At 37.6% G+C, this 72,089-nt stretch overlaps 1 protein-coding gene and 1 pseudogene across 1 annotated transcript; both read right to left on the minus strand.

The window, feature by feature from the left end:
- Positions 1-15,098: 15,098 nt before the first annotated feature.
- LOC147479659 (proteasome subunit beta type-7-A pseudogene) lies at positions 15,099-16,032 on the minus strand (annotated as a pseudogene).
- Positions 16,033-23,047: 7,015 nt separating this feature from the next.
- Positions 23,048-24,452, minus strand: LOC147479660 (major latex protein 146-like). The gene is made up of 2 exons (XM_086580365.1): positions 24,035-24,452; positions 23,048-23,734 (listed from the first exon to the last, which is right to left on the minus strand). The coding sequence occupies exons 1-2, from the start codon at positions 24,222-24,224 to the stop codon at positions 23,463-23,465; spliced, it is 462 nt and encodes a 153-aa protein (XP_086436491.1). The 5' UTR covers positions 24,225-24,452; the 3' UTR covers positions 23,048-23,462.
- Positions 24,453-72,089: the final 47,637 nt, after the last annotated feature.

Genomic DNA, 72,089 nt, shown 5'->3' on the forward strand with positions numbered 1-72,089 from the left:
TTCAAAGGAGATCCAATTTTTGTCGATTAGTGTAGTTGGGCAAATAGATGTTTCAAATATTTTATACCTTTATAGAGGATACATGAAGAAACATTTTTTGTGAGGAAGAATTTTTGTAAAGACTTTGATAGAATGGAATTGAGTTTCTTATATATTTTGGAACCAAACATTTTATATGTTTTAATTTTGATGTTTCGACTTTCATTGTTTACATGTATTGGTCTGAAACATTTTGCCAAATTTTCAAATTAGTTAGAGTTTTAATTTCGATCAAAACTAACCTAAAAATAAAAGACGTTCAAACTAGGCTAACTCTGTCTGCATTTGATGATTGGATTGGACCATCTTATAAAGAGAGGAGATTGTGTTGGACCTGTATTAAGAACGATTTATTGGAACCAACTTTAAAATAAAAGACGTTCAGATTAGGCTAACTCTGTCTGCATTGGATGGTTGGACATACTAGACCGTCTTATAAAGAGAGGATATTGTGTTGGATCGGACCTGTATTAAGAATTGTTGATTGAAACCAACTTTAAAATAATTAAAAGACATTTAGATTAGGCTAACTCCGTCTACATTGGATGGTTGGACTGGACTGTCTTATAAAGAGAAGACATTTCCTGAAGACTGACCTATCTCGTTTTGGATAGTTGATATAAACCATTTAATTGGTCAAAATTGGGCAATTTTAGTAATTCACTAAAATTTGGTTCATAGTGGCTAACAAAATCTTTATTTTAAGACAATAATTAAAAAAACATTACTAACCATTGTTTGTACACCTAAATGTTACATATTCATTTTATGGTCTTCCCATTACACTATATGAGTTTAGGGTTTAAAGTTTATGGGTAAGGTTTTGTACTTTACAGAGATGTGAATGAAATGGAATTTGAACAATATTTTTTTTCTTTAATTCAAAATTTATTATTGAATTTTGGCTCACAAAATTATTTTTGGAATTTAAATACACGACTCAATTTATTATTTAAGATTTAGGGTTTTGCGTTCAGAGCATATAGTGAAGGAAAACTTTGATTCAAAATTTTTGGTCAATTGATTTGTAGTTTTTTTTTTTTTTTTTTTTTTTTTTTTTTTTGTTTTGTTTTTTTTTTTTTTTTTTTTTTTTTTTTTCATATGAAGTCTTGAATATGAAATTTAAATTGAAATTTCCCACCCAAATTTTCAAATTTTAATTTGAATTTGAATTTTAAATTTTAATAAAATTTAAACACTATATTTTGGTAATTTTAAATTTTAAATTTCAGTGAAATCTCGAATCCTGCCCAAAATTTGAATTTGAATTTTGAAATCCGACCTTCAGTAAGTTGGAGTGAAATATTTTGTCAAAATTTCGTCAGAATGGTTGGACTGGACTGTCTTACACTTAGATTAGATTTTGCTGGCTAGCCTTTCCTGCTTTAGTTGGTTGGACTGGACTGTCTTACATTTAGATTAGATTTTGCTTGTCCGACATTAAGATCAGTTTAACTAAACTAACTTAAAGAGAAAAGACATTCTAACCAAGCTAGCCTTTTCTGCTTTAGTTGTTGGACTGCTTACTACACTTAGATTAAATTTTGCTTCTCCTGTATTAAGATCGGTTTAACTTAACTAACTTAAAGCGAAAAGACGTTCTAACCAGGCTAGCCATTTCTGCTTTAGTTGGTTGGACTAGACTATCTTACACTTAGATTAGATTTTGCTTGTCCTGTATTAAGATCGGTTTAACTGAACTAACTTAAAAAGAAAAGATGTTCTAACCAGGCTAGCCTTTTCTGCTTTAGTTGGTTGGACTGGACTGTCTTACACTTAGATTAGATTTTGCTTGTCATGTATTAAGATCGGTTTAACTGAACTAACTTAAAGAGAAAAGATGTTCTAACTAAGCTAGCCTTTTCTGTTTTAGTTGGTTGGACTGGACTGCCAATCATTATACATATAAGCAATTCTTCTGCTTTTCCTTTATCTAACAAATAGATTCCCTCCATTGGAAGGCCTTTGATTGGAATCCTCAAAATTTGGCTGACATCATCGAGAGTAATGGTCATCTCGCCAAATGGGAGATGGAAAGTAGTTGTTTCTTGATGCCATCTCTCACAAAATGCTGAAATCACTACTACAAGGCTAAGTTTAACAACCCAGTAGCTTCTAGCTTCTTTTGGAAAAGAGGTGGTTCTTCAATTATGTCACATTGCTCTAGTTTGACGGTATGGTGGTGCAGTTTTAGAATACCCCTTTCCTACAAAATTAAACAAGATTTTAATTTAATAATAATAAAAAAAAAACACGACTATAAAATGAATTAAGCATATATGTAAAAAAAAATACCTTCCAAGCCCAAATCTTGCGAGCAATATGGTCCTTATAATATACTAAAACTTTGCTATCTATAGGACCTCCAGAATATATTCCCAATTTAGACTCTCCATCACTCTCGTTCTCATCTACTTGATGCAAATTTTCTTCTTGCCCATTAGAAACCTCTATCTCCTCATCATGTTCTTCTTCCAACTCAACATTATCTACTTACTGCAAATTTTCTTCTTGCCCATTAGAAACATATATCTCCTCATCATGTTCTTCTTCCAACTCAACATTCTCGTCTTCTTCAATATGGTCTTCTACAACCATTGCTTCTTTGTTTTTTCGTATTAGATGAGATGCCATTTGGGGCACCCTAACTGAAGGCTGGCAACTAGAGACAACTCTCCCTTTCTTTTTTCAGGGCGGCATGACTATCCCTGTAATACGTCAATAGCTAACAATGGTCAAATTTCAATTTCAACCCAAACTTTATGATGCAACACAGAAAATGCAAGCTTTTGACTGTGCCATGAAAAACTGATGATTTTTTTGTAAACTATATATTAACTATAAGCACTCGAAGTCTCTCAATCAAAGACTATTATTAAATGACAAGTGATACAACAATCCCAACATCCTCATAATCTTATCCAAAACTTCAAAGTAAACATTTCTAAGAAAGCAACAAGTTAACAATGGACTTCTGATAAAATGAAAGAAACTATATATAATATCAGCAAAGCTAAAATACATATTTCCAATGTATTCACTTACTTCACTAATTAGGACCTAAAATAATTGATAGGAGAGATGACTCACATACTTCACTAATTAGGAGCTTTAATAATGAACCCACTTGAAAGAATTTTACTTCTTCAACAACAACAACAAAAAAACCCTGTCATGCTAACAAACACATATTTCCAATGTATTCACTTGCATTACCCAGTTAAACAGAAGGTAAACTCGTAAAGATGATCTGTAGTCAGTGATGAAATGAGTCTTTCTTGGCTGCAACTTCCGCAAAAGGTTACTACTTTAGATTAATTTTTGGATTGGGCATGACCCTGACTAATCCAACAATGTATTATGTGAACATTTATTTTGGATAAAATATGGCTATTCACTGGATCTTAATACTTTGCTATGAACTTACTTCAATAAGCTAGAGTTGGACCAAGGTGCAGATTATTACAGTAAAGCTGATAAGAGTAAAAAACTAACTACATAGCTATGAATGAAGTATATCAACGAGAACATTAGGATTACTCTAAACTCAAGTATAAAATATGAAGATTATACCCATTACCCAAATCTTAAAAACAAAGAATCAAACCATAAACAAACAGCACAGTTAAACAAAAGTAAAGTTAAAATGGGTAATAAAAAAGTTCTTATTACCTTCAACACTTGGTTTACCCTTGGTTTATTTTTATTTATTTTTTTATTTTAGAGGAGGAGGAAGAAAGAGAACAATCGAAGGAAGAAAGTGAAAAGTGAAAAGAGAAAACAATGTTTTTTGTTTTTGGGTTGATAAGGCCCGGGGGGTGCCTAACGACAATTTTAAGTTTGGGGTCTGCTTTAAGAAAAAATGGGGTCTGCCTTGAGTGATATGGGGTATGTATATAGTCCTTCCCTAATAATATTATTCTTGATCAACTCTTGGCTAAATGGTGATTATTCATTATCTTTTCTTGGTTAAAGGAGAGGTATTTAGATTGTTCTAGAGCTAATGTTTTTAATCATACATTAACATCTTTCATTAGGCAACAATTCTTTCAATTATGGTTTGTTAATCACTAGAAATATTGTATGTATTTTGAGAATATTTCAGATCATTTTGATTTCACGATAAGTATGATATTTCTGACATTGCCGAATAATATTTGATACTAGTATGTCACTGTGTAGTTTAATAGCCAATTAATAGGCACATAGGCACTATAAGTTATTTGACCAATACGATTAGCTGAAAAAATCCCGATCTAAGCAGGATCGATTAATAGCCCCATCTATGCTGATTAATAGAGCGATTTAGCACAAATAGGTATTAAAAAAACGGCGATTAATAGGTCTAAGGGTTTGTTGTTTTATGTTTTTCTCAAAACATGATTTGTATATATAAAGTTATGGAACAAAAGACCTATGATATATAAAACCCATCTTAAACCAACTTTTCCAAGATATAATTTTAGTCATTGATGTCTTTGTGTTTTTCATATTTTATATGTTTTTTATTTGACTTATACTGACCAGTAAACTATGTAATGAGGCTGTGATTGCATTTTGGTGATTGTTGGATATGTTTTTCATTTCCATTTCACTTTAATATGCATTTAGCTAATAATTATTTGTGGCATGTGTTATAGGTTACCCATGGGAATGGAAAATCTTATTTAGAATTATCACCCGATTAGTTCCGATTAATTCTCGATATATTCCAATTACTCGGCCTAATCGCTATGCACTCCTTAACCGATTAGCTACCGCTTAACGCTTAAACTACACAGGTATGTCACATGTCATACAGGTATTCCTGAATTTATATATGGATTTTATATATGGACAACAATATTACCATACATGGATAGATCTAGCAGCAGGGTCCTTGAGGGGACGGACACACACTCCAAAGATTTGTAAAAGTCACGTGTGTTAGTAATTTGTTAGAAAATTGGCTAGACTATAAAGATTAGATTCCCACCCCCACATTTTCTACAGAAGTTTCACTAGCTACCACCGCACCCCCTAGTTCAATTATTGGGTTGTATATCCCCCACCATAGTACCAAATATCAAGATATGGGAATATATCGACTTTTGAAATGTCGATATATTTCGTCAATATATCCCCTTGTGTGGGGATATTTTATATAGGAGCATTTGTTGATATCGTAGATATATCGATAGAAATAAAAAATTGTCGATAATTGGTGATATTTGAGCGATATTTAATGATGTTATCGTAGATATATAAACCCAACAGAACAATGGCGAATAAAAAATTGGCAAAGATTGTTGCGTGTTCTTCATACCCATTTTCACTTGTTCTTCTTGCTACTCATATTCAACTTAAACCAAACCATGATCATTTAGCTTTTAATTTTTAATTTGTTTCCCTTTCCATTTTGCTTTCCTTTTCATTCTCTTTGTTTGCTCTTGTTTTACAATTCAAATTCCCCAATATAACCAGATTACTTGAACAAATTGGAATTGGGTTTTCTGTCCTCACCTTCATCTTTACCATATCATTCACACTTTCTTGCAATATCAGTTGGGTGGTACCGGTCATTTGCGCCTTGCCGTTTGCACCACATTTGCTAGAACTTCATAAGTGAGGAAGATGGCAGATTTGATAGTTTTAGGTCTATTTTTTTTTACTTAAGATTGAGACTTGAATATGGAGTCTGTACTCTTGAGGCCTTTGTGGTAAGAAGAAGAAATAAGTCATACTACATCAAGAAATAAGTCATACTACCTATTTATTTATTGCAAAAGTTTTATTAGAAAAAATAAATGTGTTTGGTTTCTATTTAAAAAAAAAATAGTTTTTCATCCAAAAACATTTTTGGTCCCAAAAACTTGTTTTATGATAATTAGTTTTTTTTAAGTTAAAAACTATTTTTCCATGTTGGAAACACTTTTTGGAAGCCTTAGCTTGTCTATATCGAACTTTTTGATAAAATAGCTTTTAAGCAACCAAACATGATTGAAAACAAATAAATATTTTTCTTGTTTCTGAGAAATAATTTTTGAAAAAATGAAAAAACACCCACTTTAGCTCAATTTTTTTCTTGCATTTCGTTTCGATTATATCGTTAGATATCGGCGATAATTACACAAGAATGACAAGTTAATATCCAAAGCATATCCTGGATAGTTTTATATCGTTTGGTGAAAACTTGATTTATATCGTGATATATCGCGATATTTTGTACTATGCCCCCACCATAGTACAAAATATCAGGACATGTCAAAATATCGACCTCTGATTTATGGATATGTATTATGGATATATCCCCTGTGTGGGGATATATTACATTGGGGCATTTGCAAATATCGTGGATATATTGAGATATATCGATAAATATCGACAAATATCCATAGACTATGTGTGGGTATTTCTTACTGCAAATATCGTGGATATATCACGATATATCGATAAATTTCTATAAATATCTACAAATATCGACAAATATCTATATTTTCTTTGAATGTGGTCATTGCAAAGATTGAATTTGATCAATCCTTACAAGTGTGAATAATGGGGAAGATTGTGATAGGTCGAGTTTTGACTGAGCTCACTTTGGGACGAGCTGCCTACGTATCAAGTTTTGTGATGAACTTGAATCAAGTCAGACGTAGTTCTTTTCCTCTGTTTTATAGGTAAGTACCCAATGCTTCTCCCTTTCCTCCGTCAGCTCAGGTCCCTGTCTTGATGAGAATAAATGAGCTTTTAGACAGTGTATTCATGAGTGCGACTGATGCTACGACTTTAACTAACATATCTACGTTGAGCGTTACTGCCCGTTGCGTGCATGTGCCAGGTTGTCACCTCGTTCTGGACGAGGTGTTATGTTGTAACGATCTGTCATGAGTCCTGGAGGTTGTCACCTCGCTCGGGCCGAGGTGTTATGTTGTAACGATCTTCCATGAGTTTTCCTGATTCGTGTTGGACACGTGCATAATATATATAAATATATTATTCCCTCACAGTCATACTTTTAATATAAATTACTCTCTAATGCTAAAAAATACACCTCATAATTCCTACATATTACATTGACTTTTCATGCTTTAACAATGAATCTTGAATTTTTTTTCTACATATTACAATACTTGTTGCACTTGCACTGAGCGTTCAATCATATAGCGCATCTATTAGATCTTCTATTGTGATTGAATCCATAATGAGAGCGTGAAGGCCTGCAACCCTGATGTCCATAGATGCCTCACCTATAGAGTCTATCCAACACTCTAATGTCTTCAGGAGACGACCAACACAACTCCAATCCACTTCATCAGTTGTCAATAGGACGTGTTCAATTACATCACTTGCCAAAACCATGCTCCCACTAGTATCCTCCCCATCACTGCCATAAACCGCATTCATCATCTTGATCAGGCAATCTACAACATATTGCAGCCCTTTGGTTGAAGCCAGGATTTTACATCCTTCAATAGAGGTTGTTATTTGGGACAATAGGGGAAGCATAAATAAAACAGAATAGAATGGTCTTGGTTCATTCTCATCCTTGATGGAAAGAAGGTACTCGAGAAGATCTAGAGCCTTTAGCATGCATGCAAAGGGTGATTCCGCCAAGTACTTCCCAACAAACAACACTGAATCAAGAAGACCCTCTCCTTTTCTATGATCATGATCCTTTGCCTTTTACAAGAACTCTAGAACCTTACCCATCGTCTCGTTTGGACCATTGACCATCATTATTCCCATGCTTTTATCAACATAACTCTCATTGATTTCAGAGACATTTTCTGTTGAGACCGATTTCATCATCTTTTCTGTTGAGACTGATTTCATCATCTTTTCTTATGATGATTCCTTCACGTAGTATGAATCTTCAGCACAGATGCGCGTACACAAGAACAACTAGCCCTAGCATTTCCAGAGAGATAAGAGATAAGAGAACGAAGAGAACAATAAAACAACAAAACAGTCACTGAATACTAAAGACACATGGCATCTACAATTATTACAAAACTCAGGACGTGATATAGACCAACTAAGCAAAACCCAAACTACACAGAGACAGAAAAATCCTACAAAAATTTCAGCAGAGTTTCCTTTGTATTTTCGACATTTCATAAACTTAAATCCTGTCATAACTTGGAAATCCAATAAAATTACACTCAACTACTAAAAGATATACTGATTCGTAGAACCGGCTACTCAACCATCTTGACTAGTGCCAGTTAAGTCAAGTAACCAACCCTCGAATCAAATATCGACAAATTCAAGCCAACTAGAGGAAGGAACAGCTTGCATTGGTTCAGCTCACCACAGGGCTCAAAGTAGAGGAATAAAATTTCAAAATTGTTACGACTTTCTACTTATGCTGATTTCCATAATTCCAAACGCATATGAAATGATAAACTAGCTAGATTAAGAATTAAAGAAAGCAAGTCAAATAAGTGAATAACATATGTGAGCTGGAAAGGTAATTCTTTCAAGACAAGCTATAGATTTTAAGAAACAAACCTATAGATTTCAAGACAGCTACTCTTAGAAGTTAAAATAAGGTTGATAAGCTAATAAAATCCTTAAGGGATAAGCAAGTAACAGGGGCATCAATCAAGAGCAACAGTACTTATGCAATACTAAAATCAGGATAACTACAAATTATAAGACCTTTGGTTACAGGTTGTGAACATAGTCATAATTACACAACGAGTAAGCATCTTCACTCACCTCTTAGCTCGAGGAACATAAACTAGTATAAACTTGAAGCAGTTTACTTCTCTGAGGCAGAAAAATTGGTTCACAGTATCAAAAAGTGGAGAGATGCTATGTTGTTGAAAGCGTATAGTGCGTCAAAAAATTAAAAAAAATGCAATTGTAACTAAGAAATAAGCAAGCCCAACATTATATTAAGAAGAAAACATATGAAATTGAAGAATATAAATATCAACTCCAAGAACCAGATCAAATCCCCCTGGATACTGATCTGAAATTTGTCTTATATGATTGCCATCTCCCCATTCTAGCTTCTCTACTGCCAATCCTAAGTACAAGTGCCCATCAAAGAAAAAGCTTATCAATATAGCTTCTTTTTGTTACTAGACACTCAGCTTAATAAAAACAAATAAAACCCCATAGGAAGATTATTGTTTTCTCCTTACCAGAACAATTACTACGACATTCCGAAGCTGCATGGAGGTCTACATTTTTCTTCAAGATCTGAGTAGCTCACCAAAAACATAACAATTACAACTAATCCATAGACATAAAGAACTCACAAAACAGAGCGATATTTTGTACTATGACTCAAACTTTATTCAAAACCAACAGAGAGGCTGACACTCCAAACCATTAAACATGATAAAAACCGACATCCAATACAAAAACACTTTAACATTATTCCAAACCAAAAGAGGCCGACACTCCAAACCATTACAAAGAAGACTACTGCCAGAATGATTTGCGACCTTCTTGTATGCCTTTGACACCATGTAATGCAAATTCAAAAATAAAATTATTACAATACTGGTTCCAAGTGAGGGTTTGACCGAACCAATTCTTAAAATTTTCCACATACAAGTCATACGCTAACTGATCCAAGTTCTTGCCACACAATTGAAGGTAACCAATAATTGGATATCCAGTTTCCTCAACAATGGGTCGACTCAAAGGTTCCCATATAGTTCCCCATGCAGGTGGAGGCATGTCCACACTATGGTCCGAGAATGGTTGAACATCTTCCATACTTTGGTCCCTTTCATTCCATTCTCCATAAGAATGACGAGGAGGTGCATATTGTTTTGAAGGTAGCACAAATGTAGATTCAGTAGAATACTCACGAGATGGAGCATTCCAATCTCCATAAGACTGAGGGGACGCATATTGTTCCGAAGGAGTAGCATAGGTGGAAGCAGTAGAGTATGCTTGAGGATCATTCTAATTCCCATAATATTGAGAATGTGAATATTCTTCTGGAGGATTCGCATATGAAGAGTCTGTAGAATATTCAACCATATTTGAACCAGTAAAAGAATATCCATAAAGCTGATCGTAAGAAAACAATCCTCCAAATTGTCCCACCAACGAGTCCATAGACATCTCGATCCCAGTAGACGACCCTTGCCCATAAAAACAATTGCTGGAGTCCGTGCTCTGTGTAGGATCTGCTCTCCTTTGTCGACATTTTCTTTGACGAGATCCTCGTTGGGCGGAAACACCATGGTCAGAGTCTTGAGTTGCATGGTCAAACCTATCCTTTTCAGTAAAGTATACTCCTCTATTATCACGGCACTGTGAGGAACCACCAGTTGCTTGTTGAGACCCAACAACAGTGCATCCACCCCTACCACTTGGTGGGCGCTGTGAGGACCCACCCCTTGATTGTTGTGAGGATCCACCGCTTGACTGCTGCATTGAGGACCCACCCCTTGATTGCTGTGACCTTGGTGATGTCACCCGTTGTGACCCAACACCACCACCAATGGAAACTCTAGGTTGTTGTGACTGAACCACATCATTACCATCAAAACCTGGAGGACCACCACTACCTACTCAACTTGGACCACTGCCATCTCCACGACCACCACCACCTCCTCGACTTTGACCACTAGCACGAACCTGACCATGATCATCATCAAAACCAGGAGGACCACCACCACCTACTCGACTCGGACTACTACCATCTCCACGACCACCACCACCTCCTCGACTTGGACCACTGGCACGAACCTGAGCATGATCATCATCAAAACCAGGAGGACCACCACCACTCCACGACCACCACCACCTCCTCGACTAGGACTACTGGCACGAAATTGAGCATGATCATTATCATCGCTATCGTTATCGTCATCAACAACATTGTAAGCATTATCGTGCTCCCCATCACTAGGCATTCTCCATGCATCAGGATCATAATATGTTTCACCATCAAGTTGAGTGTCATTAGGAGATTGAGCTGCTTCAAAGTTATTCTCAGGATTGGGATTCAGAACAGGTTCCCAATTTCCATCTATTGGCACACCAGATTGCTCTGCAATGTATGAATTAGGACGACCGCTTTCATCTAATAATGCCTCAGGGGTTCTTTCTCTGTCATCGATCCAATAAAAAATAGGACAGTTTGAGTCATTATCGACTGGGTACAATGATGTGAGGTCCAAGATCTTCTTCTCTTCTTCGAATTGGTTCTTTAGTTAGATATGCTTGCTTTTCAGTCAAAGGTTGTAGTGGACAAAGACTCGATCCTCCAGTGACTCAGTTCTCGAGTTACAACGTTTCGCCGAGTGTATGAATCCAAACGTTCTCCAATTCCTCTCACATCCAGATGATGAGGTAGTTTGCGAGAGGATCCGTATAGCTAACGTTTTCAAGTGGTCGACATAACCGTCTTCAACATTCATCCACCAATCAGTTGCGTCAATGACAAACAATGTAGACCATATTATATAATTTTGTATGGACTAAAACTAAAATAGGTCAGTTACAAGTTCGTAGTGGGTTAACAATGAAACTAACCCGGCATGACTTTGGTTCTTCCATATACAAGAATTGGCACAGAGAATACCCCAGAAGCCTCTTGATAAGCTTTACATTCATTTAAGCAAGCCAATTGATTTGATAGGTTTGGGATCAATTAGTTAATGACTGTTTGCATTGCTGAGAGGAACTCCCCATTGTATGCAACATTTTCACTATCAGGGCCATAAATTACGGCAGGATTAAGGTAGTGTGCTACAAGCAAATTTGTAGCATATTAGCTTACAACAGTTATGGTACAATTAAATAAACCTCGAGTTAACAAATATATTACCAGCTTTGTGTAATGGGTGCCCCAATTGGTTGTTCCACCTCCTCTTAATGATTCCAACAATCCATTCAGGCGAGCGAATCTTCCTCCGAACTTGCTCAATTGTTATTTCTACCCATCTGTGTAAAAATGGCATGGTCGGTTTATCATCCCTATCCACCTTCCGCAATAAAACCACAATGGGTTCTAATATAGCTACAATCCCCTTCACATTCTGCCAAAATTCTCGGTCGTTTATAATATCCTCGACCATCATCATCTGGACCGTAGGATTATCATTCTTGATTTCAAGATGTCCTTCGGAAGTAAACATTGACCGGAGCTTGTTCTTTTTCTTCAGCAAACTTTTCAATGCCATGTAATTACTGGCAAATCTAGTTGGACCAGCTCGGACTAAGTCTCCACCACACACTTCCCTCATAAGGGAAACAACTCGAGAGTGGTTATAAATGAAACACATGATATCCTTCGCCTGATCAAGGATTGCTTTCATCGACAAGGCTCGAGAAAATTCTTTCAAGATAAGGTCTATAGAATGAGCCGCGCATGGGGTCCAGAAAAGGTTATACCCTATTGTACATGAAGTAGTTTAGTAGACAGTTCATACAAAAAACCTATTTTCAAAAGGAATCTAAAATGGGAGAATAAAACTTATTTGCAAGTATACCATTTTCTCTTGCAAGCATCTCTCTAGCTTTCTTAAAATTCGCCCCGTTGTCCGTTACAATCTGAACAACATTCTCCTTGCCAACCTTGTCAACAATACATCTCATGTGTTTCAGTAAGTGGCGGTGATCTTTCTTATGTTTCGATAGATTAACGGACGAATCAAAAGTCATGAGCCCATCACAATACACCATGAAGTTCATCAAGCACTGTCGCGTTGGACCAGTCCAAGAATCACATATAACAGTGACACCATATGTAGACCATTTTATTTTCATATGGTCAATATACAATTTGCACTCTGCCTTAAGCCTTTGCAACTCTGAATTTAGTAGTTGATAGGCTGAAGGAGGGGTTACTCTAAGACCGGTGCGACATGCCTCATCGAACATCGGCTTGTAATACGGGTTGTTGGCCACCGCATTTGGAGACAAGTTTCCCTAAAGTACAAATCTAGCCACAACTATTCTAAACACCCCAGCTTTTGACTTATCGGCTGGCGTCATTTGGTGGACAGATAGTTGATTAACATCAGGCATTCTCGGTGAATCAACATCAATAAGCTCGGGATGCCTAATGCTTTTCTAACGGGAGAAGAAAGACATAACACCTTTGCCTTTGCAAGAGCTTGTGCTTGGAGCATTGGTGTTCTCTCTGGTTGGACCCCTCCTATCCCACGAGCCTATCTCACAGAACATCTGGTACTCATCTCTAGATTGTTGCCAAGCCATCTCGAACTCATTGTCATCCTTGTCTGAGTCTTCTCCAGGAGGGTGTGCATGCGTGGCAGCTCTATAATGTTCTTGAGCTATGTTTTTTCCATTTCTTTTCTCAATTCCGGACTCAATTATTTGTTGGAACATGTCTCGAATTTCCTTTCCACACTTCAAGTATTTCTCAACATTTTTGTTCCCTCTACCAAGATGTACTTTAAGCCTTGTAATGCCACCTCCAGCTAAAATCTTATCATAGTATTTGCACTGTGCCCCGTTTTTATTTCCAGGAATACAGATAGCGTGGTCCCACCCGATATCAAATCCCTTTGGCATTTCTATCCTCATTTATCACAAATGAGAATAATTTAATATATACATCAAACCAAAACATAATTAAATTTGATGATTCCTATTTAAAAATACATGGATCAAGTACGTGGTCCTATAACTCAAATTCCAATGTTGTCTTAATTGTGTCTGGTGCTTTTTCTACATTTAATTCTAATAGTCAAGCATCCAAATATTACCAATATCAAACAATCACAGTCAAGCTCGAAACCGGCATCTGGGCTTGTGATCGGAATTAACCAATCTTTAAACAAGTAGGAACTCTCAGATCACCCGTAGGTGCACCATGTTCTGGAACCAAACTGTACTTTGAGTGATATCAAGAATATTCCAATGCTAACTGTGTACTTTTATTGATATTCCAATGTTGCCTTAATTGTGTCGGGCGCTTTTCTTATATCTAATTCTAATATTCATGCCTCAACCAATGCTAATCATATCTTTCTTGTATTTAGAAATAACGGTATAAATCATTTAGACAATTTTACCATTGTATTATATTTTTAACACTAACTTGCTTGTTTATAAAACAAAGGAGCTAAAAATATTTTGACAGAGTTTCCTTTGTTTATTCAACTTTTTGACCACCTGTATTATGCCTAAAATACTCATATAGTAAAATAAAAAAAAAAAAAAAACAACAACAACAAAAGACAAACATAAATTCTATAACTATCAGTTCATCCATAGAATCTGAATACCAAATTATAGTAGAATTGAAAAATATTTCTAATGGATCTCATTTAAAATAGGCTTGCCAATAAAAAAATAAAAAAATTCCAATGACTAATCTATACTATCTACCAAAAAGCACGATGTTCCTTATCGTCTTCTCGTCTTATTATATCATAAATGAAATTCATATCATATTTCATATACCAAGCGGTACTCGAACCCACCAAACAAGTACAACCTTCTTTTATTTATAGTATCGCTTATCGTGGGACTGGAATAAGGCAGTTCAAACAGTCACAGTAGCTTATCGTAGTTCCCTGTCCGCATATGCTTGGCCTGCAAGTAGTGTAGTTGCTTATTCATAGTGAACTAGGATAAGCGCGTTCTTCACACAAGATAGAAAGAAGTAGCAAAGCACCCGTAGAAACCTATGGGGCAGACTGATTGGTAGGGGAGAATATTCTGAGGAGGAGTGGGGAGTCTCGATCTGGCAGAAGCACCAATAGCAGTAGCCATAGGGAGCGAGATCTCGGCGTTAAATAAGCGTGATTCTGACCTCCGGTGCATGGGCGCCCGCCCTTCCGATTCGAGAACAAATAACCCTATACCTATTCATTCCTACGGATTCCGTGTTTATGCTTCTCCCGCCAGACCAGACCACCTTGATAGAGTAAAACCTCTCGCCTCTAACTAAAGCCCGGAAAACTCTTGCTTTTAAAGCCTTAAGCTAGAAAGTCCTGCCATCTATATTCAAGGGAGCACCCTTCTTTACAGTAACAGGAGACATTGCTCGTTCCCGTACTTGATCACACACAGGTTTCTCTACTGTTTTATCGTGTGCTATTGTTTTTTTTAGAACATCATGTAATCAAGTGGTTATTTAAAATTTGTTGCAATGTCCAGCTTCATATATAAAAGGTCTTCGGGACCATACTTTGGTAAAGCATTTCTTTTCTCCTTGAAAGTCGGGATTATTTCACTCTTCCATTTCATCTCCTTCTGCCAACACCAGGTTCGCCATCAATGGGATAATCCTAGTCGACAAAACCTCAATTTGACCCCTTGCAAAAGAGTAACCCTTTGAGCTGACATAAGTGCGAGGATTTGGCAACTGGTAATTCCTGATCAGGTAATCCATCTTCCCCTTAGTTATCACGCAAACATCAACATTGCTACCAATTCCCAAATCATTAAAAATGCCTGCACATATTGCCTGGCAAACAAGCTTAATACCTTCATCTCTAGAAAGGCCTTCTTTGTAGTTTGACTCAAACATAGCCATTGCAGCCAAAGAACTTGAGCCCATTGTCGCATAAGGAAGTGTATTAGTCGACCCATGAGGATAGATAGTATGCAAATGAGGTCCAGTAATATCAACTCCACCAAGTACCAAAGCAGCACTCACATGTCCTTGGTAACTGAAAAGGTGAGTCTTTAATAGTGTAAGAGTTGTAACAACTTAACCCTCGACTCATGACCGGTTTTGCAGCGGTCAAGAATCAAGCTGAAAGTGGACCATGTGCTCAGAATCGCTTCGTATCGGCAAGCAGTCCCAGCTCCACAACAATATATATTAGGTGCCATATAATGAATCTTCTCACAATTCTTATCAGCAACTATAGGTCCCTCAGTAGCTCTTGTATCTGCTCCAAGTATAATTCCATCCTGGAAAACTAGGCCGACGATAGTGGTACTGGTTTTGCGATAAGTTGGAGGTTTGAAACCATATTTAGACATTAACAGCTCATTTCTTCTACATAGATCGAAATTGAATCCACCTTGATCAATCGCTGCTAATACTTTCCCCATTTATGTTTTTTAGTGTGGATCTTCGTGCGCTATTGTTAGCTAGCCGGTAAAGATATGGTTGAGTTACGGCTAACACTTTATGCTCATTCCATTGTGTTTGATCGAACAAACACTACTATCACAACTCCCTTCACCCGAATTGTAGTAGTTTTAGTGTGCCCTAATGAATGGAAAAAATCTAGTAACCTGGGCAGCTCCTACTAGTTTGTTTAATTTCTTCTTTATCGCTTGTCTGAACCCAAAAGGGGGTTGAAGGATTCAATATCCCTCTCCAACCAAGTATGGCGATCCCTTTACCAGGAAAAATATATCGAGCTATTCTCGACCTTCTGGGTCTCCATTTGTCCCAGTCCTTGTTACCCAGTAGATTCATAAGCTCTGTTTGTTTATTCCAAAGTTTATATCTATATTCATTTTTCGTGATGGTCCTTGTATCATTTGGATTCAGTAAGCTATCTCACTTGACAGTTGATACCAAGGAAGGGGAAGGACCAACATACTAGACGGATAAAAAATTGTTGATCGATAACGTATTAGACTGACAAATAATACAGAAGAATGAAATATGTTCCTAATCACATAATATCATGTCAAACAAATATATGTATTTCTTTTTAAAATAGAAGTCATCAACTTTCCACTTTGCTGGAAATTCTAATTTAAAACTTGTCATTCTCTCAAAGTATATAACACTCTAGGCTAAATATTATATACAAAATATTTAATATTACCTCCTCTCGTTTAAATGCTTTGGCGTTAGGACGACAGGAATGGTTCATACAACTCTACAAAGGAAAGAACGCGAAGCCTGAAAAATGATATTGAGACCAATGTTTATACATGATTCAGTTTAGATCTAGAGCATTTGTACGCAAGAATTGGAAGCATTACTACTTCAAATGTAAACGTCAATATATCAACACATTTTCACCCAAACGAAAATCAACTTGAATCCACACATTGGAAAACAATGAATAAACAGACAAAGACAACAACATATCAACATAAACCTAACATCAAGTCATAGTAATTACATTGATAATCCATTTTCAAAAGAGTTACAACTGGAACTGAAAAAAGACTGGATTTTCCTAATGTTTACATGTGACTGAAACCTCTCCATCTCGATTACAAAGATTTTAAGCTTGAATAGTATATCATTTTTTTATTTTTGATAGGTAAGGTGCACATCGTTGTCCAATTTCAACAACAATTTACCTGAGACGAGTTTAAATGCTCATCCACTTTTGTTCCATGAATTTTTGTATGGATACTGGCTCAAAAAGGTACATTACAGTGAAGGTAATAAGAAAGTTCATCCTAACTACACAATCAAAAGCATACAATAGGACCTTAAAACATTTTACGGTATAGTAATGGTATCAATTTCATCTGCAAAGAAACACTCCAGTTATAGAAAACCACAGGCATCAAATGGAAAGGAACCAGAACAATACTCAAGGAGGTGGATCGGACTAAGGAAATGGAAGATAAGAACAGGCGTACAGGACACATAAGTTAATCAGCACGCCCAGGGCCTATCCCCCACTTCTTTCCCTCAAATAAGTTCATGTGACCTTTATTTGTTTTTTAAACTCTGAGATGCTTATACAATAGGACCTTAAAACACATTTCACAGTATAGTAATGGTTAAAATTTAATCTGAAAACAAGTTATTCTAGTCAATAATTAGTGACACTTTTATTTGATGCTAAGTCATACCTTGGCAACACATTGAATATTCATCACCAAGAACATCCAGAACTGGTCGTGTAGTCCTCTCAGCTTGTTCCTACCAGTTATTTGATGAAATATACTAAGAATATATCTGCAGGAGTTAATATACTGAGAGGTGTGAGAGAGTGGAGAAGAATGAGCTTTTGTAGCCATCAAAATTCGTGGGTTGGCAAGCTCGCGTGGGAGAGGTAGGAGTAGCATTTTTTTATTTTGTTCGTCGGTTTGCAATAATTCTCCATTTTCTTTCCAATGGAATCGCCGAGCACCAATTATCTTCGACAATATCATCATTAAAACATATCGTTGAAATATCGCGATATATCAACAAATATCATCAATAAATACATTGGTATTTATCCAAATTAGTATCGTAATATTTATATACCCATTTATGAAATCTCAATATATATCGTGATATATCGCGATATTTTGTAATATGCCCCCACCCCGTACCGCCCCCATGCCAGCATTTTGAATTAGTTCCAATAAGTATTTGTCGCCGAAGTATAATAATAGCAAATTAAGTTTTCATATTATACAACAGTACATCATATTTTATTGAGCAACTGTTAAGAATGAAGATGATTTTGGTGTCTTCACTTGACTGTGAGACATAAAAACTTCAATATATTTATAAACGTATTACAAGTACAGGAAGAGAAACTTTCCCTTCAAGTTGAGAGACTTTCTCATCAAGAATTTACATATAGAAAGAAATCTAATTATACTAGGAAGGAGAATATATACAAAAGAGGTACACCAAATATATAGGAGATTAGAGAATATACACCAAGATAGTGTATACGTTAACAACCCCCCCAAGCCGAAGCGTGTACATCGATGTAGCTTGACTTGCCCATAAACGATGAAATGGATCTCGCACCGAAATGCTTTGTGAAAATATCGCTATCCGATTGGAGGAAGGAATGTACCGAGGACTAATGAGGCCTTTCGAATCTTTTTCACGCATACAAAGTGACAATCAATTTCAATATGTTTTGTAATGTTCATGGAAAATGGGATTTTTAGCAATGTGCAAAGCAGCTTTGATTATCACAATACATTGTGACGGGGGAGGAGTGATAAATGCCAAAATCTTTGAGCAAATAATGCAGCCATTGGAGCTCACTAGTTAAGGTTGCCATAGCACGATACTGCCTTCAAATGGAAGAGCGGGGAAGCGGTGGTTTGCTTCTTTGTTAAGCCAAGATATAGGGCTGTGGCCAAGAAGAACACAATATCCCGTTGTAGAGCGGCGAGAAGATGGGCATCCCGCCCAATCAATCACAAAATCCATGCAAATGTAGAGAGCTAGATGATGACGAAGGATCCCTTACTAGCGAACCTTTGAGATAACGAAGAACCGCGATTGTACCGCATCCATATGTGTGCTCCTTGGAGATTGCATAAACCGACTAAGGATATGAACCGAATAAGTGATATCGTGTCGAAAATCAAGTAAATAAATTCGGCCAATCAGGTAGCCGATAAATAGTCGGGTCGCAAAGGCGTCCCATCGGTTGGAGATAAATGCAAATTTTGTTCCATGGGAAATGCTGAAATCGACCGCCACTTAGACCAATATCCTTAAGGATGTCCGAAGATATTTCCTTTGAGACAAAAATATGCCTTTGCATGAACGTGCCACTTCAATACCAAGAAAATATTTTAGACGTCCAAGATCTTTGATAAAGAATTTGTTCTCAAGAAAGTGCTTGAGATGCTTGATAACGGAATCATCATTACCTGTTATGATAATGTCATCGACATAAACTAACACAAAAGTGGATGATTGACCCGGTGATATGAGTGAACGAGAATAATCTGCTTTGGATTGAGAAAACTCGATTTCAAGAAGAGCAGAGGAAAATTTCGAAAACCACTGGCGTGATGCTTGTTTCAGGCCATATATGGACTTGTTTAGGCGGCATACTCGATGCTCCCCCCTTACGGGAAAGCCAGGTGGTGTTCTCATATAAACTTCTTCTTCAAGGTCACCTTGTAAAAAAGCGTTATTAACATCAAGCTGATATAGTGGCCATTGCTTAACAGAAGCGACACTTAGTAAAGTTCGAACTGTGACCAGTTTAGCAACCGGTGCAAAGGTATCGTGATAGTCCATCCCTTCTACTTGTGTAAAGCCTTTAGCGACCAATCGTGCTTTATACCGTTCGACGCTTCCATCAGATTTGTATTTGATTTTGTAAACCCATTTGCACCCAATGAGTTTCTTGTGGGATGGAAGAGGACAGAGACTCCATGTATTATTCTGTTCAAGTGCTTGAAGTTCCTTTTGCATTGCCTCACGCCACTTAGGACACTTAACTGCTTGACTGAAAGAAGTAGGCACATCTCTGGAACAAACACTAGAAAGAAACCCCTTATGTACAAATGTAGATATTAGAATTGGAAAGGTACTTATGAATAGGATATGGATTACCCAATAACTTGGAATTGGATGGAGGAGGGAGCTATCATGAGTAACCCGTGTGCATACATAGTCACTAAGCTTTATAGGAGGATGTCGATCACGCCGTGGATGATGATACCGCTGGCGAACAATGGGTGTTGGAGAGTTATGACCAACAGGGGAATTATGACCGCCAGGGAGACAATGGTGCGTCATTGGCGAGGGAATAATTTCTGAACTAGGAGAACCTGGATTACCACCATTATTCCCTTCGACGATAGTATGATGATTGACTTCATTATCATGAGAAATAACTTCCATACTATCATTATCATTTAAAGGAAGGGGAGTAACAAAGGGAGATGTAGAAGTAGATTTAGAAACATCATGAAAAGGAAAAATTCCTTCAAAAAAATTAACATCTCGAGAAACATATATTGTTTTACTTGCAATATCAAATACTCGATATCCCTTTTGACCATGGGGATAACCAACAAAAATGCCAGGCTTAGCTCTTTGATCAAATTTATGCTTAATGTTACTGCTGTGAGCATAGCAAAGACTACCAAAGACTCGTAAATGTGAGTAACTTGGTATAGATTTAAATAAGAGTTCATGAGGACTTTTACCCGATAAAATAGGTGATGGCATTTTATTGATAAGATAAGCTGCCGTGAGAATACATTCACCCCAAAACTTTAACGGCAAGTGTGCTTGAAATCTTAAGGCTCTAGCAACCTCAAGCAAATGACGATGCTTACGTTCCACAACACCATTACATTGTGGTGTTGAGACACAACTCCTTTGGTGGATGACACCATGATCGAAAAGAAGCATCGCATGTCATTAGAAAGGAACTCAGTGCCATTGTCAGAACGAACTTTTTGAATTGGTGAGAAAAGTAAAGGACCAGTTCCTGAATAAAGATTATGGACATGAGTGTTGAATTGAGTTCTAATCATGGCAAAGAAAGATTGCAAAAGTCTTTTTGTTTCAGATTTAAGATGCATGAGATATATCCACGTGCAACGACTATAATCATCAACAATGGTTAAGAAATAACGAGATCCATTCAACGAAGGATGGGAAAAACCACCCCAGATATCACAATAAATTAGTTGAAAAGGAGAACTAGTAGTGATCTCACTGGAAGGAAAGGGCAAGCGATGTTGCTTAGCTTGTGGACAAATTTCACAAGTACGTTTATTTGAACATGAAATAAAAGGAATATCTCTACTTAAAGTTTGCAAAGAGCGATAAGATAAATGCCCCAAACGCCAATGCCAGAGATCGATACTAGGTGGTTTGATGACTGATAAAGCAGATGGAGACTGAAAGTAATATAACCCCTCATGATAGTTACCCTGTCCAATCCTCTTCTTCGTTGATAGGTCCTGAAAAATGCATTGATTGTGATAAAAAATTAGCAAACAATTGAGAGATTTTGTGATTTGGCTAACAGACAAGAGATTGAACTTAAACGACGGAATGTAAAAGACGTTTTCAAGTCTAATGGTGGGGGTAAGAGTGATTGTACCAATATGTGTGGATTGGAGCATGAGTACCATCGTGCAATTGAACATAATATGGCATGGAACAAGATGTATATGAAGTAAACAAAGATAAGGAATGACATTATGGTTTTTTGCACCTGTATCTATGATCCACATAGAACTAGGAGCAACAGAGAGAGCAATACCTGTGGCTAGGTTAGCATTAGAGTTACTGCTACCTGAAGAGAGCATAGCGAGCAATTTATTGTATTGCTCTTGAGTGAGGGCCGGAGGATTCATCAGAGGTTCATCAAGCTGAGAATTCGAAGCAGAACCAATTGTCTCTGTTTGCTTCCAAGGAACACCGTGCAACTTATAACAAGTGGCTCTATAGTGCCCATCACGACCACAGAAATCACAATGGGGACGCCCTTTGGGTTTGCGATTTGCTCCTGATTGATTATAGCCACCTTGTCGAAAGTTTCCAGTTTGTCGAGGATTACCAATCTGTCGATCGAAAGAATTGTTAGATCGGTTTTGAGGGGCTGGTGCACGATTTTCAAATTTGATGGTGTTGAGGGCTGCTGCTTCTGGAATCAGAGAGGTAGCGCTTTGGATCTCTTGCTGTTTCTCTTCTTGACGAATCAACGAGTACAATTTAGGCAAACTCGGAAAAGGCTCTATCATGAGAATCTGACTTCGAATTGGACGAAAACGATCGTGAAGCCCTTGGAGAAACTTCATACCTTGATCTCTTTCAACTTGCTCAGCATTAGATTTTCCATGACCGCAAGTACAGGGTTGAACAATAGAGAATGAATTAAGCTCATCCCAAAGGGCTTTAAGTTTGGTGAAGTATGCAGAAACAGATAGATCTTCTTGGTTAAGGAAGGCTATGGAATCCTTCAAGTTGGAAGATCTTTGGAGAATTTGATTGTGAATAACGCCCTTTAGATCTGTCCAAGCTTCTCTTGCATTATCGGCATATAAAATAATCACGCGAATGTCGCTAGATAATCTTGAATTCAATATCCAAGAATTCACCATATCATTACAACGCGTTCCCACTTGTGTACCGGTTTGAAATAGGTTTTGAGATTGTGCATCCCACAAAACCCAACTTGCTCTTGGCTCAAGAGCCATGGTCATAGATCGAACCCAAGTGGGATAGTTATCACCGAGAGAAGTGGAGATACTAGAACGAGGTGGGGCTATCGAATGGTGAACAAAGAGAGGATCATTTGTTGATCCTTGATTATTAAGAGAATCGCGAGTAGTAGACTCGGCCATGACAACTAGAGATTATTGATTGAAAAGAATGGAGAGTCAGAAAACAAGGATCGTTACTGCTCTGATACCATGTTAAGAATGAAGATGATTTTGGTGTCTTCACTTGACTGTGAGACATAAAAACTTCAATATATTTATAAACGTATTACAAGTACAGGAAGAGAAACTTTCCCTTCAAGTTGAGAGACTTTCTCATCAAGAATTTACATATAGAAAGAAATCTAATTATACTAGGAAGGAGAATATATACAAAAGAGGTACACCAAATATATAGGAGATTAGAGAATATACACCAAGATAGTGTATACGTTAACAGCAACCGAAAGGAATCGAAAGTACATTGGATTATTGGATCTGATACTTTTATTCCAATAATGCTTATGTATGCACTGGGAACGAAGGAAACACACTTTTTAGAAACTTAAAATACATACATATTGCATACCCAGAAATAGATAGTTTACAAAGTTCCGTGTTTCACTAAGCAAACACAGTGGCTTTTATGCCTTGTGAATATGGGCGTCCACCTTCTCAGTCAGAGTGTTAAACAGGTCCAAATAGTGATGTGGATCAGGGATTTCACCATGGTGTTTTTCGAACTCCACTGTCCATTTCACCAAGCTCCCACCACCCTTGGGAGAAACTTGAATAGTGACCGAAAAATGTTTATAATGATCATGCACATCTCCTTCCTCCACATACAGCACTATAATCATATTCACGTTGTCCTGTTTGGCAGTCCTCGCCTTTACAGTCATTTCCTCGGTACTACCTGTGATCATTAATTAGTTCATCATGCATATATGGTGAATTTTTTAGTGGTGAGATCAGCAAGTATTTTGGTGAGCGACATCATAGCACTGTCATTCTAGTCTACTCGAATCTATGAAATTTCAAGGCAACCCGTGTTTCCAGTTTTTGAGTTAAACAAGTTTCATATCTAGAAAATTTCCAGTTAATTAATTAAAACTATTTTTTTCTTATATTCAAAATCATGCATTTTGAAGGAAAACGATTTGAGTGGTTGACAATTTAGGATTTTTGGACCTAGAGTATGTATGATCTTAATTACCTGGGAGAAGATATTTCCAAAGCCTAAGAGAGCCCTCACTCTTTCCATCTCCTTCGAGTATTTGACCATCAGTATACCCCTCTGGGAATATGGCAGGGAGATCGTGCAAACTCTCCTTGATCAGCTCATAGAACTTGTGTGGACTGCACTTCACTTCTTTCTCAGATACTGCTTTACAAACTCCAGCCATCTTTTAATTACAGGGAAGGTGGTAGTGCAAGTATAATGCAATTGAGAACTAACGGTGGTTTGTGTGTACCGGACAAACACCAGCCCTACTATTTATTAGACTCACCATGTCGTGATTCACATGTGATACTCATCAATCGTTTTGTACATTATTGGCTTATTAATTAGTTTTTCTATATTATCCAGTTATCCTGCAACTCTGCAAGCACGTAAATATTTAGATTTACTCATAATGGCAATTGGCAAGCACGTAAGGGACGTAAATGCCGTAGTATTTTTGGAATCATACTCGCTTTGAGCATGTGCCCTATTCACGTTTTTTCTCTTTTTTTATGGTTCGACAAAAAATACCTAAAAAAGTGCGAAGGGTACAATAAAACGACAAATTTTGTTGCACAACGCCCCAGACAGCCTTATTCGGCTGGCCGGACACGCCACAATCTAAAATACTTTTTATGTAACTCTTGGTTACTTCGTCATTTGTTATTTGCCCCTCTATTTTTTATTTATTTACCTAATTTACCCCTATCTAAAAGAGAAAAAAGTTACAATTTTGATGGACACGTGGAAAGAGAAAAATGAGAAATAAAAAACGAATCTGCACCATTCTAGTATATATAGAAAACTAGCATCATGCCTATACAATCAAATTGAAATTACAATTTTGCCTCCACAAAAGACAAAAAAACAAACAAAAGAATCTGTAAAGTTACCAAACTATCCTGATATGTAGACCTTTATCTAGACACAGGAACCCACCTATCACAATTGATAAAAACTATATTTAAAATAGCGCAATTACCATTTTGCCTCTAAAAAAACAAAAAAAAAATATATATATAAAATAAAAAAAAAACTACAAAATTACAACTTTATCCCTATAACCTACGTAAAAACACTATTCATCAGTCCCCAGATTTTTCTATGTAGTAAAGATATACGTCAATCCCCAATTGGCAGGGTCAATTTACTTATATTTTTCATCAGTGACTATCTTTTTCTTTTTTTTATTAGCGAAAAAAAAAACCTATATTTTTCTTTTTCTTTTTTTTAAAAAAAAAAGTTTGACTATCTTACCAGTTAAATTTTTAGCCTGAATTTGCAATAATTTCTAACTGTTAAAACAAACTTAAATTAGGATAGATATCAAAATAGACTAATCTATGACAAAGACTACAACTCCTATAATAAATGATAAATAGTCTAGACATCGAGCATCTCTTAGTGTTGCTTGAATACAAACATTTATACCCAAAAATTGTTTTTTCCTTTCATATATATATATATATATATATATATATATATATATATATATATATATATATATATATATATATATATATATATATATATATATTATGATACAAATTTTAACTAAAATTAATTGAGTACGGGGAACTATTCAGCCAAAATATTGAAGATGATAAAACAAATAAATCACGTTAGTCTTCCATTGACCGGGCCTATCCACTCAAAATCCTAGGTTCCCTTGTGAAGATAAATAGAGAAAATAATTTTGATCCCACTGTTATCCGTTTCTAGGTTCAACAGAAAAATAATATTCATATCAATCAATAAAAATTTCCAAACATTTAAGGTGGTTGTATCTGGTGTGATTGGACTAATTATACTATTTTAGCATGATGATAACTGACAAGTTTGTCTTTTTAGGTTATTTATTTATTATTTTATTTATACAAATTATGTCCAATGGCTCACAATCATTTTCGAGAGGTAATCTATCATAATTTCATCACTAGATCTTACAAAATCTGTCTCGAAAAACTTGTATAGACTAGTTAATAACAAGTTTTCGGTATAGCAAATATTAAAATGGCACGATGAAGGAATGTATATTTGATTATTAGGATGACCTGCAACACGATCAAGAAAAATCTAATATCTTGCTTTTATTGGGGTGGGCACTTGGGATTTTGAGAATCGTTTCAAATTCAAAGTTACTGGAAGCAGTTGAGATTTTGAGAATATATAGTAAAGATATACGGCAATCCCCAATTGGCAGGGTCAATTTTGCTTATATTTTTCATTAGTGACCATCTTTTTTCTTTTTCTTCTTTTTCTTAAAAAAAAAGTTGGACTATATTACTAGTTATTATATACTAGCAAGATACACATGCTATGCACGCGATGTCAAACAAAACTTACCGAAGAGTGTAACCATATATAATTTGGGTGAGCACACTTACAATTGACATTATACTTGAGCAAACACACTGGCAGCCGTTTAAATTGCTTGGTTCCCAACTTCAAACTATGAGTAAAGTTCTTGGATCAATCCTTGGCGATGGTGTTGCACCGAGACCAGACTTTTGTTTTTGGGTATCTTTGGCCAGTCCATGAAAGCAACCATGCCTTTCATCTTACCCGCTAAATCAAACTCTATGTGTTGGGCAGTACTTAGGCTCTAGTCATTCCCCACGGGACATTGTCCCACATCAGAAGTATAAACTTTAAAGTCTTGCATAATAGCATATGTGTTCTTGGGTCGGCTCCACTCATTGCCAATTGATTTTGAGTTAGATGTTCCAAAGTTTAATACACTTACATAATACTCTATAAAAAAATGAGAACACAAAAGGCTCTAAATATTCATTTGAAAGCACTATATTATCTTATCAGAGGAGGATTTATCTAATCCACTTAAGATCACTCTTGTAAGAACATATAAGAGCATTGTATTAAGAAGTTAATTACCCATTCAACCAAGCTTCTATCAGATTCTGAAGACTCAGATTGCAAAGCTTCTCCCACTTACTAACTCCAGCAGGAATACTCCATAGCTGTATACATCACTTCTATCTGAAGATCTCCCAAATTCTTTCACCCTACAATCAGTAAAAGGAGATAGATAAACAGAAGCTATAAAGAAAAATTGATTTTGGTACGTGATCACTTATTCACTTATAGTAAAAACATAAGACCGTAATGATGTTGCAATACTCGGAAACCAACTTCATGGAGTTGAACTGAGTATTGGTTTAAACTTTAATACCTAATGTACCGTACTCACAACGCCCAACGAAGAACGAAATCTCTCAAGGCAAGCGCATGCTCACCGGGAGCATTTATCCAAGCCCAAGGTACAGTTAACTTAATTTAAACAACACACAATGTTTTTTATTATTTGAAAATACAAATGATATAGTAGAGGCAAATAGGAAATAATTAATTTTATTTTCCAAAATGACGTGTCCTACTCTGTTTATCGATTGTAAGGAAGTACTTACCATCGTCTTCTTTACTTCTTGATCTTTTCCTTCTAAAATTAAAGATAGTGATAACACATATAATGCTCAGAAGCCCAATGGAAACTGTGATACCAACAATCATGCCAGTCCTATTATTTGAAGTTTTCGAACCCGTAGGTGGACAGATTCGCGAAAAAGTTGGTTTGAAATCTGTTAGTAGCTCAATAGTCGAGTAGTGGCACAAGTAATTAACACCATTAGCATTTACAAGATATGTTCACTATTTACCGGTAACAACATTGATAGCGAAATAGATGGTCCGTAATAACCTCGCATGTGTATGGTGTAGGTACCCTTTCCAACCCATAAGAGATGAATCTCAAGGAAAGTTCTCGATACCGAACTTGGTATAATCTTTGAACAACTTCGGTTTACTTTAACCACCAAATTCTCCCTTCTTATGTCAAAGTCCTTGACACGCAGCCCCCCTGGCACATAAATAAGTATGTTTCAGAAACATTAGAGATTACTCGTTCACTTTTCTTGTATATAATAATAATCAAGATACAAATTAGATATGTTATAATTAAAAGGAAGTGGGTTGGAATAGCATCTATAAACTCCAATGAATCAGCAATATCTAAATCTTGTTAATTATTTTTTAGTTTTATGACTTGGATTTGCTTGAAGACTTCCTTATGGGTCTAGCATCTTGCACGGTGCATTATAGGCATTGTTACAAAGCCACGTAGGTACCAGTCAGTCAGTCAGTTGGACTTTGTCATGGTTGCAAGGTGTAGTTTTATGGGAGATTAAGAATTGGCACTGACAAATTCATAATACCAATTCATAAACATGTGGGTATATATAGTAAATTCAAGTTCGTGCACTACATTCTTTTTTGCTTTCCTTTCATTTCCTTTTCATTTTTTCCTATCTCATTTCACTTCATGACAGGATAGGTAGATAATGTGCTTCTTTTATAACACTTAAAGAAATGGACAAGTAAATCCTAATAATAGACTCCCTTTGTTCGGATTGACTTCTTTATAACTAATAAATCACAAAATTACTCTTCATGCTAAGACACAAGCAAAAGACAGTGAGAAGTGATGTGGAAATTTGCATTATCTATTGAAGACCATGCTATGTACTTGGAGGCGGCATATCCATGTATCGATACCATGTTCAGAACTTAAATCAGACATACTTGCACAAGATGGCAAATCTGCATGAGATGGAAGTTTCCTTGGCAAGGTAAAAGCTTGTTGGCTGGAAGGCTTTGACTGATTTCTGTCATGCCTTACCTCTGACTCAATCTCTGCAATAAAATGTACAAAACAATTATACATGCGAGCTAATCAACATCTTCTCTCTGTCAAGATTGATTCTTGCTTAATGGAAATTTAGTGAAAGTCTAAGCAATTTATCAACTTGACAGAAAAGAAAAAACCTTATATAAATGCATCTTATGTCAAAGTATCCATAAACGTGCTAAATTTAGCCAAAAAAATTATAATAGAAAGAAAAAAAGAAAGTGAGTAAGAAAGAAAGATAACGAAGGAAAAAAAACACTTGGGACAATGTCCTAGATCAATATCTAACAGGTTTAACCGCCAACTCTAGTCTTCCAATTTTTCAAACGGGTCACTGTTAGGATGTTCAATTATTTGTCTCAAATTTACACCAAAAGTAAGCACCAATATAATCATTGAACAAAGTTGTATTGCCTACTAACTATAAGTTGGTTTCAGGTATTACATATCATAGAATCATTGTTTACAAACTTAATTTGTCCGAATCAACCACTGCGTTCTTTCATGATCTTGAATTGCATAACCATTTAGACCCACAAGGACTTTGGAGCTTTCTATAACCTTAAATATAGCCTAGAAAGAAAAGTCGCTTGTTCCAATGAAAAATAGTACTAATAGGAATAAGATTCTTGGATACATGGGCAAACCTTTTTGTAGAATCTCATGTGCAAGTCTTGCCAAACTATCGGTGCACTTTTTTTTTAGAGAGCTCAAATTTCAGTCATCAACTTCCCTAATATAAAGATCGATTTGCCATCCACCGTGATAAAAGAGAGACATCTTTTGTAACCTGCAATTGCATCATAGGGTTACAACATGAAAGCCTAAACCTGAAAATTTTAAATCTTGTTGTATTGGGTTGTAAGTACTGAGATAGTGAGGTAAGTAGTGGGAAACTACTGTTACAATTCTTGGATAGCTGTGTTCTTCACAGATGAGGACAAATAGGATTATAGGAGACTTCTGATTAACTTGGACCTGAGATGCTTTATTTTGATTGGTCTAGACTCTATACCCTTACAAATTCTTATCGGGAAAAGCTGTTGTCTGAAAAGCAGAGTTCCCTTCTTAAAGAGGACTTTTCTCCCCATCTGAGCTAGCCAGTGTCCCCAGTTTTCTTCCAGTTTACCCACATCATCCATCACAACGATAGCAGTGTCCCGAAATAATTCATCTATTCCACATTATACAAAATATTGTTTGTCTCAGGTTATCCCTATTTTGGTTGCATGGGCTAGATTAGTGCAATTCACCGACTTGAACATACATATCAAAATTTACACAAGGACACCAAGTCGGCAACAATTTTCTTCAGCTCATTTTGGCTTAACAAAGGCCAAGTACGATAGCAAAATGATTACTTGGGAGAAATGTGGACGCGGAAGCAAATATTAGTGAATATTTTGCTCCCACATGTTCTCTTTCTTTCTCATCCTCTGATAAGGGCCAGAAAGTGAAGTCGAGTTATAAGAAAGTCATATCCGTTTATTACACAGTAGACAATCTCCTTTTCATTTCTATCGAATCACACGGGTCCCGTATTGTTTTGCCTCATTCCCTACCTCTTCTTGCATATTTACTCTCCTATAATCAATTCAATTTTTTCAGTTCATGTAAGAAGTGCTTTTAATCTTTCTTTATCTATCAGCTAGGAAGGAATACTTTCGGACCAAGGTATAGGCAAACAGTTGGTTAATTTGGTCATACGTTCGTCTTAGGGTATCAAACCAATCCAGGCATACTTTAGAATTTGTTAGTTAATAGTGAACAAATTGTTTTAAGCACTAATTAAGTTAATTCAAAGCGTAGAAAGCCTCACCTTTGCAGTGACATTAGAATTTCCATCTCGATCGCCTCCCATCCAAGAACCAAACTTTATTGGTGTGCAAGTCAAGGGAAGTGGCTTTCCAAGATGCTGAAAAAAGAAAAGAAAGAGCTGAGTGAAACACTACTCCAAAAGAATGAGAAACCTATAGCAAATATCACATATTCGCAAAGACAAGAACATCGAGTTACCAAAGATAGCAATGAGAAAATAAGTTCCAATAGCCAAACAATTGGGCATGATCAAAAGATTCTACACAAAAATATATATGAATGAAACAACTTAAGGTGATGCATAGCCCTTTCACAGAACCTGGAATATGGATTGCATGTGCAAGCCAACCCACCAAGAGTATGATGTGGCTCAGTTAGATCCAGGTAACCTGGAGTTGAAGTGTGTACCTTCTTAAGAGCATTGCGACACGCCGCCCGATAACGGGCACTTGCTGCCAAAGGGATTGCTCCACAATGTGTAAACCTGAGTGTGAAGACAAACATCTATTATACAAGAAGAACTAAAAACATAAGATAGAACATTATCTCAACTCAGTAGTTTACCAGCCCTAGCTTCATCTATTGGAGTGGGATTGTGGCGCTTGAGCTCATCATTCTACCATATTGCAGTAATCTCTCTCACCTACCATTATCAAACAACTCATGGGTGTAAATTGCATAAAATCTAAACCAAGTCTTCCATGACAATAGTTAATGATAGGTATGTACCAAATCTTCAATCAACATATCTCTATCTTCATGGCTAAGATCAGCGCGAGCATTGTACTCCAACAGGTACTGCAAGCAAAAGATATCTTTTATAAATTTAAACAATGTGTTAGCGTAAATTGATTACTACAAACTATGCCACCATACTAATCATCTTACAACGATTCTGATGTGTTTGTACTGCAAGGTGCGCCGGTTTATCTTTGTGGGGTGAGCTGTAAGAACAATCTCCACCACCGCAAAAAAAACTGAACAACACCACAACCAATTACCTCTTCAATTTAGGAAAAGAAAAAGAAAAACAAACCTCGTTTACGGTATGTGTCATAGAGATCTTTAGGAGCAATCCCACTATGTATCAACTTATTAAAGATATCGTCCACAAGATTTAGACAAAAAGGGTACATTTCACTTTATGTACAATGTATGCAAACATTAAAGATATCTCAAGTCATGCAAGTAAAAAAATAGAAAATAGATCAAGTGGATGTCTGTACTAATTAGCCAAGAAGTAGTGTAATACAATCAGATTACCGGTGGTAGGTTTCGACAATAGTCATGAGATTGAGATAATGACTGAATGCTCTAGCCAGTGTAAGAGCATCTTCTAGTGTCATATTTGATATCTCCGACTTTAACTACTTTTCAAGCACCTCTATCGTGTCTTCAATCCCTGCCATCCTCATATTGAGAACACTCTTAACATAACATGCCCAATTCATCAGTTCAGTAAACATTAAACTAATGAAGAAATAGGAGGAAAAGACGAATGCCCACATCTCAAAACAAAACACTATACACATAGGGTGACATTGCAGATTTAATTTAGTAGTATTCAAGTTCTTAGATCAACAAAATTTCGGCAAGTAAGTATAAAACAGAGGAAAAAAGATCAAATGCAAGGAAAAGTGCAACACCAATGTTTAAAACAGCAAATTAGACAATATATAGAGACAATTCAAATAAAATAAGAAAAACTCAAAGTGCAAAATAAACAGAAGGTTGAAAAAAGAGTGGAAAACATATCATAACACATGTATGGCAAGATGCAAAAGAATGTAGCATTTCCCCATGTTTACAATGAACTATATATAATGAAAATAAGGAAGATAAAGTATATGCATACCTGAGCAAGGATCCTAATCTTTTCATCTTTTCCATGACTTGAGGACCAACTTCTCTTTGAAGAACGTCATTGAGAAGGCTTCCAAGTAACCTGCAATCATCATCAAGGCTTTGGAATGAGATTTCTTCAGCAATATCATCTGTTGTGTATGTCATTGTAAAAAAACACTAACACACACGGAGAAGAGAGAGTGATTTAACCTGCATCTTTGAGAGCAACCATTTGTTGGTGAGAGAGAAGTTTAAGGACTTTTCGTTTATTTTGAACGGCTAATAAATTAATTTGCTTAATTAAATGCCTAATTAAGGGTGTGTTTGTTATGATGGAAACACTATGGAAAGGAAAGGAAAATAAGAGTGGTCCACCTTTTCCATAGTTTTTAAGGCGTTTGTTTACCCATGGAAAGGAAATGGGCTTTTCCATATGGAAACAAATGGAAAAGGTTTTGTGTCCTTAGCTAACCCCTGAAAATTTTGTGGAAAGGAAAGGAAAGGAAATAGATAGATAGGGACTTACTACTAATACACCCATGACCCAACAATACAATTATTCCTTTCCATAGCTTTTGCAAACAAACATGATTATTTCTTTCTCCAGTTTTTACTTTCCTTTCCCCAGTTTACCAAACACATACCATTTAAAATTATTTCATTTCCATTCCATTCCATAGTGGACCACCCATTTTATTTTCTTTCCTTTCCATGAGTTAAAATTTAACAAACACACCCTAAATGCATTGATGGTGGCGTACAATTGAAATGATGCGTGGCTTTGATTTTTTTGATTAACCAGCACATGAAATGACCAATTACTCCTAATTAAAGCACTAACCAATAGTTTCATTTAAGGACAATATAGGGACCATATATTTACAAAAATGGAAAAAGACGAAGTTATCCTTGTAAATGGTATTTGGGTGTTTTGATTTAATGATTTATTCAGGGGCATTATGCGTCAGAAAAAGACTCGGATGAATTTAAGAGGCCAATATCATTATAGGATATACTACTAGTAGAGATATATAACCTTTAGCCTAAATTTGCAATGATATAGAATCATAAAGATTTCTATTCGTTAAGACAAACTTAAATTAGGATAGATATCAAAACAAACTAGTCCATGACAAAAACTACGGCTCCCATTAGAGATGATAAATAGTCTAGAGTCTAGACATCTAGCATCTCTTAGCGTTGCTTGAATACGCCCACTCCCACTACTACCCACTCCATTCATGGGCCGTTTATCTCACTAGATCTAACCATAAAATTTTGCTCTAAATTTAAAACTAAGTGGGAGGGGTAAATTCATCATTATGAATTAAACAAAACAAAAATCCAATTCTCTCTCGGCTCCACCTTTTTCTTCCCCAAAATTCTCCCCCTCCCTCTCCCGGCTCCCTCAACCAATACTACTACCCACTCTATTACACCACATCCTCAACAAGAATCACTCATTAATCTACATTACTACTCTTCTCACTTGTAAAAACGTTAAACAAAAAAAAAACACTAAAATGACTCAACATCTCCCCGTTGCAAATAAACTTTTATACATTTATGCTCAAAACCATGCGTTAAATGATGCTTACATGTTGTTTGATTAAATGGAACTGAAATATTCTATTTCTTGGAGTGTAATGGTGGGTGGGGTTCCAAAGTTTAAGGATTATATATAAATTGTTTTAAAAAAATTCGTGAACTTATTCGTCTGGTGTTCGAGTTGATAATTATACTTTACCTTTTGTTTTGAAGGTTTGTAGAGATACAATGAATGTTAAAATGGATAGAATGAGTTATAGTATTGTTTTCAAGAATGGGTTGGAATTGAATTAGATTGTTTTGTATTAGCGGTTGTTGTTGATATGTATGCAAAATGTGGGGCTATTGAAGATTTTAGAAAAGTGTTTGATGATATGCCAAAAAGAGATCTTGTCACTTGGACTGTTATAATTTATGCGTATGCGGATAGTGGGAATCCTAACAAGGCGATGCTTTTGTATGATTCAATGATGAATACATGTATTGTTCTTGATAAAGTAGCTATGGTTACTATTGCATACGCGTGTGCAAAATTAGGTTCCATGCATGAGGCTAGACTTGTAGGTTTAGACTTAAAGGTAATGATGAATTCACCTGAATGTGCACAATTTTTACTTCCTTGCATGGGAACTGTAATGGAATGAATCAACTAGTACATTTTTTTTTATTGGTATGCCTGTTTTAAATGAGATCAGTAACTCTTTGATACTGGCGGAGTCGAGCCCCAAACCTCTGGTATCATCACCCAAAGGTTTTACCGACTTTGCTAGTTGGCACCTGCAATCCACCAGTACATCAACCATGCATGCATGCATGTTTAAATTCCAGTGTGTTTGATGGAAGGGCCTATCACAAGTGGAAATCAGTTTTTAGGTGTACGTTACAATCATTTTGTTGTACGCGTGCTTAAATCACCGACATTAATACTAGGTCTGTAGATGAAGCGATATTTACTTGTGCATTTCGATATAGAATGGATTATGTTTCTATGGATTAATTATGTCGTTCGATTGAAAATCTAAGTATAGGCTAGGATGTCCTTTATTTTGTCGTTATTCTGACGTGTTATAAGTATAGGCTACAAACACTTCTTAGTTCCAGTACTCAGCTGGTGAGTTTTGTGCTTTTATAATTGTAGTTCCTCTCTTTTAAAACTGTAAATACTAAATTAGTTTTGCATTTTTTTTTTCAGAGCAACGTCCTCGACGAAACTACTCTCATGTTGGAGAAAAGTTTGCAATTGGGTGGGCCTACGATTCTCGAGGAAGCAAGGAGATCGTTCCACAAAGTAGAAAACTTGACTTGGTGCAAGTTTATTAGTGGGTGGGGCTGTGTTACCGTCATGATTGTGTATGAAGTTGGATTGGCTGGGTTTTGTATATAGATTAGGGTTTAAAATTGGATTAGAGTTTTGCTGTATGGATTTGGGTTTGAAGTTGGAATTTATATGTTTAAAGTTATTTTATATGAATTTCGAATTTGAAGTTATGTATATGAATTTGAATATAAAAATGTGCATTTGAATTTCACTTTGAAATTGAATATGAATTTGAACGTGAATTTGAGTTTGATTTTGAATATGGTTTGATGCATATTAATATGAATTTGAAGGTGAATTTGAATTTGAATATAGTTTGATGTATATGAATATAAATTTGAACGTGAATTTGAGTTTGAGTTTGAATATAGTTTGATGTATATGAATATGAATTAGAATGTGAATTTGAATATGGTTTGATGTATATAAATATGAATTTGAAGTTATGTATATGAAGTAAGTTATGTGAATTTGATCCGGTGTTTGGATATGAAATGAAGAAGAAAAAAATACTTGGATTTTTGTCCAAACGACCCACTCAAGTCGCAGAGAAGTGTTCAAAACGATTTCCGAAGATCATTGGACGAGAGTTTAGGCCTTATCGATCTCTGCAGACCGCTAAGAGCATCTCTAAACGACCTATTCATACCAACTGCCCTTTAGACCTAAATGACGGACCAAATTGTTTAGGTATGCATCTAAGCGACCTAGTCATGCTGAAACATTTTCAGTTCAATTCAAATGAAATGAAATGATTTGTTTGTTTTGTTTTCTTTTAATTTGGACCCTTAGATCAAATGTGACCGGGGCCCATAGAAATGTCTAGACGACATGTATGGGTTGATTATTGTTTACCCAAACAGTCTGCGTGGGTCGTCAAAGGCAAATGTCTCAGGCAAAGAATTCTTGGACGTCATGGCTGGGTTACTTAAGTGTATACCTAAACGATCTAATGAGGTCATTTAGATTTGAAGACCAACGGTCTGCTGGGGTCGTTTAAGGATGACAAGCGGTATGAAGAGATCGTTTTGGATCCTTTTCTGCGACCTAACTGCGTCGTTACAAATGTAAAATGCAAATGTAGTTTTGACTCATTTACATACCGTATCTATCTTTTCATTCAAATTTATTGGGATTTTATGATGCAAATCAATAAAAACAGAGTATCAATATGGGATTTCAACTTAGAAGAGACAACAACAGTTGATGCCCAAATTTGAAGAATGAGCAACTTAGGATTAAGATTTAAAAATATACAATCAAGTAATTTAGACTATATGCGAGTGTTAACCAGATTGACGTTGAAAGAGTCAAAAAGGTTTGATACACCTTGAGAACATTTACTTACACAGGTAGTCGGCACATTTTACTTACATGCGTATGCAACATTTTAGTGTGTTTTTTTTTAAAAAATTTGTTTAACATTTTTATAAGTGAGAAGAATAGTAATGTAGATTAATGAGTGGTTCTTGTTGAGGGTGTGGTGTAATAGAGTGGGTAGTAGTATTGGTTGAGGGAGCCGAGAGAGGGGGGAGAATTTTGGGGAAGAAGAAGGTGGAGCTGAGAGAGAATTGGATTTTTGTTTTATTTAATTCAAAATGAAAAATTTACTCCTCCCACTTAGTTTTAAATTTAGAGCAAAATCTGATGGTTAGATCTAGCTAGTGAGATCAATGGCCCATGAATGGAGTGGGTAGTAGTGGAAGTGGGCGTATCCCTCCCTTATATATATATATATAGCCCCGCTCCTAGATGGACGTCCATTTACGGATTTTACTTAAAAACTGAAATTTCTAAATATAATCTCCTGAAAGATTTTGAAGCCGGATCCCCAAAACTCTCTCACTTGCTCCCTCTCTTCTATTCTCTCTCCAAACATAGAGTGACCTGTCTCCCCCTTCTGACTCTCTCCCTCTCATGGGGTTCCTCTTTTCTCTATTTCTCATCCTAAAATTCCAATTAAAAACGAGGTTGCAAATTCGCATGTGAAGAATTGTGGAGAGATTGAAGAAAAACAAAAAGAAAGTCATGTGGAGAAGGAGCAAGAACAGAAGATTGTTTCAAAATTTATTTCCTGGTTTTTGGTTGCTGTCGACGATTACTGCATATTTATATAATTTATCTCCTGATTTTGGTGTTTGTTATTTTGGTTGGAACTATGAAATTTGTGAGATGATGAGTGGTTCTATTCTGTTGTCGTTGTTCGCTAATGTTATTTGGAATGCTTAGATTGATGAATTTAGAAAAGAAGTGTTAGTTTCTAATACCTTTATTCTAGAAAAATGTTCTTTTGATTGTTGCTTTATTCTTGATGTGTTTTAATTCGGGGTTGATTTGGGGTTTACAATGGGCCATACATATAAGAAAATAATTGGAGTAGATTATATGAGAAAGAGAACACCTAAACTTCGGCACCACTTGCATTTGCTGTTTCATCATTCTTGTTTTTGTTGTTACATTCTTTCCTTGAAGTTCCTGCACAAGAGAACCTTGCACTCATTGGGTTCATAACAAAGGTGGGAATGTAGTTCCAAAAGGTGCCACATTCTCTTGCAATGGATGCATCCTAGGGACTCTCAACTTGCAACCAACAAAGTGATTACATGCTACAAAGTTAGTATGAACTCTCAACTGGCATCACTAGGAGTTGTTTCTATGGAGACGGCTGGTAGCTCGTTTGCATTGATGTATAAAGCAAATAGAGTAGCTCAGGTGAAATTTTGTATAAATCCTCCTCATCCACAACTTTAGGTGCCCTATTACTAGGTAGTACTGTTCTTCAACAAGTAAATTTTTGGGTGAACGATGACAATTTGTAGAGAATTGCAATCTTGTATATGAATTTCCAGAATTGTTCCATAATCATTAGTTGTATATGGCACGCCGCTTATCATATGGGGCTAGATCGTTTGGGAATAATGGGTTACTTGTTGGATGTGTTTTGAGCTTCAAACATGTGCTTCCAAACCTTTACAGGTTCTTGTTAATGAACTTCATACATGTTATGAACTTTAAACATGTTCTTCCAAATCTCAGTAGAAATTTCTAGCCATTACTGAAAGTGGTTACTAGCTTGTAGCGTACACATGAAGACTTTCTTAGTCTTAGTACCACCAATGTGTAGAAGCTAGCATACACTAATAAATGTACCTTACAAGTTTTTTTAACAACCATTCTTGGCAAATTTACTATAAATACTTCTTTCTTAACAGGAGCAAGTTCCTATCAACAAACAAGATCCAAATCCTCAAGAGTGTGAGTCCCAAACTCCTAATGCACCATTTGAGTGCCAAGCTCCCAATGCACCATTATGTCTTTAGAGTAAAGCATATATTTAGTAGTAAGGGACTACTGAACTGTACTAAATATACATCTAGGAAAAATACATTAGCGAACAACAATAACAGAATAGAACCACTCATCATCTCACAGATTTCATAGTTCTAATCAAAATAACAAACACCAAAATCAGGAGATAAATTATATGAATATGCAGTAATCGTCAAGAGGAACCAAAAACCAGGAGATAAATTCATAAACAATCTTCTGTTCTTGCTCCTTCTCCACATGACTTTCTTTTTGTTTCTTTTCAATCTCTCCACCATTCTTCACACGTGAATTTGCAACCTCGTTTTTAATCGGAATTTTAGGATGAGAAATAGAGAAAATAGAAGAGAGGGAGCAAGTGAGAGAGTTTTGAGGATCCGGCTTCAAAACCCTTCGCGAGATTATATTTCAAAATTTCAGTTTTTAAATAAAGTCCGTAAGTGGACGTCCATCTAGGAGCGGGGCTGGCTACGTCGACATACAGAAATGACATACGGAATTGACATACGCAATCCAAAGCGGACTTTCACATTGTTCTATATGCTGATTTTTGGTAGATATTATCTCCTTACCATGGATAGTATATCCACAAAAAATTAGCTCAATCGGATGTGTCTAGTCTTGTCAAAAGAGTGTTAAAATTCTAGACCATCAGATAAATTTCTAATTTGAACTCAATTTTTGGTAGGGTTAGACCATGTTCAAAGGAGCTGATTTTTAGTGGATATGATCTCTATGCATGTTGTAGAGATCACATCCCTATAAAATCAGGTTTTAGTTAATTATGTAAGTAGGTAGGATTGCGTATGTCATTTCTGTATGTCGACGTAGCCAGCCCGAGGGATTATTCTCCATGAATAAACTCCAGTAGCATTTTTTGTTTCGTTATAAATTGCACGTGAGTAAATAAAATTCTTTGATGCAATTCGCTTTTTCCAATTTGTAGGAAACCACACTAAATTCTTTGCACCATTTCGACACCAATTCCAGATTTTACAATGAACAATAAATCATCCTCTAATCCCTAACTACTTTTCCCTCTAATTAGTCTCTCTCCCCGCGCATACTCTCCATTCCCACTGTCTACGACTCTACCTCTCATAGTTCCGATTCAAAATTCTCTCATAGTTCAATTCCTCTAAATTCTCTGCAACCGCAATGGAAGAGGCAAGATTTTTATTTCCTAATTTCACTTTTACTTTTAGTTTATTGTTGCCTTCTTCTATTTTATTTTCATGCATCATTTGTTTCAAGCACCACTGACAGGGATGAACCATAATGCCGAAAGGACTTCATTTGTATCCACTGCAAAAAATGTAGATATATCATTTCATTGTAAATGGTATTTGGGTGTTTTGATTTAATGATTTATTCAGGGGCATTATGCGTCAGAAAAAGACTCGGATGAATTTAAGAGGCCAAGATCATTATAGGATATACTACTAGTAGAGATATATAACCTTTAGCCTGAATTTGCAATGATATAGAATCATAAAGATTTCTATTCGTTAAGACAAACTTAAATTAGGATAGATATCAAAACAGACTAGTCCATGACTAAAACTACGGCATTCCCATTAGAGATGATAAATAGTCTAGAGTCTAGACATCTAGCATCTCTTAGCGTTCTTGAATACTCTCCCACTACTACCCACTCCATTCATGGGCCGTTGATCTCACTAGATCTAACCATCAGATTTTGCTCTAAATTTAAAACTAAGTGGGAGGGGTAAATTCATCTTATGAATTAAACAAAACAAAAATCCAATTCTTCGGCTCCACCTTTTTCTTCCCCAAAATTCTCCCCTCCCTCCGGCTTCAACCAATACTACTACCCATTTATTACACCATATCCTCAACAAGAACCACTCATTAATCTACATTACTACTCTTCTCACTTGTAAAATGTTAAACAAAAAAACACTAAAATGACTCAACATCTCCCTGGCAAATAAACTTTTATACATTTATGCTTAAAACCATATTAAATGATGGATGTACAAAGCGTTTGATCAAATGGAAGTAAATATTCTATTTCTTGGAAATGGTGGGTGGGGTTCCAAAGTTTAAATTATATATAAATTGTTTTAAAAAAATTAGTGAACTTATTCATCCGTTTCGATTCATAATTATACTTTACCTTTTGTTTTGAAGGTTTGTAAATTCTCTGAATGAACGTTAAAAATGGATAGAATGAGTTATAGTATTGTTTTCAAGAATGGGTTGGAATTAGAATTAGATTGTTTTGTATTAGCGGCTGTTGTTGATATGTATGCCTATTTTAAATGAGATCATCGAACTTTTGTTTCAAGTCGACCCCGCACCTCCTAGTATCATCACCCAAAGGTTTTACCATTTGCTAGTTGGCACCTGCAATCCACCAAGACTTCAACCATGCATGCATGCATGTTTAAAAAATGTGTTTGATGCAAGGGCCTTTCACAAGTGGAAATCAGTTTTTTAAGCATCCGTTACAATCATTTTTTGTCATGCGCTTTCTCAGATAATACTAGGTCTGTAGATAACACTCGAACAATGTTACTTTGATTTTGAAAGTTAAATCACCGGTGTGAAGTTACATGCTTATACTTTTCTCAACTCAAAGAGATAACCAAAGCCTTTACGCACACTCTTTTTCCATTATGCCCTTCAATCTATTTAAATGTGTTTTCAATGTTTTATGGGTTTTCCTAAAATGGTAGTTTTAGGGATTTCAGAATTCAAGCCTTATAAGTAATAAACTATACATCTAACCAAGGTTTATTGCTATTTAAATGTTATTTTTCTATTACAATTTACAGTTCGAATATTTACTTTTTTGTGTTTGTTTCAGAAGATTTAATTTGCACTTTCTTCCCCATTTTCTTAATTCAGTTTTCTATTTTTTCAACTTAATTTTGTGTATTCAAAGTATGCTTTTGAGATACTACTGAGTGTTTCACAGTGATAACGAATATACATATTTTTATTTCTTTTTGTTTTCTTTTCTTCATATTTGGGGAATAATCGATTTTATGGTTCCTTATCAACCAAATTTATCTTGCCATGACGAAATTGTTGATTTTTTTATTTCTATTACTGCCTTCATTTTTTGTTATAATATTTTTGACTGCATTTAGTTATATTTGTAGTCGTTCATCGTGGTTCAATTTCGTAGTTTGCAAGAGAGCATCACAATGTTGATTCCACCATAAGGTTAGCTACTTCCACTACACAACCACTTCACAAGTGAAAAAAAAATCCTGGCTACAATCCTGAAATGCTCCTTGAATTTGATTTTGCTACAGTTGCTAGCTACATGTTTGGTAGTTATCGAGTTCATTCTTTATTTTATTTCCAAACATATATACTATATATATATATATCTTCTTTCCTATTCTTTTTCAAATTTTAGATAATTTTATGCTATTAGGTTAGTATTAAGTGATTTGAAGTTGTTTATGTTACGTAGACAATGTAATCAAACTTGCATTCACAACCTATACATCATTGTATTACTTGCTTTGATTCAGCAATACAAAAGGAGTGTCTATACTAGCTCGCTTCTTAGTTGTGGATAGTTTTTCATCAAAACAAGACTGATTTTCTTATGTAATAACAGTTGGATTCGTGAATGAGCATGGTATATGTTTCAACAATCTAGCTCCAAAATATGTACTTCGACATTCGACCAGGCCAAGGAATTCAATAAGATGGAACAATTTGAATGTGTACCAACGGTTTTACACCAGATGACACCTTCCTACCTCAAATGACTAGATGTCAGCCACCTAAGGTTGAAGAGTAGACAAGAATGAGAAGGTTATGTGTGCAAAATACAGAAGAAGTTGGCGACAAGGTTAACAAATGACCTAAAAGGGAAGCTGCCAGATCTGAACTCTGCACATGTCGCAAGACATCCAACTTTACAACGCACATGGACAACACATCTGAACTTTTCATGCTTCATACGACCTGCAGGCCTTCATTGTGTGCAACTCCTGCTAATTTTTGATGCCTTATAATAGGTTAAGAAGTTGTTTTCAGGAAATGATATTTCATTTTAGGTTTTGTCCGTATAGCATTATTCTAAGTTATATATGCACTCTGTTGATTCAAAATATTGTAGTTTTAGGGATTTCAGAATTCAAGCCTTATAAGTAATAAACGTATACATCTAACCAAGGTTTATTGCTATTTAAATGTTATTTTTCTATTACAATTTATAGTTCGAATATTTAATTTTTTGAGTTTGTTCCAGAATATTTAATTTGCACTTTCTTCCCCATTTTCTTAATTCGGTTTTCTATTTTTTCAACTTAATTTTGTGTCTTCAAAGTATGCTTTTGAGATACTACTGAGTATTTCACAGTGATAACGAATATACATATTTTTATTTCTTTTTGTTTTCTTTTCTTCATATTTGGGGAATAATTGATTTTATGGTTCCTTATCAACCAAATTTATCTTGCCATGACGAAATTGTTGATTTTTTTTTTTTTTTTTTCTATTACTGTCTTCATTTTTTGTTATAATATTTTTGAATGCATTTAGTTATATTTGTAGTCGTTCATCGTGGTTCAATTTCGTAGTTTGCAAGAGAGCATCACAATGTTGATTCCACCATAAGGTTAGCTACTTCCATTACACAGCCACTTCACAAGTGAAAAAAAAAAAATCCTGGCTAAAATCATGAAATGATCCTTGAATTTGATTTTACTACAGTTGCTAGCTACATGTTTGGTAGTTATCGAGTTCATTCTTTATTTTATTTCCAAACATATATACTATATATATATATATATATATCTTCCTTCCTATTGTTTTTCAAATTTTAGATAATTGTATGCTATTAGGTTAGTATTAAGTGATTTGAAGTTGTTTATGTTACATAGACAATGTAATCAGACTTGCATTCACAACCTATACATCATTGTATGACTTGCTTTGATTCAGCAATACAAAAGGAGTGTTTATACTGGCTCGCTTCTTAGTTGTGGATAGTTTTTCATCAAAACAAGACTGATTTTCTTATGTAATAACAGTTGGATTCATGAATGAGCATGGTATATGTTTCAACGATCTAGCTCCAAAATATGTACTTCGACATTCGACCAGGCCAAGGAATTCAATAAGATGGAACAATTTGAACGTGTACCAATACGGTTTTACACCAGAGGACACTTTCCTACCTCAAACGACTAGATGTCAACCACCTAAGGTTGAAGACTAGACAAGAATGAGAAGGTTATGTGTGCAAAATATAGAAGAAGTTGGCGACAAGGTTAACAAATGACCTAAAAGGGAAGCTGCTAGATCTGAACTTTGCACATGTCGCAAGACATCCAACTTTACAACGCACATGGACAACACATCTGAACTTTTTGTGCTTCATACGACCTGCAGGCCTTCATTGTGCGAAACTCCTGCTAATTTTCGATGCCTTATAATAGGTTAAGAAGTTGTTTTCAGGAAATGATATTTCATTTTAGGTTTTGTCTGTATAGCATTATTCTAAGTTATATATGCACTCTGTCGATTCAAAATATTGTTGTTTGCAATGAAAATATATGTAAAGGTTATATTTCGTCTAACCTTACTAGAGTAGGTAATTTGGGGGAGATGGATTGGTTAATTGGGTTTGACCGAGTTCGTATGGATGAACTGCCTATTTATCAAGTTCTCTTTCTGGGGGGGAACTTGAATCAGGTCAAACATAGTTCCTCATCTTCCTTCATGCTTTCCCACCTCAAGTCAGATTCAGGTCTTCAGGTCACTTATGAGCCATGATGGTGAGTTATGAAGAATCAATGAGCTGCGTGCCTAAAGCTTCGATTTTGATGGTTGCAATAAAGGCTTACATTAGAAGTCGTTGTAGAGCGAGAGGAGTGAGCGCTAGTGAGGTCGCTTCATGGTGAGATCATCTACTCGACTCGAGTAACTTTGAAGCGAGCTCACAAGTCGAGTACGGGAGATCGGTTGGTGGTGACATCACTCTGGGCGTGAGTTGAATAAGTTGCTTGTCTGAGTAGAGTCACTATGAAGCGAGCTCTGAGGACTAGGATACGAGGTTGGTTGTTAGTTCTGTATATGTTGGACATGTGTGTGGTATTCATTGGATGTGAATATTACTCCCTCACACAACCCCATCTCAGTAGGTCGTTTAGTATGTTTTAATGATCTGCTGAGAGAGAACGTTTGCACGTGTGTAACATGTGTGTGGAATAATAACCGCGTCGTTTTGTGGAAGTGAAAAAGATAAGACATAAGGAGACATGTCGGTTTAGGGTTCAATGCAATGATAGCCTGCATTGGGAACTGAACATGCGGCGTGTATAAGATGTTTTGGGGCAACTGGAAAGTTATTGCTTTGCCTCATTTCCTTCAGATTTTTGAGATCGTTGAGTGCTCAGGTTAGTTCAATCTCCTCCATTTTTCCTCTTCTCGTTTGATAGTTAAACTTTGCTTGTTTAGGTTCTTTCCTTTTTTGTCTTCACACCATGTCTGACTCCAATGATACACGATCAGATGAGGTTATAGTAGGGTCAATAGGGTTTTATAGTGAAGAAGATTATGTAAGATCTGAATCTGTAGTTGCTTTGGAGAGTAGCTGTGGACATTGTAAGGGCTCTTCTTCTAGTGCGTTGCCCCCTAGAAATGTAGATAATCATGCTTTGGAAAGTTTTGGAGATTTGAGGGATGCTTGTGGTATAGATGTTAGCGACCTGGAGATACATGAGATAGGGGATTACGTTGATGCTTTAAGTAATGCGTACACCCCACGGGGATATGGGCTGTGAGGGGCAATTGCGAGCTGGCATGAGGATACCGTTCTCGCTACTTATTTGTAATTTTTTGAACTTTTATAAGAAAGCGCCCTGCTAGTTTGTTGGCAATACTTGGAGTTTGTTGAGAGTATTTGACCTGTTGAATGAGAGGTTGGGGTACCAAGTTGAGGTCGTTGATATTATTGAGAAATTTGATGTGAAGCAATCTCATGCTAGTGGAACAAGTCTTGGGAGAGAAGGCCGTTGTTGTTCATTGAAAATTATTGTGCTAGTGGGTTTGCAGTTCATACTAGGGTTTGCAATTTTTTTGGTATGTTTTGTGTCTTTTGTTGTATATTGAGTGATATTTGTTTGTTTTGAGCTAACCTTGGATCTGGTTGTTTTGCAGAAGTCGCTATTTCCAGTCGTAATGAGCGGGGAGTGATCGAGAGGTTCTCTAAGCTTAGCCGAGCTAAGAAGCAAAAGATACTGCCTAAGGTAGCTGTTTTCTTTATGGAAAGGGGAGGTCGTGGGATAAGGCTGAAGTGGAATCAAAAGAAAAGGGCTCGTGGTCAGGTCGATAGTGAGTTTTCTAGCGAGTTCGTCATGGAGAGGGAAGATAGTGGCGTTCTGACCAGGGAGGCTAGGAACAGGAACCGAAGTGGGGTGGTGAGGCCTGTGGGAGGTGCTGGGACCTCTGGTGGTGATGCTGGGATGCCCAAGCTTAGTGGTGGGAAGGGTCACCATTCTGGTTCTGACCTTGTTTCCTGGGAACAAACCAGGAGGTGAGCGCCCGCACTGGTGGATGTAGAAGAATTGAAAGTTTTAGTTCGTGAAACTGGGAGTTTGTTGAAGAGAAAAGTTGTTGCTGATGATGATAGGGTGGCTAAGGCAGCTCGACTGGAGGGCATAATGAGGGGGAGTCTGGTCACCATTATGTAGGGAAGAAATTTGGGCATTCTGAGGGGGGTTCGAGGTCTTGGGTAAGGTCATTCCAGAGGGTCGATCTGGGAGATGATGACATAAACCCACTCGAGAAGGAGAAGGGTACTACTGCTATGACTATTATTCCTCCTGCTAGAAGAGAAAAGTCTATTGGCAAGGGTAGTGCCAAAGCTGGGCTTGGTAAGGGGAAGGGTGGCGCCCTTGAGACGGGTGTCACCTATGTTAACCCCAATACTAGAGAGACCCAAAACGTGATGAGATCTGAATGTAGCTTCCAGTCAGCTCCAACTGCGAGTTGCATGCTTGATAGCATCATCCTTGATGGAGATCAGCAGAATTTGGATGTTATGGGCAACCTTGCTGCAAACGTGAGGGCGCCATGAACCTTGGATATTGCTTGGTATGTACTTGTATAACTTGGCTTTTGCTATGTATGAGTAGGATGATTTATTGATTTGTGGACGTACTGCTGTTTCGTAGGTACTATCCGGGTACCAAAAGTTAAAAAAGCTTGTCTTGATCGCTGAGACGGAAAAGGGCAAGCGAGAAAAGATGAAGGAAGAACTAGAGAACGTGCATTCTATTCAAGTCTCTCTCCAAACTAGCTTTGACGAACTGAAGAAGCAGCACGATTAGGTCGCTCTGGAGAAAATGGTCATGGCAGGGGCACTGGAGGAAGCAACTGACGAGATGGCACAGTACACTAGGTATATGGAGAAGGCAACAGCTGCAGCTAATGCGCTGAAGGACGCTTATGAGACTCTGTTCGAAGAGGTGACCGAGCTGGCCAAAGAGTACAACGATCTGGAGCATAAATACCTTGCCTTACAGGAGGAACCAGAACGTGGGGCTCAAAGTGCAACAGTGTTAGACGCACTTGGAGATGTTAGTAGCGTTCTTCCTGTATTTGAAGGTCCTGTTCTTGTGACTGATGTTGCCTCAGATCCCGCCCTAGATGGAGCTACTGTGGAGGACATGCTGGAGCCCCTAGTCACTGAGCATTTGCCGAATGTTTCTTGAATCTTGTTAGCTGTGAAAGAATGTTCCCTTGTTTTTGTTTATCTATGATTGGTTGTTATGGTACAATAGAGTTGGTTTTCTGGGCTTGCTTGGGCAGTTCGCCTTTATTTGTTGCTGCATGGCCTATGGCCCAATACATTAAGAGCTCATAACCTAGGCTTGTCCGGGCAGTTTGCCTTTATTATTTGCTTTATTTTGAGTTCAGAACGAATTGGTTTCCACCTGAGTGGCAGTTTAGTAGTTATAAAGAACTGGTTTCCTGAGCCTGTTCAGGCAGTTCATTTTCTTACATGCATGTTTATTTTCTTTGCTCTTTTTCTTGATGTCTTGAATGCAATTTGCCTGATGTTGTTGCACTTATCTAGCGTTGTAGATTTCAACAGGTAAGAAGTGTCCAAGCTATGTAGCCTGCGAGCTTGACTGAGCATCTTGTTTTTCACTGAGTCGCGTCTAGCGTTGTAGGCTTCGACTAGTGAGAAGTGGTAAGTTTATGTAGCCTGTGTGCTCGAGTGAGTGTCCTGCTCGTAGAGAGCACTCTCTTGGCCTGTTAGAGCGTTCTACTGAGAGAGGGCTTTAGCACGTGCTTGGCACGTATGAGGAGGCAAAACATTAGCGAGCAGAGATAGTAACCGCCATGTGCTGTGGAATTTGAAAAGATGGCGGGTTATGCAGCACATTGGTTAGGGTTTCGATGTATTAATGGTATGTCTTGGAAAGTGAAACGGTTTATCCTAAAAGACTTAGGGGTACTGGTTAATTATCTTCCTCAAACTATTTTCCCAATTTCTTGCCAAAGTTCTAGAGCACTTTTATGTTAATTTCCAACTTCCTTTCCTTTCTCTTCTTTTGCTGAAAGTTTCGTTGTCAGTAGAGTGGGGATGGCTAAGCTAATTGGTGATGACGATGGAGTTTTGGTCTCTCCAACGGGTAGGGTGAGGGAGGGATCTCCCCTTGTTTTGGATGAGATCGATTTTCTGCCGTGTCGTAAGGCTGATTTGGGTAAAAGGAAGGTTACCGCCTCTGACTCAAGGACCACTAAGCGAGCAAAAACTGTGGGTCTCTCTAGTTCTGGTTCGCGCAAGTGAACTGGAGGTGTGGTGTTCAGGTGCCCGAGTTCTAAGAGTGGGACCTAAGTGCTCACAACCGTGGTATGGCTAGCAAGGGTAAAGCTGCTACTGGAGAAAGTTCTAAAATTGGTTCGTTGGGGAGGCGGGGTGGCGACCTGGGAAGCGACTTCATCTATACTGGGAAGACGGGGAAGAAGCGTACAGTGAAACGATCTTACTGCAGTTTTGGGTCAGCACCCATAACTAACTGTCTCTTGGAAGGGATTGGCTTGGACGGTGATAAGGAAGAACTGGAAGGCCAAGATTTGGACAAGACTTTGGAGACCATGGATATGGCTTGCTGTTTGGTAAGCTTTTACTCTTCTTAGGTTCTTCTGTCTTATTGGCGAGAGTAACCTTGATGTTTCTTTTTGTAGTTTCTTGTTGGGTATCATAAACTAAAATAGACGGCCCAGTTTATGGAATCTGAGTAAAACGATGTGGGCAAGATCAAGAATGAACTGTTGAGCTTGTAACTCGCTCGAGAGGCTGACCAAAAGGAACTAGAGGATTTGAGGAAAATGCATCAAGACGCTGTATCTGGGGGATCGTCAATGGTCAGTTCAATACTTGAGTTACAGGAAAGACTGGGTACAGTAATTGAGTATGCCAAGCAATGCAAGTCAGTTACACGAAAAGCTCAGCAGGCATATGACCGAGTGTGCCAAGATTATGCGTTGCTGGAGGATATGTACTTTGAACTAAAGGAAGATCGTGAACGTGGGGCTCTAGGTACAAGTGTGCTTGTCATACCTGGAGATGCTAGTAACGCTCCGTCTACCAGTACCGTTCCTGCTGAGCGAGCTGACATGCCTGTTGATGATAAGCATGTTACTCCTGGTGCTTGACCATTGCTTTTGAACTTTTTCTTCCTTTGTGTAGGTTGTGAGGTTTTGAATACTTCTCTCTAATTTAAGATTTGTAAGTGGTTGTAAAATAATTGAACTAGTTTCCTAGGCTTACCTGGGCAGTTCGCTTTTAAAATGGTTGGGGCATGGCCTAGATACATTAAGAGCTGATACCCTGGGGAAACCTGGGTAGTTCGTGTTATTAATAACGTAGCGAACTGGTGTCCACATAAATGGCCGTTCGGCTATTTTGAAGAACTGGTTTCCTGAGTATGTTTAGGCAGTTCGTATTTGCACTATGGAATGCATGTTTGCTTTAAAGTATTAGCTTACTTTTGTCTAAATTTTTGTTACATGTTGTTTTGACATTTTTGTAGGAATTTGACTTAGAAATATATCCCATTGTCTAGGAAGACGTAGGATGCTCTGAAGCACTTGAGATCGATTTGAGCGTACTGCTCAGGAGAGCATTTAGACTGTTCCCTAGAACGTTATGCAATTAATTGACCCTAGAGGTCTAATGTATTCAATTAGTGAGAAGTGTTGGAGCTGTGAAGCCTTTGAGCTCGAGTGAGCGTTGTAGCTTAAGTAAGCGTGTTGCTCTTAGAGAGCATTCTACACTAGAAATGTAGGTTTTGAACTAGTGTTAGGTGTATGAGCTATGTAGCCCTTAGCTTGAGTGAGCATTTGATTGTCCAGAACGTTTGAGCTTTGGGGAGCATTTAAGTTCATTTGAATGTTTTGCTCTTAGAGAGTGTTATGCACTTAGTTGACCCTAAAAGTATAGGTCTCTAACTAGCGAGAAGTGTTAAGGCTAAGTAGCTTGTGAGCTATGTAGCCCTGAGCTCGAGTGAGCGTTTTAATGTGGAGAACGTTTAAGCCTTGTAGAGCGTTTTAGTTCGAGTAAGCGTTCTTTTCTTAGAAAGCGAGCTGTGTGTTGACTTGGCAACATTGAGAGATGGCAGTGCTTGATGCAAAGTGACAATAATGTGTATAAATGTTAAGAGTAAGACTCATGGAAATGGAATTTTTATTGATAATATTTCTTTAACAAGAAAGTATTCCAAGGACGTGGAAGTGACTATCCATCTTAGGTTTTGATCTAATATTCTCCATTGTTAACGACTCGTTCTACTATGTAAGGGCCTTCCCATGTTGGTGCCAGTTTTGAGTCATCCTTAGTCTTTTTCAAGACTAGGTTGCCTAGTTGGAAACTACGAGGGTTAACTCGCTTGTTGTATGTTTTTCTCAAAGTTTGGTGGTAGGATGCCACTTGAACGGCTGTTAGGTCGTGCCGTTCTTCAAGTAAGTCGACCTCACGAGCAAGAATGAAGTCGTTCTGACCAGATTTGATGATTTAGGATTGAGTTGTTGTAATTGTCAGGTCAGTAGGGATGACGGCCTCAGTACCGTAGCATAGTGAGAATGGTGACTCGCCTGTACTAGAATGAGTTGTCGTTCTATGAGCCCATAGGATGTTTTATAGCTGCATTGGCCATTGGCTTTTGTTCTTTTCGATCTTTTTTTTCAAGTTATCCAGAATTGCTTTGTTACTAGCTTCTGCTTGGCCATTGCTCTGAGTGTACTGGGGAGTGGAGAATGCGTGAACGATCTTCCACTTGGCCAAGAATTCTTTGACTATTTTTCCCTTAAACTGAGATCCATTATCCATAACCAATGTGTGGGGGAGGCCAAATCTGGTAATGATGTTGGTCCAGATGAAATTTCTGACATTAGACTCTTTGACATGAGCCAAGGGAATCGCTTCCACCCATTTGGTAAAGTAGTTTGTTGTAGCTAGGGCAAACCGAAAGCCTGTGCTTTTCTATGGAATGAATGGACCCATGATGTCCAAGCCTCACATGTGAAATAAATAACGAAGGCGGCAATCTTGACCCGGTTCACTAGCTGGCTGAATGATGTTGTGGCCAAATGTTTGGCACTTAATGCATTTGAGTACATATTTCTTGGCATCGATCTGCATTCGTGGCCAGAAGTATCCTTGTGAGATTGCTTTGTGAGCCAGAGAGCAACCTCCTACGTGGTTTCTGTATTCTCCCTCGTGGATTTCTGTGAAAATCGTCTGACCCTATTCTGGGCTTATGCACCTCAAATGGGGTCCTCCAGCGGATTTTCTAAAAAGTTTGCCATTTACTAGGCAGTAACGACCTGACTGATATTGAACATGTCTGGCCTTTGTGTGATCTGCTGGTGCTTTGCCGAGCTGGATGAAATCTATGATAGGTTGCATCCATATTTGGCTCATCTAAGTGTTAGAGAGTGGGCATACACTACACCAGAACTGTCAATTTCTAACTTCCCAAAATTTTAGTTAGTAACGGATATATCTGTTACCAATTTTGTCACGGATATAGTTATTACTTATGGAAGAATCTGTTAGTAAATATTGAAAATAAAAATTTAATAACTTTTCACGGTTATTTTCAGCAGTGCCTAACATATTTATCCGTTAGTAATGTTTCAAAACAGTATTAAAAAAATAATAAAAATAAAAGAAGCCTATACTTTTGATCACGCACCCATCTCCTTTTCTTTTTTTCTCTCCCCAGACAAACCATAACAATGGTTTATCATTCTCTCTCCAACTATTGCAATTATTCTCTTTTTCTATTGCAATAATTAATTAAAAAAATTAACCTTAATCGTCCAAACGAACTGGTAAGCTCACTCTCGTTCTTCAATCTGATCCCAAAAGCCCGCTCATTTCTAATAATTTCTTTCTTTGTTTTGTAACTTATGAATAATTGATCATGGCTGACCTGCTAATATTGAAGAACAATGTTTTGTGGTTTCGTATTGGGTTGTTTGAACAGGTTTTTGTTACCCAGATACTTCAAAGAAGAAATTTTGTAAGTTATCTTCACAATTTTTATGTTTTTGTTTGTTATAAAATCCTTTCCTTGTCTCATATTCCATCTGTCTACTTGTTGAAGGATTTCGACTTAAACAATAATGCTGGAGCAAAACTTCTGATTTTGTCAAAATTTCCATTTTGCTGGTAAGTCTATTTCAGATAAAAGAAACTTGGGCGTTAACTCTTTCGTGGTTTAATAGATCATTTGAAGAAGTTTACTTTTTGTTTATATTTTTAGTGAGATTAATGTTTTGATTGTATTCTATGTATACTTGAATGACTGTAAACGAGTGAACTTTTATTACATTCCATACATACTGAAAGGGCTCTAGGGTGAATGCTCTGACTAACAGATTTGGGTGAATGGTACGTACCGACTTTCTGATACGGTTAGAAAAGTCAAGTTGAGTTGGTTTTTTCATGAGAAATGGGTATGTCCTTTTAAAACAGTACTTAATGAGAAGTTATGTACTTATGTCTCAAATGAATTCAATGGAAAGGGTTCTAAACCTTCTACTCTTGACCCATAGATTTATGGATTTCCCTGGTCTTTGCTAAACAAGGTGCCATTTGATCTAACAAATCCTGGACTCCGAAGCCGATAAAAATCAGGCTTAAGGCTAAAGCCATCATTGCCCTTTCAGGTACATAAGAGTGACTTACTATCTCTTGTGTGTTTTCGTGGGTTGGGGGCTTTTATGGGTTGACCAGGGAGGTATAACCGGAGCTTGAATTAAGGCGAAGTAAGGGACAATCCAAGTTTTGGCATCAAGTACAAGTGTTGGAAGTGTTGAATTGAAGCATGCTATATTTTATAATATTATATAGATTGGAATCTTTATTTGATGAAAGGATCTGATTTGGCTTAAAAAAACATTTAAAATGACTTGCTAGACACTTGATCGAGACATCTAGTTAATGATTTATTTCTTCAGAAGCTGATATCTATCATAATCCAATTAATTGTGACTTGAGGTATTGATTAACACGCATTTTATACAACGTTTATTGGTTAGTTAAGTCTGAGGTCCACAATCCGAAGTTCGAAGACCAAAGTCCAAAGTCCGTATTAGTCGTACGTTTTAGTCAAGTTACCTTACTCACGTGGGTTTTGTAGGATAGGTCGAGTAAGGGATCGTCCAAACCTTAGGGCTCGGATAGGTTCACAACTGGAATTACAACTTTTGGTGAGTAGGATTTTTAGGTTTCTTTTAGTTGGTTTAATTAATTTTACGGTAATGCAATTAATGTAAATTACTACGGTGATTTTGATGTAGGTAAACAAATATGGAGAAACAGGGAGAGAGTTAATCATGCTCATGCAAGAATCGTTTTTCAACAGTTTACTACCATATCACTACATCTCTAATTAGCCTCGCGTGTTCGAGACGACGTGGAAATATTGATCCCTAGCGATGCCCACATCTCTAGGCCGCGATGCACTAGCATAAGGAGTTTAACTAATATCTCATCTCGGTATATTATTTCAGCTCCCCGCTCGATTTCACATCAATTTGGACAAATTGGAGAGTCTGTCGACACCGAGAGAGTCGCTAGCGAGACATTTTGTCGTAAGCGATGAGACTGTTCTGGAGCATCAGCACTCCAAATTGGTACAGTCTCAGTCATTTTGGGATCGGATGTCTAATATATGCCTAAATCCTAAGTAGTGATTCTAGAATATTAAAGAGTCAATCCGGATTTTCACACGAAGAAAGATAACCCTCCCCACGAAGGCGATTAGCTCATGGTCATAGAAGGAATAATAAAACTTGCTGTATACATTAAGTAAATAAATGTAGGACAGAATTAAACTAGAAAAGAAATGACCAAGTATTAAGGGTAAAATAACTTACGATTTTAAACCGTTGGAATGAAAATGACCACAATGTGTAAATCTTGAAGAAAAACGAACTAAAGCTAAGTAGATGCTAAAGAATGAAAATGCTGAAGGGGAAATAATGAAGGCGACCCCCTCATATATATAGGCGGATGTCTTGTGAAGCCTTAATTGATTTTTGTTCGTTAGCTAATTGAATTGTTCAAAACTTTGATTCAATGTTATAACTTTTGTCTTTTACTTATTAAGTTTTCATCCTTTTATGTTTTGTTTTCGTGTTTTAGCCCAATTCAATTCAAACATGTCTTTCCTCTTGCAAGGTGGCACCAAATTGAACCCATCACTTGGCACCTGCCTATGCTGACTAGTCATGCCTTTGGACCCACAGAGTAGGTCCACTTAGTGTGTCCAGTGGCGGCGCCGATTTTGGCATTTTTACGACTTTCTGTCCTTGCGCAGAGTTCATCGCCCGGGTCGCTATGGCAACTTCACTAGCCAACGTCGGCATCTAGATTTATCCGATTTGAGCTTCGGAAGTTTGTTGCTTCTTTATATGTGGACCCGTTCTGCACTGGTTTTGTTTTTTTGGAAACTTCGGCTCTAGTCAGGCTTTGTTGGGCTTCACGGGGGTTGAGTGGAAAACTTCAAATATTCCAGTATTCCCGTACTTCGATGCATGTTTTATTATTATATTCATTTTAATTGCGGAAACCTGCAAAAGTACGAAAATATAATTATTACATGATTATTAAATACATAATCGGCCAAAATGCTATATCTCTCGGGGTTTAATATTACAGTTTTGGGTGCTTATCACACCACCCCCAAATAGCACTTTGCTTGTCCTCAAGCAAAGAAGAGACATTAAAACGAGATATGGTAAAAAATGTGTTGTCCTAAGTTAAATCTTATTTCGCAGAGTGCGGTTGCATTGACCGTATGCAACAAGACCTTGAACCACTAGGAGTTCCCTAGTGGACGAGTTATAGCCTCGTGAGAGTTTTCTAGAGAAGATACTCACAAACTTCATTTATACTACAACGACTTAGTAACAAAGGCTTGTTTCCTTAATTAATCTCATGTATCTAGACATCTCACTAGCGGGGGAAACAAGGATTTAATTCTTTCGAATTTCAAGTTAATATATATACAATAATCAAAACATCTACGTATGAGCATGCATGCAGTGATCTTATAATGAAATGTATGAGTAGGGCCGTTGCTGGATCCTTTGGATAGCGTCCTTAAGTAGGTTCTCACAGGTATATGTCAAAACACAATTTCTCTCTTATTTTTCCACTCAAGCTTTGCTATCTCCAGTGTGCAGTGGGCACACGTTTCCTCACATACTCAATAACAGTCAGAGGAGCTGAGGTCGAGAAGTCACAACTACTACTTATTATCATACTATCCTATTCCTAATTGATCTAGAGGTCTTTATTAGGTGTTATGGGGCTTAGGTGGTAGTGTAAAAGAAACTGGAATGGAAAATTCAAAAATGATAAGTATGAGAGAATAAGGTCTTCGAGATATTTATATTAGAAAATCCTTATTTTCTTTCCTGCTTCTAACATGGGTTTCCATACTTGGATTTTTCAAGCTTTTGTATTCCCTTTCGATTTGATTTTTGGGGGGGAATTCTAACCTTGATATTTCTTTTGATTTTTGGAAACATATTTCTATTTTCTTTTTTTTCTTTTTCTTTTCTTCTGAAACAGGTAACTAATTTTGATTTGTGACAAGGTTTTTCTCTTCATTTTTCTGCACTTCATCCTATTTCTCATACTCATCATCTAGGAAGGCTTATTTATTTGTGGTTACTAGATGGGTAATGATTTTTTTTTGGTGAAGTAGAAAGGATTAATGAAAAGTTCAGTGGGGCGACTAGCGGTAATTTTTTTTTTTTTTTTTTTTTTTTTCAGGTGTGAATTTTTTGCTATATCGATCCAAAGAAGGCCTAAATTATCACCTAAGATTTGGGTAGTGATCAAGTAAGTAGACATGTGAACTTCTCTATTCGGAAGAACTACTCCTCTGTGTCATTACTCATATATCACACATTTTGAGGCTTTTGGTTAGATTCTTACAGGATATGGAAACTAAGTTGTCTAAACGTGGGTCCCAGAAACTTACTGCTGTGTACATTAAATGATAGTCAGTGCATGAATGCTCATGAAAAGATGTACAAACTATTGCATACATATTAAATTAAGTTTCTAAGAACAAGTCCTAATTCTGATGCTAGGGTGAGATTTCTAAATATTTTTCATCATAGAAAGGGAAACGAGAATTTGTCACTAAATACGTTTATTTAGATATCAAGTAAACTATATACAACTATGCATGCCTAATTTTTGCAAAAGGTTCTCACCACCCCCAAACAAATGACATTTGTGTCCTCAAAGTGTTAAGAGGAAGAAAGAGTATACCTGAGAGGCTTTGAGCAAAAATATAGCTGACATCTTCCACAGAAATTTATTGTAACACACTATATATATCATAAAAGTAGAAGCACACTGTTAGGTTATTTATTTATTTCACATCAAAACGTAAAACAAATATGTACATGCATCAACTCACATTGCCCCAACCTTGAACTGGGGGATAGTCCATCCTTGCCTCGTCCCTGTAGAAATGTCATTCCTTTGCATCCCGCCAATCTATCATAGCTTTCCAGACTTCACTCCACTTCCTCTTCTTTGCATTGTCTAGATGAGCTATCATTTTATCATCATTAGGGAAAGAACGAACTTTCTTAAGATACCTTGCAGGGCGTCGCCATGTCCGAAATCGCAAAGAACGAATTATCTTGTTTGTTGGACACATAGAGTCGACCTTTACCCAGTCCTGAAAGGTGGTCGCAAACTGAGGGAAGTACGTCCTCACTATCCTGCATGCTGTAACTGGCAGGGTGATATAGTGTTGCCGAAAAGACCGAGCCTTCTTAAGATTCTCAATTACTAGGTCTGTAAATGTCGGCGCGGTATGTTCTTTGGCCAATGCATGGAATGTCTTACACGCCGACTTTGATGCAGTGGAAAAATGCCAATCCCCATGATGTTCGGGAAGAATAAATAACATGGCGGTTCAACATTCATGGTCATCTCGGCTAGTGGAATAGTGAAGTCCGACTATCGGCCGCCTTCGCACGACGTTCTTTGACGTGGGCAAGGCCATCGCCATACCGGGCAACAAAATCTTCCCTAGAATAGTCATTAAAGTCATTCTCTATCATGTATTGAATGGGGAGATCTGGCTGAAGAGGAGGAAGGTCTAGAGCCATAGCCATTGTTGGCTCATAAAAAGCGTGTCGGGTGTTACCAATACGTAGTGTAAAACCATTCAAAGGGAAACCCTGGACAGCTGGTAGATCTTCCATGTGATCATAAAAATAAGTTGCCAAACCTTGGGAGTATGTCTGCTCCGGGTGTAGAATAAGAGAGTTCCAACTAACTTGAGTGATGTAGTATCTGAAAAGATGTCCATATGCCGGAGAATTCAGCAACGAATGGAAAGATTGTTCTGGAATCATCTTTGGAGTTTCCATTGTAGAAGATGTGTGAAAAAAATGTGACTGTTTTAGACAAGGATAAACAAATATTAGAGTATGATGAGAATAATTAAGTAAAACAAATTACCATACAAAATTAAAAACTAAAAAGAAAATGATAAATAATATAAAATTGCAAAATTTAAATGGTTTCATTGGCCCAAGTAACGGCGAGGATCCTTTTGTGGGAGGGATCCGTTTATAAGATTTTCTATGCCGTCAATCCGTTACAACAACTGTTGCAACATTTTGCTTTCTGCGGTAAATCTCGGCGTGGTTCTCCATTATGAGAGTGTGATTTGCCAAGAATTGGTTGTGGCTGTGTAAGAATTGTGCTTGTTCCTCTTCGTTTATTGTCCGCAAGTCCTGAAATTCAAGAAGGCTGGTGATGATAATGTTCTGACATTTGAATAATGTCATCAGTCCTTGTTGAATTAAGCGAAGCCCTTCCATTGGATTAAATACGTTGCATAATGCATTTTCAGTGAAGATGTTGTCGGCGGAACAATCTTCGTCGGTTTCTGCACCGACATGCTTCTTTGCAACGTCGGGGTTCCAGAATCCGTTCCTACATACTGAGTGAATGGTAAGAATGTTAGTTGTTCAAAGAGTTGTATGAGGAGAAGTACTAGAAAAACCCCAACGTTTCATGATAAGCGTCACAATGGTTGGTAAAGGAGCTGCCTTTTTCCTGGCACGTGCAATCGCATTCCAGAGATATTTAATAATGCAAAAATCATTGCAGTTACTCTGCAAGACCCAGAGTAAAATGGAGGAGGGTTTGGTTATTTCGAAGTCTTAGACGCGTGCCTAGGACATTATGAGCTACCCATTGGATCACAGATAATTGGTTCTTTTGCAAAGATCGCTGATAAACAATACGGTTTTTCCGGTTGTATTCGCCGTGAAGGATAGTTGCAAACATCAGATGCCGGATATTATCGAAAGGTGAATCCTGAAGGTGTACTCCTTGGTTTGTAATATGAATTTGAAGTACCTCAGAGATGATTTCCATAGTCAATTCATGCTCGCATCTGTTAGCACGGACAAAGAATTGTCTGTTTTGGAAATAACCGCTTTTATAAAATAACAAGACCAATTCTCTGGAATAAAATGCTTGCTTATGGTGTAAAAGAGGGTACCATCCTCGACGTAATATTTCAATGTCAAAAAAAAGGATGAAAAAGACCATTTTGGAAATTTTCCATAAAATTTTGCTCGGGCAGGAAACTTCGAGTGAGGGCCATTAAAGATGGAGTAGTGAAGAAAAAGATTATTTTGGAAAAAAGGGAAGTTAGATTTTTGAGGTGTCTATCCTTGTTATAAATAGGCACCCATCCAAAAATGTAAAAGATACGTTTCGAGGTGTCACAGGGTAGTTAGACCACGTGTATCTTCTAAGATATGCGCAAAAGTGGATGTAGTGTGGATGAGAAGAATGGGGCATGTGACAAGGAGTGCCCCCTTTTTTTTTTTTTAATAGCGTAAGTAGAAGGACAAGGAAAATGTAGATATAGTATCACAATAAGATGTAAGAACGTACAATGGTATGGAAACACAACATAATGATACGAGGAATTAAATACAAACCTAAATATTAGATAGAACTATATGCCACATTAACAACATGACTATAATAAAACAACCAAGCATGAAGACTTGAGTAGCATATTCAATCTGCTGTTGCTCAAACTTTTCTAGTGCATCCATGAATCTTGAAACTTGGAGTGATCTAAAAACGTTTTTTAGAATAAGAAGTGTAGAGGGAAGAATATGAAATGAGTGAATATGGAGGAAGAGTTGAACTTATTTATAGAAAGAAAATTGTCGTTTTCTGACCATTTTCTGACCGTTTTTTATGCGTTTTCATTATCGTTTTCTGAACGTTTTATAAAACGTTAGTTTACATTAAAATTTGTTGTTTAAGTATGACATTTAAAATATATATTTATATATATGTATATAATTTATTATTACCAATATATGTTCCTACCTATATACTATAATATTAGATATAGCTAATATATCAAGATAGAAATTTTTAGGAAACAACCTACTATTAAGCTGGAAAATGCAAACACGTAAATAAAATATCTGATATAAATATTATACAAGACTGGAAAAGTAAATCTAGCTACTGATGATCCTCAGGTGCTGCAGCAGAATCCTCGGGGGCTGCAGAAGAAGAACCAGGAGTCCTGCGACGTCGTGCAGTAGGAGCTCCCGTGGAGGCTAACTGCTCCTGGATATCACCCAGAGTATCCATCACCTGAACCTGAAACTGATGCTGGCTTGCCATGAACATTTGTTGGAACTGGTTCTGGCGAGTAAGCATATGGTCCTGAAATGTAGTTATTGAAGCTCTCATTTCCTCACTGGAATTAAGCCCATCTTTGTCTCATCACCGACTCATGGCGAAAGTGGTCATATCTGTCCTTAATTAAGCCCAAAGGTACGTCCTCATCGATACCGGCGAAAGTGTACATGTCTCTCAAACCACTGTTCACAGCACGTAAGGCCGTTATGGGATGGGTCATCTTACTCATAGCAGTCTCATCAAAGTAGGGTGGGTGAGATGAGCCTACGCTAGCGTGCTCAGCAGCCCTAGGTGTTGTGGGTTCCCAAGGGTCTAGTATGCATTTCTTGAAGACAAGCATATTCTCATATTGTGGTATGGGGAGTAGTGGGGTGGCGGACAGAAAACCCAGATTAATCATAACTTGCGTTACTAGAACAGCAAGAGGGGCTGACCTAAGAGTGGCATGTGTGATAATATCAAAAAGAAAGGTAACGATGTAGAAGTTACCCTTTCGCTCCTGGAGGATCTAGAGAAGGTGGAGGAAGATGTTGTTGATGTCCGAAGGCTTCAAGGTGCCAATGACGTTCAGTCCCAGCCATTGAGTCACAGCCAGCTGGTTCCATCGCACCCGTCGATGTTTTACTCTCCCTCGATTAGCGTGTCGAGCATTAGGTCGTAAGTCTGTGGGTACCTGCATCTGGCTCTTCCGAAAGATGCGTGTCGTCGACCCGGAGGGAATGCCCGTGATCCTGGAGAGCAACACAGGTGTGACTTCGTGGCGCACACCCTCAACGGTGACCCAAAAATGGTCGCCATTAAAGCTCCCATTGTCGTAGAATTTCATCACCAAATCCTTGGAATAAAGCCCTCCATTGGAATATAACAAACTCTCCCATCCTCTAGAGTGAATTTCATGATCAAAGAATGGAGCAAACATCCCGTTTTCAAACAAATTTCCAAAAAAAATTTCCACACAAATCCGTCTGTTTCCGGCCATTACTGGTCTTAGGGAGAGGATGGCTATTGATTACTGATGAGGGGGAGAAATGGGATGTTCTGACGGAAGGAAATCTTGGTCGGAGATGTGAGGGTCTCGCGCGAGACCTGGTTTTGGTGTGGGCCTGTCTCGTGCGAGACTAAATCGAGAAAGGGCAAGATCCGGTTTTTTAGGGAGAAGAATGATGTAAATGTGACGCGTGTGTTCCGGTTTTTTGTGTTTAAATGAACCGAGAATTCGATATTTTGGTTGGGCCAAAAATTTTTCCCCAAGCCCAAATCAAGCCTAAAGCCCGATTTAAGCCTAAAAAATCTAAATGCTTACCCACGACTCGTTTGGACTCCGAATTGGATGAATAAGATATTGAAATGATCGGCACAAAAAATGCTATCCAATTGTATGAGTCATCCTCAAAGGTCACAAGAGTTTTTGAAAAGAAGGAGGGTGTTTTATTTATAAACCTAGATTTTATTTATATACAAAGGAGATAAACGTGAAGAACACTGGATGTCCAAAAGAGTCACCATCTATAATCATAGACAACTGTCATGTCGGCTCTGGAGCGAACCCAATCCAGCCAGACTGTGGCTTTACCTTTATATATTATGGGATTAGGAGCAGGACGGTACCATCCTGGACCGTGCGCGCTACGGTCTAATAAAATTGCCCTTATTACATGCGGCTATCCTCAAACCGCCCCAAGGGAACTCAAAGTAACCAATTCTAAAGTTGGTCTGGTGAAATTCATTGCCCGTTTATGTTCCAAGTATGCGACATCCGAGGTTGGACACGAATCTCATGTGCAAAACTTAATGCAAAGGGAAAAGGCAACAAATAAACATATCTACAAGATGAGTCTTTTAACGTCAGATCCTCAAGACGAATCAAGTCTTTTAACGTCAGATCCTCAAGATGAATCGAGTCTATTAACGTCAGATTCTCAAGACGAATCCCAACCTGTGGGAGAAACGGCGCGGCGACGAAGATTATCCTGCGCAGCTGGTGTTAGACAACAGTATACCTTAAATTGGCTAGTATCGGATAGGAAGTCAAGACCTAGATAGAAGGGTGTTTGGCAATGCATACACTAGCCCATCCTTCGCGCACGTCGTTTACGAGCAAAAGAACTACGACCATTCCCTATTCGTGATGAGTGAGACTTACACCAAATGATTAGCTGAAGTTCGCGAGGCAGAGAGTAGAAAAGGAAAGAGAAGGAAGGAGGTGAAATTTTAGGTACCCATCATTTACCGAAAAGCACGTTTTCTCGTGTTGCAGAAGACATTTATACTCAGTTCTGAAAAAGAGTTTTCGTGGACTAAGGTTCCAGCGCTTGCAACCACACACTTCAAAAAACTTTGGAGATCATAAGATAGAAGATGGCCCGGCTACCAAAATGGCGCACCCTCTATAGAAACAAGATTGAGTACGCCAAACGAAACATCTAGTCTGTGTATCTTGGATCCCGAAGAAGAGTCCGCTCAACATCCGGTGAGCATAATTAGGTGGTAATGTTTTAGGGCGTTGTCCATTGACTTGAAATTCATTTGTTATCTTTTGAATTAAGCAAAGAGATTGCCCCATAATGTTTCACAGTGACCTGATGAAAGGACCGCACCATCGTGTTTTCAATTTAACAGGGAAAGATGTGTAATCTAGAGTTGTCTGATGAAAACTTTTTGGCCAATTTTGAAATCCTTACGCAAAATGTGCTTGTCGTGCACTCTTTTCATATTAGCTTTGTAGGATTTCGAGAGATCATAAGCATCACTCTGAATCTCCTCCAGCTCATTTAATTGTAGTTTTCGCTTCTGCTTTGCCTCGATGATATTGTAATTGAGGCTTTTGATGGCCCAAAGGGGCACGATGCTCAAGTTCAACCGCGATGACAAGATTTTCCAAAAACAATGCGGTAAGGAGACATCCCTATAGGTGTCTTAAATGCTGTTCGGTATGCCCACAAGGCATCTGATAAGCGGAAAGACCAGTCCTTTCTTGATGGGTTGACAGTTTTTTCCAAAATAGACTTTATCTCTCTGTTGGAGACTTCCACTTGGCCACTCGTTTGTGGGTGGTATGGAGTAGCAACCTTGTGAGTAACTCCATATTTCTTCATTAAAAACCCAATAATTTTGTTACAAAAATGTGTACCCCAATCATCGATGATAGCTTTGGGAACACCAAAAACGAGAAAATGTTTTCTTTTACAAATCTCACGCAGTCTTATGGTCATTTGAGCGACATCACGAGTGCCTCAATCCATTTGGACACATAGTCTACAAATGACTAAAATGTATAGAAAATCTTAAGAAATAGGGAAGGGTCCCATAAAATCAATGCCCCAAACATAAAAAATTTCCACAATCAAGATAGGATTTAGGGGCATCATATTTTGTTTGGTAATTCGACCTAGGTACTGACAACGAATGCAAGCTATGCAATGTTCGTGTGCATCGCGAAAAAGGGTAGGCCAGTAAAAACCACATTGTAACACCTTGGCCGCAGTTTTCTTTCCAAAGGAATGACCTCCGCAAGATTGTTCATGGCAAAAGGATAATACGTCGGTGTGTACTCCCAGTCGGGAATGCAACGACGAATGAGTTGGTCGGAACAATACTTAAAGAGGTAGGGTTCATCTTAGAAATAATATTTTACAGTGGATAAGAACTTTTTATGATCAGGACGTGACCAAAAGGAGGAGACTTCCTCAGTAACTAGGTAGTTAACGATATCCGCGTACCATGGAGATGAGAAAATAGAGTACAAGTATTCGTCTGGGAAGGAATCACCGACAGCTTCAGAATCACTATCGATGTCACCAACCAGCCTTGATAAATGGTCGGCTATGACATTTTCGGTTCCTTTCTTGTCTTTGATTTTCAGGGTGAATTATTATAAGAGAAGGATCCAGCGGAACAATCGTTGTTTTGCGTCCTTTTTCGCGAGTAAGTACCGAATTGCGGCATGGTCAGTATATATGATGGTCGATGTTCCAACTAGGTAGGGGCGAAACTTATCCAAAGCATAGACAACAGCTAGGAACTCTTTCCCAGCCAGGTATAATTACGCTGAAGCGTCGTTAAGAGTTTTACTAGCGTAGTAAATGACAATGGGTTTGTCGTCTCGTCGTTGGCCTAGTACGGCACCAATAGCAAAGTCGCTAGCGTCACACATCAATTCGAATGGTTGAGACTAATCAGGTGGTTGAATGATAGGAGCGGTAGTCAGAGCGGTTTTTAGAGTATCAAAAGCTTGTTTGCAATTGAAATTGAAGTCGAATCGCATCCTTAAGCGAGGGAGATTGGTTAAGGGTCAAGCAACTTTAGAAAAATCCTGAATGAATCTCCTGTAAAACCCAGCATGGCCTAAAAAGGCACGGATATCACGAACTGTACGTGGGAAAGGTAGCGAAGCAATTTTAACAATTTTAGCCTTATCGACCTCTATCCTGTCTTTCGAAACAATATGTCCTAGAACAAGTCCTTTGGTAACCATGAAATGACACTTCTCCCAATTGAGTACTAGATTTTTCTCTTCACAACACGTTAATACTTTAGAAAGGTTGGATAAGCAGTCGTCAAAGGAATTTCCGTAAATGGAAAAGTCGTCCATGAAGACTTCTATATAACGTTCCACCATATCACTGAAAATGTGAAGCATGTAGCGTTGGAAGGTGCCTGGGGCCTTACAAAGACCAAAAGGTATTCGTTTGTATGCAAAGGTTCCTAAGGGACACGTGAAAGTTGTCTTTTCTTGATCGGCTGGATCGATGACAATTTTGAAGTATCCGGAATAGCCATCAAGAAAATAGTAGTAAGCATGACCGGCTAAATGTTCTAGCATCTGGTCAATGAATGGGACAGGGAAGTGATCTTTACGGGTTCTGGCATTAAGTTTGCGATAGTCAATGCAAATTCTCCATTTCAAAGGAATGTGAGTGGAGATGCACTCACCATTTTCATTTTGTACAACTTGAATGTCGGACTTTTTGGGAACAACGTGGACAGGACTAACCCAGTCACTATCAGAGATAAGGTATATAATACCCACATCAAGTAAACGTAAAACTTTCTCTCTCACTACTTCCTTCATGGTGGGATTAAGGCGGCATTGTGGTTCTCGCGATGTCTTTGTGCCGTCATCAAGATGTATACGATGCGTGCATATGCTAGGGTCTATTCCCTTGATATCATCTAAGGACCATCCGATAGCGGAGCGGTGTTCACGAATGACATGAATCAAACGTGCCTCTTCATCGGTAGTCAAGTGAGCGGAAATTATTATAAGGTGACTACCATCGAGATCGAGATGCACATACTTCAATTCAGGGGGTAGAGGTTTTAAATCCGGAGTTGGAGGATTGGGGATCAAGGATTCGTGAGGGGTCATCTCTTTAATGGAAAAGAGCGAATCTGGTTTTTCTGAATCAGTTTGCAATGCAGCATTAGGGTCAAATAGTGGTACTGATTCTAATAATGCATGAACATCCTTTATGTACGAGTCATCGTCAAACTCCGGATTATCAAAAGAAAGAAATTGGTGTATCTCATCTGGGGGAAAAGAGTTTGTGAAATAATCATGTTCCAGACTATCAACCAAGCTAATCTCGCCCTCAATTATAGGATCGGGAAACTGTTTCATTAATTTGAACACGTTGAGTTCGACAGAAAGGTTCCCGAAAGACAATGTCATTGAACCGTCCCGACAATTTATGAGAGCGTTGGCAGTTGCAAGAAAAGAACGTCCCAAGATGATAGGGATGGAGTCACAGGCTACTTCAGTATCTAGAATGACAAAATCAACTGGGTAGTAAAAATCTTGGACCTTTACTATAACGTTCTCTATTATGCCCTTTGGGTACTTGATGGAGCAATCTGCTAGTTGTAGAGTCATATTGGTAGGTTTTAATTCATGAAGACCTAACTGCTTAAATAAGTAGTAGGGAAGTAAGTTAACACTGGCACCTAGGTCTAAAAGTGCAGTAGCGGTATACTTGTCGCCAAACGCATGGTACATGGTTAATTGGACACAGGGTCTTTGTACTTTACCACACCATTGGTAGTGGTAATCGAGGGAAACTGCTCAGTGAGGAACGCTTGTTGAGGTACATTCGTACGTCATTTGGTGGTGCACATGTCCTTCAAAAACTTGGCATGCTTGGGCAAATACTTTAGCGCATCTAGGAAAGGTAAGTTTATGGTCAAATTTTTGAAGGTTTCACGGATCTTTCGTCATGTTTGTTCTTTACCAAACGGGCAGGGAATGGAGCTTTTGGGCGGAATCGCGTATAAGGATCAGTGGTATCTTTTCCTAGGGACGTGGGTGTAGATTTGGAAGGTACAACTTCGTCGGTTATAGGTTGCGAGGTAGGAGTTGGAAGGACGTCAGTCGTGGCTTCCGTCGATTCCTCGTCTGGCATACGTATATTATTGTCGATGGTTTGGCCAGAACGGAGAGTGGTAATGACATTTACCTCACCCTGGCTTGGATTACTAGATCTTGGTCCATTGTTGAGTTCAAAGGCAGTGTTTGTAGGCTTAGGGTTTGGAACTGCTTGGCCAGGGAACCCTCCCTTTTGACTTTTATCCTAAGCTAACGGCTGAAGAGACTGTTGGATAGAAGCTAGGATTTGATTATGTTGATTCATGTATGTCGGGGAAAGTTTCACCGCTTTATCGGTATGGATTGTACCAGAGGAGCAGCAGGAACTAGTTCACGGTTATTATTCACGGGTTGATTTTGGTAGCCATATCCTTGATTATCGGGAACAAGGTTGCGGTTGTTTTGGTACCCTATATTTGCGTTGTTGGGAAAATTACATTGCCCTTGCTGGAATTGCGGAGGATTTCCTTGATGATAGGAATTGTAGTTCGCAGGTGGTCGTACAAAAACGTTGTTGACACCTGGAGGAGCTTGTTGTTGGACAGGGGGTGCCCAAGCTAAATTCGGATGTTGTTGCCAAGGTGCATTAGGGATGTTGAAAGCACAAGCCTCTTCAGAAGATTGGGGAGGGCACTCGTATACCAAAGGACAATAAGAATCGGCGTGCTCAAGAATTAAGCAAAGAGGGCATGGGGAAGCGTTGGCAGCCATGACCTGTTTGGGTTTTTGTTCATTTACTTGTACCGAAAGAGCATCGACCTTTTTGTTTAGGGACTCAATTAGAGTTTTTAATTCCGGATCGGGTTTGACCTCAAACATAGACGTAACTTTGGCAGGAGTGTCTTTAGAAGATCTAGAAGAATCAGTGTTTCCCCAATGGGTGCTTCATGAAGCTTGTTTCTCAAGAAAAGTGTATGCTTCAGTAGCGCCCTTGTCCATAAAACAACCGCCGTTCATGATATCTAATGTTTCCTTTTAATGGTCAGAGAGACCATTAAAGAATGAACGGACTAATACAACGGTGTCGAGTTGATGATGGGGACATTCGAGAAGCAGATCAGTAAATCTGCTCCATGCTTCCGAAAAGGATTCCTGGGGGTGCTGGCGAAAGAATTGAATCTTTTGAAGCATTTTTGTAGTTTTCTTCTGAGTATAAAACTTTATCATGAATGCTTGTACGAGTTTGGCCCATGTGTCAATGGATTGCGGCGCTTGTCCGGCGAGCCAAACTGAAGCTTTATCAGCTAAGGTGAAGGGAAACAACCTAAGCAAGACTTGTTCGTTGGTAACGATCGGATGGTGGAAAGTGGTGACTACTTGTTGCATCCGGCGAAGATGATTGTACGGTTTTCATGGTCTAAACCATGGTAAACAGGTAACAAACCGAAAATGTTTGGCGAATGCGAAAATCACCTACAATCGCGATCGAGTTTAATGCAGAAAGCGTGTCCTTCCCCGTAAAGCAATATAGAAATCCGAAAGGGGTTTCGATTGTGAGATTTTCCTCAGCCATAATTAAAGGAGATAATGGCAATGGAGATGTTTGACTAGGTTGATTTACGGAGGAGGAACTATGTCTAGGAGATAACATAAACAGTTGTTTCTTGTATTTTCGACGACGATATGTAAATTCTAATTCCTTATGTTAACCAGACCGTAGTCTCATACAAATATAAATTTTAATTTAAGGCTCATAAGGAACGAATAATGACTGGAGGTTTTAGAATTTAGGAAGGAGGGAGGTGAAGCACGTCTTCCTGAGCTGTTGCTAACTCGAGCAGGTAAGCTAGGATAACATGTGAATATTCCAGCAGCCAGGTCACCTGAGAGGATTGAGGGAGGTTGTCCATGCTAGCACGTTCCTTAATTAGACAACCTCAATCTTTCGAGTTTCCTAGACACTGATGGAATAAGATGATGATTTATGATGGTGTATTATGCGGGGTATTATTAAGATTATTAAGATGAAATTTTTAATTACTATGATTTTTTTTTTTTTTTACGTAATTAATATATTATGGAGACGTGATTACGAAATATGCAATTAAAAATGATAGATGCCAAAATAAAAACTAATTAACATATACTAGTTTACACAGAAATTCTACACATGCAAATTTATATTACTTATACGTGCAACTATATGTAAGTTATATGTGAGCTAGGGGAATGTCGAGAACGAACTCATGCAATTGAATACCGCGTACGTTAATTGATGTAGCATACACATACAAAAATATTCTAAGCAGGTGGTTTGAAACTACACATATATCCAAATATATTCGAATCATATTAATTGTGTTAACGTGAATATGTAATGACGAACCACATTTACATGCAAGGAGTTCTCATGCCAACATACAAATATACGAGGTAAAACAGGTTATAGCAAATAATATCCTCGACAAAGTTTGAGGAGTTTAAGAGTTTGAAACCTGGCGTCCCGCGATTCCTCGTATAGCGATCGACTAACCCCCGAGCTTATGCTTACTAGAAAAACAGGACCAGAGAGCCCAAAAGAAGACCTGAAAAGGAAAGTGGCATGTACCTGAAAATCGTTTGATACTCGAGTTAGTCTCGCGTCTTTACTAATTCAGTCTCGTCCCGAGACTATTTTGTCTGCTTCAAGATTTTCAAATTTCTACGAGTACTTAGACTGTGCTAATGAAAATAAACAAAACTTGGTTCACAGATATTTGTTAGTAGAAAAAGTTAGGGTAAAGAGTTACGTAACTCGTTAGTATTGTAACAAAAATAAAAATTAAAAAGATGAGGAGGTAGGGGAGGGGGTTTTTTATGGATGTATTTCAGTTATTACGTTAAGTCCAGAGTCCTTCGGCGTGCAGTGGCGCCATTTGATTAACACACATTTTATACAACGTTTATTAGTTAGTTAAGTCTGAGGTCCACAGTCCGAAGTCCGAAGACCAAAGTCCAAAGTTCGTATTAGTCGTACGTTTTAGTCAAGTTACCTTACTCACGTGGGTTTTGTAGGATAGGTCGAGTAAGGGATCGTCCAAACCTTAGGGCTCGGATAGGTTCACAACTGGAATTACAACTTTTGGTGAGTAGGATTTTTAGGTTTCTTTTAGTTGGTTTAATTAATTTTACGGTAATGCAATTAATGTAAATTACTACGGTGATTTTGATGTAGGTAAACAAAGATGGAGAAACAGGGAGAGAGTTAATCATGCTCATGCAAGAATCGTTTTTCAACAGTTTACTACCACATCACTACATCTCTAATTCGTCTCGTGTTCGAAGACGATGTCGAGTATTGATCCCTAACGCATGCCCACATCTCTAGGCCCCATTGCACTAGCATAAGGAGTTTAACTAATATCTCATCTCTGGTATATTATTTCAGCTCCTGGCTCGATTTCACATTAAATTTGGACAAATTGGAGTCGTCGACACCGCAGAGTCGCGGCGCGAGATATTTTGGGTCGCGCACGAGACTGTTCTGGAGCATCAACACTCCAAATTGGTACAATCTCAGTCATTTTGGGACCGGATGTCTAATATATGCCTAAATCCTAAGTAGTGATTCTAGAATATTAAAGAGTCAATCCGGATTTTCACACGAGCAGCATAACCCTCCCCACGGGGATTAGCTCATGGTCATAGAAGGAATAATAAAACTTGTTGTATACATTAAGTAAATAAATGTAGGACAGAATTAAACTAGAAAAGAAATGATCATTATTAAGGGTAAAATAACTTACGATATTTTAAACCTGCTTTGGAATGAAAATGACAGAATGTAAGTACTGAAAGAAAACGAACTAAAGCTAAGCAGATGCTAAAGCATGAAAATGCTGAAGGGGAAATAATGAAGGCGACCCCCTCATATATATAAGCTGATGTCTTGTGAAGCCTTAATTGATTTTTGTTCGTTAGCTAATTGAATTGTTCAAAACTTTGATTCAATGTTATAACTTTTGTCTTTTACTTATTAAGTTTTCGCCCTTTTATGTTTTGTTTTCGTGTTTTAGCCCAATTCAATTCAAACATTGAATTGGTACGTGTCTTTCCTCTTGCAAGGTGGCACCAAATTGAACCCATCACTTGCCACCTGCCTATGCTGACTCGTCATGCCTTTGGGCCCGCAGAGTGGGTCTAGTGGCGGCGCCGATTTTGGCATTTTTACGACTTTCTGTCCTTGCGCAGAGTTTGTCGCCCGGGTCGCTATGGCAGCTTCACTAGCCAACGTCGGCATCTAGATTTATCCGATTTGAGCTTCGGAAGTTTGCTGCTTCTTTATACGTGGACCCGTTCTGCACTGGTTTTGTTCTTTTGGAAACTTCGGCTCTAATCAGGCTTTGTTGTGTTTCACGGGGGTTGAGTGGGAAACTTCAAATATTCCAGTATTCCCGTACTTCGAGGCATGTTTTATCATTATATTCATTTTAATTGCGGAAACCTGCAAAAGTACGAAAATATAATTATTACATGATTATTAAACACATAATCGACCAAAATGCTATGTCTCTCGGGGTTTAATATTACAGTTTTGGGTGCTTATCAGGTATCTGACAAGGATTAGAAGAACTATATAAAGTCTAATATAATGTTGATTTGTTTGCATTGTTATGCTAATATATGATTTAACAGGATGAAACTGGGTTTACATACACAAATTTACTACAATAAACAGCCCATAGAGCCGGTTTAAGACTTCCCATTTATACCATTGTTCGTCCTGGACCAAGCCATGAACCTGTCTTTCATTGAACAGTTGAGATTGCGAGATGGAGCTTCACAGGAGAACCAGCAAAGACCAAGAAGCAAGCTCAAAAAATACTTCCATGGTTGCTTAGTCCACACTTAAAGAATGTATGTACATCTTTTTTCCCCTTTTTTTATTCCACGCAATTGGTTATGTTTGAGGTGAGTCTTTAGATTGATTATTGTATGCTACAAACTTGTTTTGGCCTTTCCTTCACACACACTCTTCTTAGTTTGAGTGGAGTTTGTGGTGCTTCCTGAACCATTTTTTGCGTGGCCTGTTATTTTGGATTATTGATATTATACTGTTCACAAGTGTTGACCCTTGATTCCTCTCTCCTAGCGCTCACTTGGTTCTACATTTCCAGTCTTCCTCAGCAAAAAGATGAGGTTGGAGGAAGTTGTTGTTGCTCGGGCTCTTACTAAACTCTGTCCTCATATGAAAAAATAGACAATACAAAAGGATAAGCATTATGTTCGACAGAGATTTGCTCCTATTCATCGGCATATGAAACCTGCTAGAAGTGGGATGCGCTTATATCCGGTTCCATATCCAAGTTGGCCCTATCCACATTGTACCCCTGAAATGACTATGTACCGGATCGTAGTCAGTCGGGTGGGGGATACGTAAATCTGTGGTCAGTTTTTTTCCATCTTTCTATTTTAATTTCAATTTTGTTATGTTTATGTTACTGAGAATGTCGTTTTAATTTGGTGTATGCTAGGTTCATAAAATGGGAATTGGATTGCTCCTACCATCTTTGTGATCTACTAGGTAGGGGTTGCTTTATTATGTGACCCATGATTATACTTACTTTTGAATGGCATGTGTCATCTGGATGTAAATGTCTTACTTCATTCCTAAGTATGTGTGAGCCAACTAAGTGTCAAGCTTTTTTGCACTCCTAAATCCTTACAAGCATTTGTTGCACTTTTCCTTTGTGTCTTGGCATTCCTCTCTCCAAATTTGCTACTTTCATTATATGAAGACAATGTTATTGTCGCTGGTTGATCTTCTTCCCTCATGTTGTGTCCATCTTCTTGTCTCGTCTTTGTGCTAGATATTTAGTTCTTGCAGACATGCTAGTGGAATCACAAGAGAATCATTTCAACGGGCAGGAGGCAAAGCCGTAAGTTTGTAATGATTAT

This window comes from Coptis chinensis, chromosome 8 (assembly GCF_015680905.1).
Source record: "Coptis chinensis isolate HL-2020 chromosome 8, ASM1568090v1, whole genome shotgun sequence".
NCBI classification, from domain to species: domain Eukaryota; kingdom Viridiplantae; phylum Streptophyta; class Magnoliopsida; order Ranunculales; family Ranunculaceae; genus Coptis; species Coptis chinensis.

Coding starts and splice junctions, on each gene's coding strand:
- LOC147479660 (XM_086580365.1), bottom strand. CDS start 24,224: ATGGCTGGAGTTTGTAAAGCAGTATCTGAGAAAGAAGTGAAGTGCAGT. Junction 23,735..24,034: donor TTGGAAATATCTTCTCCCAG/GTAATTAAGATC, acceptor TAATGATCACAG/GTAGTACCGAGGAAATGACT.